Source organism: Platichthys flesus, chromosome 9 (assembly GCF_949316205.1).
Source record: "Platichthys flesus chromosome 9, fPlaFle2.1, whole genome shotgun sequence".
In the NCBI taxonomy this organism is placed as follows: domain Eukaryota; kingdom Metazoa; phylum Chordata; class Actinopteri; order Pleuronectiformes; family Pleuronectidae; genus Platichthys; species Platichthys flesus.
The window spans coordinates 10,292,575-10,364,663 of NC_084953.1; the positions used below are offsets into that span (position 1 = coordinate 10,292,575).

A 72,089-nucleotide genomic window follows, 5' to 3' on the forward strand; every position below is an offset into this window, starting at 1 on the left:
GACAAGAATTTGCTAATAACTTGATCCTAAGCCTACGAGCCAGGAGAAAGAAAAGAAAGATAATGCAGTGCGACAAACAAAGCAGGACTTCAACTGGAAATATGAACATCTTGGAGATCAGGTTAATTTAAGAAACAAGCATCATCAGGGGAGCTGATTTGGAGAGACAAGAAAAGACGAGCCCATCTTCCCTTGGATGAGGTAAGACTCTGGGAATGAGCGAGAGGAAGATGGAGAGGGAGCAGAAGAGTCAAGGAGGGAGAAAAGTTAATAACAAACTAGATAAAATCTCCTTCACCCATTAATCAACTCGCAGGCCAAGAGGAGGAGGAAGCGTCCTCTCGACTGTCCGAGTGCTGACTAAAACCCTGTTGCAGCGTGTATTTGGTTACATTATCTCATTGTGTTTGTTAATAGGTGGTCAAAGAGGCAGGACGAACACCAGAGGGAGCAGCAAAGAGCAAATGAGGCGCACACGGGGAAAAACCTGACTCACCCAGCAGAGCACAAACAACACAGCAAAATAAAGCAATCTGCCCGTGAACCCAGGGCATTTTTATCTTTGCAATGAAGTGACCCCTTTTAACCTCCTCATGAACATTGGAAAAGGTGGATAAAAGTAAACTAATGAGAAGATGCACACACCCAACGACAAAAAAACCTACACACTCGGTTAGAAAATAGTTTTATAGAGTGAAATAAGGCTGTGACTATACATTGTTTGTGACACAGTTCATTTCCAGCAGTAAATAATTGAGCGAGACACTAAGACCCCACTTCACTATGGATTATTAATTAAAATGTAGATGTTGCGATGATGAATGGCCTCAACAGCTCCGTGTTCTCTCCTTCGCGGCTTCATAAACATGTAAACACCTCAAACCCACAGAGTGAAACTAATCCCAGGCGCCCAACCTCTGACCCCTCCCAGTTTACACCAGGGACCACAGCTCCCTCGTGGCGTCGCAGCGCTCCTGCTTCTGCTCGCCCCTGAGTCGGCTTCATCGTTGTGTCACGGGGTCCAACGCAGTCGAGGGTAGCTGAGGAAATGCAGAGCCAATGAGCCCTGACTTTCCTTTTGGGAGCCGGCTCGGGGTCCCTGTTTGAACTCCGTGGCCCCGGCTTCTTGGAGCTCCTTAAACTGTTAGCATACGGGAATAAAGGGTTAATCCCAGAGGGGAATTTCGCAGTCCTGGGAGGTGAGGGTGAAAAGTTTGCATGGATGCACCGCTGAAAGTTTAGTTTATACTGAAGGTTATTTTTTATTCATTTTAATCCTGACTTTTACTGGAATATACACAGAAAGCACAAACATAAACTTGTTTTTTCTTTCATATGAAAATGACCTGCTAATAAATGCATTCAAGCGCTTGTCTGTTGCGTGTAGTCACATCTATATTTGTCGTCATAATCAACACTGTGATTGCTACACTGAACGCATGGCTTCATCTCTGCACATGGGCGTTGCGGTGATGCCAGCGGCAGATGAGCTCTGGCACTGCACTGGATTTCAGGATTAACTTCTCAGGCATTAAAATCTGTATGAACAGAAGAATCAATTTGAACCATCTGCCTGGCGCCTTCACCTATTTTCCAGCGGCCCATCGAAATGCAAATTGTGCAGGATTACGGCAAAAGCGAATTCTCGGCTATTATGCCGGCACAAGCCCCTTTCGTTATTTATTGCTGGTGTGGGTTGCTAAGAGAGAGTTGCTCCCTCATTTTAGGGGTCACAAATGTAATGCTCCTAATTTAAGTGGGAGAGCACATCCATGTGATTACAATAATCTTGTGCTTCCCCCCCACAAATTTAGATGTTCCGTTATGAGCTTGTCGTTCACCGAGACAGCGCAGAGTAGAAGTATGTTGATAGTGCAGAGACACAAGAGGGGGTCTGTACCTATTCAAGGATTTAGAATTTGAAAAAGAATCCAGTAGATAGGCATCGGCCAAAGTAATTGTGTAACACGTGTGTACTGCTGCTGTGTGTTTGCAATTAATTTCAACTGGGAACTGTAAACGTTATCGGCTGTACAACATGTGCATCATTTAAACTTCAGCACCAAGTATTCACAGAATGACGAACGCTGTAACGAACACAACTGCAGGCTCCATCCTGCTCGCTGTCACACGGACAAAACCATTCTGCAGGCCTGCAGAGAGCTGCTCCTCTTCCTCCAACAGTTCCTACCCTACTCTTCATCCCTGACCTATTATCACTGCGCTACCCTTCACCTTGGACCACAGTGAATATCATTTTCATATTAAGCATCAGCTGGTGCTCCTATCTGCTGGGGATATCAACTAGAGGGCAAGCAGATGTTTGCAGGATGTCTCAAGATGCAGTGATCAGGAATGTGTTCTATCAGCACAATCTTAAAATGCTGATATGAGGCTTATTGAGCTAGAAGTGGAAAATTTACAGTATTTAACCACTCAGAAGGGATCCTAACCCTGATAGTGGGGTTCAGGGAATACATTTGTTTGCTATAATCCAAACAACTCAAATTATAAATGTTAAGACTTGTCTCTAACTGTCCAACTTTACCAACCACCAGGCCGAGCTTGTAAAGGCTTGGAACAGATGGACTGAAGCTCCGGAGCCTGATGACACTGCACGTAACTTCCAACCATTTTCCAGTCATTTTGCTAAGCTAGGCTAATCACCTCGGAATGCTAGCATCACTACATCCACCCAGTAGGTTACGCTTCTGGTTCTCTTAATTAACGGGGATTACACATAACCTACTGGGCAGATTAGGCTGCCACGCAACTTGGTGGAAGGATGCAGTGTGGGGCAGGAAAGAACCCGCTACATTTTGGCACGGATCCCAATAAATGGTTAGATCCAAAAATGGTATTACCCGCAGAATTCAATCAATCTATTGTGGTGCAGTGTTTGCACTTACATGAACGTTGCTTTCACATGTAACAGATACACAAACTAAAGAGTGAATGACAAGTCCTTGCATGAGAGAGAGAGAGAACTGTGGGTACAAACACAACTGCAGCTGAGACTGCAAGTCTGGACTCTTGGGAACAACGACCCATTGAGTCCTTCTAGTTCCAAATGTGTCAATAAGAAAGTGACATCAACCCTCTTCTCGAACTCTTGTAGAGAAAGCAAGTAAGTGTATCCCAAATGTTTAATTTTTTCTGTTAGAGACTGCTGACGGAAACCAAAGTAACAAAACTGATATTTGGTCATGTAAACTTATGTCTGCATGTAGCTGTATTCAGTGGGTCAACCTACAACCCCCCCCTCCCCTTATAAACTGAGAAACAGGACAATGATGAATGGTTCAGTGTTGTTGAGGCACCATTGCTTTCCTTACATTAAATGAGCACCGATGTCAAAGCAGGTTGGAGCAGGACCCAAAGATCTGTCCAGAGCCTTGCCTGTCAGTAATTACCCTCCTCCATCTAGGGAAGCTCCGTAAAGACGAGCATCGCTCATTTACTGAAGAAGAAAAAAAAAAAAATCTGAATGGCTCACAATGGCACCCAGGAGCAGTGGGCAATTAATTGATAAACGCCAGGACGTGATGTCCCGTCAGATAGTGGGGAAGAGCTGCAAAAGAGTGCACTGGGGCGTGAATCAAAGACCGAAAAGTGCATTAAGAGAAAGTTAGTGAAATGCCATTAACCTACCAAAGCCCTCAACTGATAGTGGAGGGCAATAGAGGGAGTTTTTAAATTGCACCAAGCCCTTGAGATTATGGCAAACTCTGTAAGTCTTCCATGAAAGGCTGCAAACCCATTTTGATTGCCTCTGACACAAGCGCATGTGTTACCACCGGCAAGACTTTGAATCTGAAAACCATCGTTGGGGATGCGGTAAATGTGTTTCGACCGGGTGATTACTGTACGGACACATGTGCTGATTTATAATCAGATTTAAATTTTTGGGGGGAAATTCTACTTTGCGTTGGTTGGGTGTATTGTAAATACTGCGTTTGTGCCAGCATGACTACGTGTTTCCCATCAGAGCGTTAGTATTAGTCTCTTCCCAAAGGCAACCATCAATAAAGCTGAGGGTCGAATTCCTTCTCTAGGCAGCGGACAACAAATCAACAGACTTGGCGAAGACTCGCAGCTCTCCCTTTGTACAGGAATTTGGTAGTCACGCACACCCACAAAAACACATGTATAGAAACATACTCATCCTTCCACAAGTAAACACACGCACACACACACACACACACACACACACACACACACACACACACACACACACAAACCCATCCCGCCTCGTCTTGCTGTAGAGATTCCCCAGGTTTTGATTAATCTCAGCCGTCAGGGGGAAGTTCCTGTGTTTGGGTCCCGGCAGGCAGGTTGCCCATTCCACATCTGGAAGCTCTAGCCCTGCCATCTCCACACACACACACACACACACACACACATTTGCACTAAAAGGCTGCTGCCGCCAACACACAAATCAACGGAAAGCTCTCTCCCAGCATACACCTTCTCCACATTTGCTACCTTTGTTTTCTCCTCTGTAACCAATTATTGCCGGGATATAAACTCTCCTTGGATTTTGATTTAGGAATCTCTTCTTTTCCCATTAATCTACAGGAATTCTCTTAAGAGCCAGTCTATAAAATTGCACTTGTGTCTTGTATTTTAAGATGATATTGACAATCCCCTTTGTTTCAGATGAGGCCAGAATTGCATAAGAAAGAATCCGCTGCAGAGAAACTTTAAATCTTTGAAGAATAATTCCCAGAAAGACATAAGATATTATTTGTTTTTTGGCTTTTCTTTCCAGTGGATAAGTGGCCACAGTTGACAATGTAATGTTATAGCGATCTGCTACAATGGTATCATCATCTCTTTCAATCATTGGCCCAAACTGCCAGGAATTAGTGTCAGAGCCATGACACAGATTTTCTTTTGTGAAGATGCAGAACAACAACTATTTTGGCAGAGTAGAACACAGACCAATCAAGCTGCACCACACTTCACACACTCATAGATACAGTATCAGTTCCCTAAATGTGATCGAAATGTGATGACATTTTGGGGCTTTTCCCCCCCCTGGTTTTTTGACGTCCTGTCCCACAATGTTCAAGAAAGTGAAAGCAATCCTGGATATTGTCCACTCTAGGACAATAGGAACTCATGACGTCTCTCCAGGAGTGGGAAAAGTCAGGGATAGCAACAGGCATTTCCATTCTGAAAGTTGAAGGTGCAATTTTCCGTTATCTGGCTGTGCACCTCTTCACTTGCTGTAACAAACTTTGAAAGCTAACGTTCGATTCATGTTTGTACTTTCTGAGAAAACAACCGTATGAGTGCGAGGAAAGTTAAATGGTCAGGATGATTATTGAAGATGTTTGTTGGATTAAATGGTGGTAAAGACACTAAAACTAAATTATTTGCAATGTTATTGAAACAATTGAACCTATATATTTTATCTATGAATTGATCATATCCACAGACTGCATTGCATGGCCTGCAGTTAACTATCTAGTGTATATCTTTATCTACATCTAAATCTTTTATCTAAATAATGCAGCTCTGCCTTGTGGTTGTACTCTTCTGTATAAACCTTGTACAGACTCCAAACACATGTAAAAGTCATGTTTTCCTGCCAGACCCCGTGAGTCCTTGTATCCAGAGCTGAGACAATAACTTTCCCTGAAAACATTGTCTTCAATGCAATAAATCACGGAGCAAACACGGCCAGTAGTCGCATAGCAGTGTTTCAACACCGTGCTATATTTACAGATTGGACCTTTAAGGAGTTAACAGGAGTCTGTCTGAAGTGAATGTATACAGTATGTGGTGTGTCCGTGTGCCAGGAACAGGCTTACTCCTCCATTCTGTATAAATGAAAGCCAAGTGGACACAGACACACTGTCGGGGATGAGCATGTGCAGAATGAGAAAAATCAGAGCATGCAGGCAAATAAAGCAGCGAATAGACACGTGTACACGGCCATATTTATATTTAATACACTGCTGCCAGGGTTTTCACACTGAGACACTCTTTAAAATGTGTAGAATGCATTGCCATAGTTTGATATAGGGATTGTTAAATTTATTTTGGGGATCTGGAGGTTGCAGAAGACTGGCTAAAATCTCTAGCCTTTGTCTGTCGGTAGCACATGTTAAAACACTTGAATATAGTGTTTGAGTATAAAGGACCAAATAAGGTTGCAACATCCTCATTTATCTGGACAAACATATTAAAGTGCATAAATTCAATATCAACCTAGAAGGGCAATCAGAGAGTGCACACCTCCGCCCAACAGGCCCTTCATCAGACCACATTTAAATTCACTCATTCTGCAGTTTTATTTGGATCTTCACCAAATTGCACACACTCATAAATATCAGCACTTTTTATATCAGGAGACTTGAATTATTCTCAAAGAAATCATGAAAACCCTGGAAAACTCTTGAATTTCTGGATTTGCCTGTACCAAAACTTGTATTATATATCTCATCCTTCCACAAAGTTGTGTGGTAATCCGTCCGATAGTATTTGTGTAATCCTGCTGAAAACAAAAAAATATAACTTACTTTGAGAGGGTATTAAAAAAGTGGTTGAGGATTTGTTGTTCAAAGAAAGAATGAGGCAGGTGTGTGATATACAGGGTCCAATAAAAGATGGAGGAAAATGAGACATTTTACAATGTGCCCTGGACTTTAACGTCCACTGTGTTTTAAAAAAAAAGGTTTTATTATGTGCTGCCCATTATTTTGGTGCAAGTCCACGTCATTTGTTGAGTGGACACTCTTTAAAATGTGCTTGTGACATCCCCGAAGAGAGTGAAAGTGAGACCCGTTCTCTCGGAGGCCGGCCTGTTCTGGCTGCTCCACTTTGACCTTTTCTGTGAGCGAGTGAGACAGGCCACCTTTCATTCCCAGACACTTCGTTAAGTCAACTTCCTCTCTCCCCTCAGACCACAGTGTTATTGTAAAGTGTCACTTGGTGCTGTCAGAGACAGAAGAGATTGTTCTCTTACTGCATGTGAGTGTCTTTGCAGGCCTGGTTGTGTGTGTGCGTGTCCCTCATTCTGGCCTTATATCTTTCCAACTGGCCTGTGAAAAGACTGTGGAGGTGTGTGTGTGTGTGTGTGTGCGCTCTTGTACAGCTTCTTTGTGAGGACCGGTGTGAATCTACAACCTATATTTTGTATTTTGGGAAAGTGAGGACCTTTTGGGAAAGTGAGGACCTTTTGGCCGGTCCTCACTTTGTGACCCCCCTTTAATGGACTGTGTGGAGGCTAAGATTTGGTTTAAGGGCTAGGGTTAGAATTAGGTTTCGGTTAGGTTAAGGGATAGGCATTTGGTTTGGATGATTAGGGTTAGGGGATTGGGAATGCATTATGCAAATTAATGTTCTCACGAAGAAGCTGTACAAACGTGTGTGTGTGTGTGTGTGTGTGTGTGTGTGTGTGTGTGTGTGTGTGTGTGTAAGTGTATTTGTATGTGTGTTTGTATGTGTTTTGGTGGCAGGAGATGGTGCCTGTGTGAGCCTTAGCCGTGACATGACACTGCCACTCAGTGGACTGATGCCAGAATGCAGCACGAGTGGATGGAGGAAAGAGGCATCCTCCCCTGTGCCTCCATCACATATACTTAGAAACAGCTGCTGCCATATGTTGTGAATTAAAAAATGCATTAAGTAATGTATATAGCAAGAAACGTCAAGAACTCTGAAGAGTAACTGGCACAGCTTTCAGTGGCCTGTTACTGATTGATATATGTGAATGAAAGAGGAAACCCCACCAAGGAAAACTCTTTTTCACCTGAAAGTGGTATTTAAAACTTTAACACACTTTGGAAACTTTTCATTCGTTCAACTCATCTAATCTCAGCTCAGTTAGCTTAGCTTTAGAGAGTAGCTCTATATAGCCCCCTCGGGGTCCGTGCGGTAAATATGAAGCAGACTCCAGGTGCTCGTTGGCAGATGCTGTTACTTTTTGGAAAGTGCAGAGTCGAGATGTTTTCCCCCGTCGGCCCTTCTTCACGCTAAGCTACGCTAAACAGCTGCTGGAGGTAGTTCTGTGTTTAATGTGCGGACCTGAGGGTGCTGTTGATCCTCTCATCTAACTGCGAGAGAGCAAACAGCGCCATTTCCCAAACTGTTCATTTCATTTAACAATCTTTTAATTTTCAGAGAAATTAAAAAACATCAGGGTTGTTTGCTCTAATACCTTCAGAGTAAAACATCGCTCTCTGCCGTGTGCTCGAACAGGGACACGTTTAAGACACAGGTTATCTGGTGTCCTTACCACAGTGGATTTCCGATAACACCCCAATTATCATAAAGTGCTGCAGCAATTATCAGAGCGTGACACCGCTGCGGCGAGTTTTAGAAGATAACAGTTGTCTTAATTTAAACTGCCACCGCAGAGCAAACTTTGCTTTGAACTTCGAACATGCTTTTCACCATGAAGTCACCCCAGATTGGTCCCCGGGGGTTACTTTGGGCGGAGAGCGCTAGGAGAGCGGGCGTAATCGTGGGACAAATGTAGGTGATGACACAGACGGATGGAGAGAGCGCGAGAGACAGTGAGAGAGGGGGAACAATGCAGAGAGCGAGATGACAGTGTTGATAAAGTGAAATTGGAGATCAAGCCAGCAGATGGAGGAGCAGAGAATGTGACCTGCCAAGTTGCTTGTGGCACCCCAGGCCCGGATAGACGGATACGTACAGTCGGGAGATAAAAAGGGAGGGAGAGTGGGAATGACAGATGCACGGTGGGGAAGAGCCAGGGAGGGGGAAGGAAGAGACAGCGAGATGAGACGGAGGAACTAGAACAAAGGGGGAAAATGTGCAGGATATGAGTGGGCAAGCAAACGGGGGAGATCCGCCAAATCAAGATGGGAAAAAAAGAGTGCGTGGAGCTACAGCAGGGGGACGTAATGCAAACGAGCAAGAAATTAGGAGAGGGAGAAAAAGGCCGTGAAGGGAGGGAGGGAAGCGAGAGAGCAGGGGAGAGGCCACAGCTCGCCTTCCTCCGATTCAGACGAGGAACAATGGCTGCCTATCAGTCTGTCAGCACCTAAAGGCGCAGAGGGAGTGAGAAGGTAGGAGTGACACGGCGCTAGCAGCGACGAGCTATTGTCTGTGCATGAGTCGCCACCGACCCAAATCTCACCAGGTTTCCTATTAAAAAGTTCTAACGCTGTGAGTAATGGCTGGAACTCGTAAACAGAGTGATTGTGCAGATGCATGCGAGTGGGCCTCAACGTGACCGAGGTCCACACGTGCATAGCAGAATAATACGTGAGTTGTTAAAGATGCACACACGCACATATAATGATAGACAAGTACACACACATAAATATTGAAGAACGGCGTCCTCTAATGACTTCCATTACCTTCCTCCAAGCGGAGGCTCTGTTTCGATTTAAACTTTTATTGTTTCTTGACAACATGCATTACACCGACGGAGAGTAGAAAAGGACTGGAATAAACATTCAGGGATTCAAAATAAGTGCTGTGTGTGTGTGTGTGTGTGTGTGTGTGTGTGTGTGTGTGTGTGTGTGTGTGTGTGTGTGTGTGTGTGTGTGTGTGTGTGTTTGTGTGTGTGTGTGAGTGCCTGTGTGTGTGTTTTCCCCCGAGAGAATAACATTTATCCCATCTATCAATACACTGTAAACATACACAATTGAACTTTGGTGCACCAAAAGTCCAACTATACATTGTAGACTTTATATAAAGATGGATGACATGACGGACCCAGACAGAGTGATGATAAAGTGTCTGCTATTTGTGGTTTGCAAGAATATACTGTAGGTCATCAACCCCGCCTCCTCCATGTAATCAGATGGGACTAGGAACAAACTAAATAATAAATATATCAATAGGATATATTGACTTCATTTTTCTAAACTGGGAGGAATTTAAGAGGTGTCATCCATATTTATTTACATTGTAGGATTCAAACCAACACCCAAATGCTGGTGTGTACATCAATACTACAATGTGCATAAAAAGGGTCTGTTTCTTTGTTGTCACATCGCGTCATACATCTCATGCATTCATTACCTTGGAATGTTGGCTGATGTTTTGGCAACTTTTTTTTTTTTAATCTCTGTGAAAAAGGAAGCAGCACTGCAAAGCAGACCAGACTACACAATAAAATGTAAATCCCAAAGGGAGCAGCAAGTGGTCACAGCGTCTGACCCTCCAACAAACAGTCTGACCAGTCAGTCCGGTCATGGAGGATGTCAGTGCACCACTCAGCACGCCCCCCCCCGATCCTCTCTCATTCCCTTTATAATATGGTATAGATAAGACTTAAAGCCAAATCGTCTTACTTTAAATCTACTTAAATCTACCTGACTGAACACACGACAGCTGTGCATACATAAAGTACTTCTAAGTGAATTCATTTCTGTTGGTGCATGAGTGTAATTCTCTGTCTTCAGGAAGGAAAAAAAACTAATTAATTGAGTCTATTTGCGACTCCTAATTACAGGATTTATGGATCTCCCCACAGACGCTCAAATTTGACTCCGACAAACAGTAAACACGTCGGAACAGCGGAGGTGAGACAGTGAATCGTCGTGAGAGCCATACTGCTTGTCGTGCTGTTGGTTCTGTTGCTTTGTAATTAGCTTTGTTGTTCTAGAATTACATTTTTTTTGTGTGTCTAGCACGTGACATGATTTCAATGCCAGGCAGAAGACGATGTCAGTATGAGGAGGCCAGCAAACCAGAGTCTTAGAACTGAGCATCTCCATGTTTCTTGCACCTTAGACCTGCTTGTCACTGTTTGTGCTTAGCGACCCAACAGTGCCTTTAAATTCAATTAGGCTGCATAAAATGTCACTGCCTGGGCGGCTGTGGTTGAGGGTAGAGCCTTCGTCCTCCAACCTGAAGGTCGGCAGTTCGATCCCCAGTCTTCCCCATCTGCAATATCGAAAGTGTCCTTGGGCAAGATGCTGAACCCTGAATTGCCCCTCAAAGAACAACAAAGTGCTGCCAATATATGCACTGTATGAATGTGTTTGTGCGTGTGAATGGGTGAATGTAAAACTGTATTGTAAATACACACATGTGTGATCAGATATCAGGTCCCTAAACATTACAGATCTTTTTACTCTAATTCTATTCTCCCTGGGAAAAAAGGTTGAAACTTGAAGAACATCCTATATCTCTCAAGTCAAAAGAAAATGTAACCAAATTCCTGGATCCACCCCTGATCCGGATCTCCCCAAAAATGTAATGGGTTCCTCTTTCACACATAACACCACCTCCCACCAGGTTTCATCGAAATCCGAGGAGATTTGTTTTGTTTAATATAGCTCACAAACAAACAAACAAACCAAACGAATGGACAGGGGTGAAAACAAGACCTCCTCTGTCCTTGTCAGTAAATATTCAACAACGTACACTAGAGAAAAGTCGTTCTGCTTGTATTAGCAGTAATGACTCGAACTAAGCTTATGTGTAGATGAATAAGGATCAAGGAGAGAACTGTTTTCACACCCCTTAGATTTAATAAAACAGTCTGGCTCCTCTACCAGGTTATTGCTCCAAATCTTTCATATTCAGTGACAAAACAGAGATGACCTATGTTCCCTGCGCTCATAAACTACATGAGAATAATCACTGTATTATTTCAAACATTCCTCATGGATTTTTTGTCCCCGTTTGGCAAAGTGAGGAGAATGTAAAGTAAGTTTTGACAGCTACAAATTCTCATCATCTGACGAGTCATTTGGTTTAATCAGTGATTTTAATATTTAACCCAAACCTTCGGATAAATGATATTAATGAGGCTCTTTGTGGTCGTTAGAGTATTATTGATAACCCTTTTAAACTGCTCGTGTGGCACTGTTCACATTTACCTCTTGTGAAGACCCTGACCACGAACCTATAATGCACATTAGAAACATATCTCCTCCGTCACATTAACCACAAACCTTCATGTAATTGCAGCAAACTCACATGCAGAGCAGAAGGGGCGCAAACCTCACGTCAGACCAATTCTTACAGCTTCATCAGCGGCCGAATGAATTCATACTCCCCAAGTCATTTTGACAAGGTAATCATTCAGAACACCAGGCAAAGCTTATGGCAAACCGTCGGTTTATTTGACTTCAGCCCGCTACAAAAAACATGGCTTTTCTGTGACCTGCTAATATGGTACAGTTATTAGCCTGGCCCGGGCCCAGCAGCGCGTGTGCCCGCTCAGTTCGTTCCACACGTAGAGCGGCTCTACTGGGTGCTCTGCGCGTTCAAAGGCAGGGTCAATGTGGTTCTGGTTAGGAAAGGAAACGGAGAGACAAAGAAGCGAGAGGACCCGAGTGCAGCCTATGTAAATGTTCTCTTAAATCAACATGTCGGAGCACACTTTCCCAGATGATTTTGACATTCAGGACTATAAACAGTGTAAAATAAATATCTGCAAACGATAAAAGCAGCACTTCTGGGGGTTTATCAGTCCCTCTGTGTGTGAGCACGAGGAGTTGAGTGAGGCGATTGGTGGCTGGGAATGTTTATGTGTATTTTAATGCGCACGTGTGTGTTGTAATGGGAAATGGAGGCAGAGGAGAGAGTGGCATGCTGTGCGATCGTCCTCCGTGCGGCCATGTGTCTCGTCGGGGTGTGGTGCTGGGGGATGGGTGGGGGGGGGGGGGGGGGGTAAGTGACGGCGGTTTGCTTGGGCGTCTTTTCAGGACTCGTGTGTATAAATATCCATGAAAGGCACATTTAGAGAAAGCAGCCAACCAGCTAACCAGGCAGCCTACCAGTCACACAGACTGCCAGACATTCCACAGCCCCCCCCCCCCCCCCCAACGTTTCCTCCGTTTTCTCCTTCACCAGCAAACAGCAACTCGCTTTGATTCCGTATCAACTTGTTATCTGCCCCGGTTTTACAAGCAAGTGGGAAACGTTACAAGCCGTCTGTGCTGGCTCCACATTACTTATGCTCTTTGAAGTGCATGTTTCCCCAGGAAACCCCCCCCCCCCAAAAAACATCCTTCTCATTAAAATCATTTAATTCAGTACCAGAGTCACCAAATATTTCTTTTCATTGCCAGTCCAGTGAATCAAATAGAGCATGGTATATTTTTATTTTATGACAAATTGGTATAAAATTAAATCTACATGTAAAGGGATATAAAAACATATTTAGAATTCCTCGCTGGTAGTTTTCATCATTAGAGTCAGTCGTCCATGTCTTCTACGAAACTGCTGCTTTTTTCGTATGATCTCAATGTTGAATAATGACTTCAATTTAAACTTTATCGGAGTAGGACTCGGCAATTAACCGGAAATGTATGGACTTAATCTTGCTTATGTCAGTTAATTTCGGTCAATCCTTTTCCCCGATGGGTGCATTCACGATCTGTCAGGATTCCCCTGCGTTCGTTTTGTGCTGTGTAGTCGTATTTACCCTGACGCACGTCCTCCCTCCTCACTCCCCTGAACAGGAAACACCACCGCTAATCAGAATCAGGACCTGGACACCACCGTTTACTTTGGGTTTGTGTGATTCGCTCTAGACTTTATGAGACCTTTAAACACTTTTCAAAAAGTTTAACATTTTGTGTGCACGCCTTTCTAAAGTGAGTGGAGCGATCGGATATATGTTCCGACATCATCGATTTATAACTAAATACATGTGATCCTCAGTTTGTTTGAAGATATCAAATAATCATTCACAAATCTTGATCGAGGTCAGAGTTTTAAACAATCGTGATATTGATTTGAATTCATTTTACTCAGCCCGATATCAGAGCTGCATCCAGTTACTGCTAATGCTCCCTGAATATGCTGCACATTCAATACCAGTAATTAAAAATTATTTATTACAATAATTTGCTATTATCTGTTAAAAAGCAGAACATTTCAGTTTTTAAAAGCCTGTTCTAGTGAGACCTAATAACATTGACAAGCTACAGTGAACAACAGGTGAAACATTGCGATCAACACACTGCACCCTTCTGACTGTTTTTAAAAATGTAACTTAAATACAATCTTGTTTCTCTTCTTCTGTAGGTTCTGTAAATATTTGCCCTATAATTAAACTGCACAAGGTATTACCACAAGCAACCACAGGTGTCGCCAAATCCGCTTCAAAGTTTTCCTCCCTGTATGAATCTGACTCGAAAGACAAAATAACATCAACCAAGACGATAACATTTTTGACAAATCAAATCTTATTACATGAGAATATTTGGAAAGAATGAAACTGCTGTATATCCCATTCAAGTTTCTTACTGGGGATTTATGAATAAATGATAATCATGTTAATAAATTGGATGTATCATAATTTGTTAAGGGAGACTAAATGTGTATTGAAGAGAAAAGGATATAGAAATAGCACAGAGGAACACAACAGAAGCCTGATATTTGAATGCACGTTTCCGTAGGTCACTGGTGTAAAATCAGCTCACAGCCCACATTTCCATATTTTGAGATAAAGCAGACCACGCTCTCAAGCCAGTCGAGCTTTCTGCTCTACCCTGCGGACTTTCCATTCTCCTCTATCTGACTGACATGCTGCGGAGCAGGAAGGGGTGGGATGTGCGTTCAATGGTTTTCACGGTCACAGTCCACTGCACGGGACCCCATAAATGTCATTCCGCCTGATGGGAGGGGGGGGGGGTGAGCTGAGGGCGGGATCACCCCGGTGATAATGTGTTTCACAGCCACTGCACTGTAACCACCTGCAGGTTTGAATCAAAAGCCACCGGCCCCTTCCCGAACAGTGGAGATTGCTCTTTGAATGTGTCTGCAGCACAAACCCGACATACCCTCACCACACTCACATTCCTGTAGTTCGGAGATATATGGAAGTGGGGGAGAGGACGGACTGGTGGTGGGGTTTCTTCCCAGCCGACGCTCCTCAGGAGAAGCACGGTTCCAAACCACGTTGGTGTTGCCCAGCCATCTTGTGAACAGCTGGAGCCTGGTTAGTGTTGGTCGTAATCCCAGCGAGCAGCCATCACCGAACAGAGAACCTGGGTAAGATAAGCCAGCCTCGTTCTGCTATTGGAAGAATTGGGGCTTTCCTTTTTGGAAACTTTAAAGTGGAGATCGGGTTTCTGTTTGTGGGGATGTCTCCTCAGTGAGTAACACAATGAACACAGGGAAAATCAAATCTCATATTTCCGCGTGATTTACGGCCACTTTGAGCTTCTCTGGCGTTGACGGGCGATCGGGGAGTTCCGCGTGCATCATCGTAGCGGAACTGGCTGAGAATAACCAGAGTTTCATTAAACTGTGATTATCCAAGGAAACACACTTTGAGATTACGAGCGCCGTAAGACTTTATGATGAATTTTTTTCCGAGGGCTTCAGGGTGCTGTGTGACATTGTGCAGTGACACAGTGGTTGGAACTGGCTGCAGCTTGTCATGCAAACTCCACCAGCAAAAGTACAGGCCCGGCTCATTCATGCATATGCTGTGGTTATCAGTGTGCGTCTGTGTGTGTGTTTATGTACATCTCAGCCTGTCACTAAGCATTAAATACAGCGATAATAATCAGAGATGCTAATAGTTACTGATTGCACCGCCTGCTCCTACGCACGCAAAAGCAAACACACGGAGAAACATAAACACACACACGGAAAACCCACACACATACACACACACACACACACCCATGAGTCTGGCATGGCTAATCCAGACAGCAGGGCTCCTCACCAGGCTTCCTCAGGCAATTCTGGTGTCGGTGGCTCGCTGCCCTGAGGGCATCAGCCAATCACTCTGCCTGTGGGGCCTGACCGGACCTCCAAGCCTCGGGGGCCGATGCTCCCCTCCACCGCACCCAGCCACCGGCTCCTCTCTGCTGCATTATTAATGAGCTCCTCTGCCCTGTGGAACTCTCTCTCACTGCCTCTGCACTACACAGGGCTTCTGCTGCAACAGAGTCTGAAGTAAGACCAAGTTGGTTTGGACTTTAGGAAGTGGAAGAATGTATGAGAATGTGTGTGTATGGTTGTGAGGGTGGATAGATGGACAAACAGGAGACTCTGACTGCATGAGTGCTTTGTTGGCCTCTGCACCGGGCCCCGCAGGCCTGTTTAGTGAAACAGTGTGTGGTGTGAAATCACGCATGTGGGTCACGGACGGAAAATGCTGATAAGCAACCTGCCTCCTTCTCGAACACCACTCATCGGGACTTTGAGGACTTGAAGAAAAACTCGCCTCTATATCACCACAATATCCAGAGGGAGGAGAGAAAACGGCTTCCGAGGGGATTTCTGAGGAAACTCAGCTTTGTGCGTAAGTCTGCATCCAGCTGGAGCAAACCCCGCTGATGGAAAAATAAAGAAAGCCATTCTGCAGTGTGCAGGTATTGTACGACGGTCTGAGAAAGTGAACTCGTGAATGCACTGTACTGTGTGGACAGATGACGAGTAATGGTCTTGTCTGAGAAAGAAAGTTCACATCCAGCCAAAAAAACCTGGGAGCAACCCTGGGAGCCTTAAACTGGCAGGGATACCATAAAGCCTCTCTTTTAAAAGCCATAAATCAATGAGAGTAGACTGTACTTTTCAAATAAATACCGCTCTCGGGAGAGGGGCGGGGGGGCAGAACCGGGGGATATGGGGTCGGGTTCTGGGCAGTGAAGCACTGGAAGAGGATCGAGGCCGTAAGTGAGGTGAAAGTTAAAAGTCATCCACAAGGTGGGTGACGTTATATAAAAAATGGCAAATTCTTGACTATAAGCTAATGTGTTGTGTATAGAAAAGTATGCACTTCTATAAATGGTACTCGTAATTATACATGTTTTTCGAGGACAATTTTCTAAAGGAAATAGTAATTTTCAGCTTTTGCATCTGCCAAATTAAAAAGACATTTTGAAAATACAAATAAGGTCAGATGTAAAATGTACATAACACCGACAAAAACTGTTGTTAGTACTTTTCAAGTGCAAATTATAAGTATTCTCTCATTTCTTGCTTGTTATATTTTTTATATCAAATTCTTCCATTTCTGCAAGCTTTTACATATTGATAGAAAGATGGATTTCTCTCCGGCCTTTCCCTTTCACATTCTTGGCCCATGGAAACATGATCTCTGCTTCTTTGCTGTTGTTTTTCCACGGAATTCACACAATGATGTGATTAACTGACCGACAGAGAGTAATATTTGGCAGTGACAATGTTTGTAAAGGAGACATGAAACTCTTAAAACAACATTGAGTATTTGTCAATTTCAATAATCAAATGTATCAGTATCTGTCATCATCGGTTTTCGAGAGGAATTCAGTAAGGCCAACTCCTATCTCTTACCCACAATGCTGTGAGTCATATTGACAGCAGGGGATAATTAATTGACATGTACATGACAATTTTATAACTTAATAAAATAGTAAAAGAGTGATGTGCAAAGACGGGAACTCCTAATAAGTTTACATAACCCAATTTTGTGAGCAATTTACAACTTGTCAGTGAAGAGTATTTGGTCTCGGTGCTCCTCTTGATTTAAAAGCTTAGCATACAACACAAACTCCCATATTTCCTGCGTGCCCACAGTTGCTTTATGTAATCAACATGTGCCAGAAACAACAACAACAACAACAATGGCGGCTGTCTACCTGTTTCTCTAAACACAAGGTCTTTAGAAGTTTCCAGATAAATTAAACGCCGCTGCTCGACGCTACCCGCAGCGTTTTTCTCTGGCATTTGATGGATCATTGATGTCGACCTTAAGTCCATTGGCTGGACCGTTTTGCTTCTTTGAGCGACTGTAGTTGTTATTGTGTTCTCGTTTGGACAGAGATTGATCCATGAACCCAAGGGAAAATTACCACTTCAAAAAGATACAATCTGGACAAGGCCTAAAGGTCACCTCTGTGCTCCATGTGACCTCCTCGCTGTGCCTGAGGGAATGTGTAACCTGTCTCCTCTCTGGAGCCCAACATGCTCCCAGACTCTCATAACAAGCCACATCAAGAAGGGATTTCCCTATTGACATGACTGATAGCTTGTCAGTGGGGCATCAGTTCAGATCAGCGGCGGAGGGGCGGCGAGCAGGAGATACGACTCCAGGCAAACAGAAGACACATGGAAAAACACCAGCTCGAGGTCTAATCCGATATAGAGGGAGGAAAGAGGAGAAGCGAGGAGCAGGAGAAAAGAGTGTGAAGAAGTGGAGGGTAAGAGGAGGAGGCAAATGAATGGAGGGACAAAAAAGGGAGTGGGAGACAACAGGGGAGACGGTGAAGAAGCAGAAAAAGGATTGAACATATGAGGAGGAGGGATGAAAGCTCCCTGGAATACTCTCTCCTTTGTTTACTTAGTGCACTCGGTGAAATTATGGTCAGATGACGACAGCAGCCGAGCTCGCGCGCTGCAGCACACGAGCAGATAGGACCTGATGTGTCGGGAGGGGAGAGGATTGTTTCTGGGCAGCGAGCATCGGCTTGCAGTTCGCCGCCGCCAAGCTCGGCTAATGCTGCCTGTCTTTCAGATTCCCGGTGCTGTTGCGGGCAGGGTGCCTGGAGACTGGAGCTGTCAGGGCCCCGGCTGAGACGCCAGCCGCTCCCCCCCACCCCGTCTCTAGCCCACCCGCAAATTTCCCTGGCTACCCCCCCCCCCCCCCCCCCCCTCCACCACCCCACCACCCCACCCCTGCCGTTACCTCAACCCCATCAGCCGGTAGGCCAGCACGGCTCCCCCGACCGCTGTTTTGACAAGTGCTTTACACATAATGTCACTGGGAACCCCCCCGCCTGCCAAAAATGCTAACTAACCATAACACTAATTAGTCAGCGGGAGATTGGGGTTGGAAATGGTAGCTTGAGCAGTGAGCGGCGCTGGTGGTGGTGGTGGTGGGGGGGGGACTTGGACCCCATCCTGATTGACTGAGGGGAAAAAGAGAAGGGGGAGATGGGGGAGATGGGGGGGGGGGGAGGCTGATGAGTGGAATTTCATGGCTCCATTTCCCTGATTTGCGGACGGCAAGGTGAGCGGCGAGGCTATCGGGGGGGGCGGGTTGAGTTTCATGTGGTGCGCTCCCCCCCCCCCACTTATCTGTGATACCATCAGTGTCAGCAGGATTACATCTCCCGTAACCATTTAATGGTTTCATCACCCGTGTCCCTGAGACATTTTACAAGACAAATAAAGTCCTTTCTCCTGTTACTAAGAGGTTTCCTGTTTCCTGTTTCCTGCGGCTGTTGACTCGGCAGGACCTTTCGGCCGCAGTGTCAGAGCTGCTGAGGAAGATGGATACAGTATTATAATTAATGAATCGCAAGACAATTGTTGATGAATGACCATTAATCTATGCCGAATGGAGGGTTCTGAGATTTGCAGATGGTCTTTATTTTATTGTGAAATTTGAGAACAGAACAAGTGCTTCCTGTTTTCTTGGGATGACAAAAGTTAAGTGATACTATTTTTCCAATGTGCATCAATCGGTAGATCTGTGTGGTTTTGAAATAACTCAAAGAAAGACAGTGGCGCTCGTGTTTTACTGGTTTATCCAAAACATACGAGGAGAGGAGGAGAACCCCCCACAGCTGCTCTCAGTAAGGTAATGTCTGTCTCACTGGCCCCTCAATGCCACGAGGATGATATCCGAGGGACAGACCCCCGTCTCCAAGCAGTTAAACAACGTCTCTGCTTTAAAGAGTCACGTGGCTGACAGAGAGAACTTCTCCCCCCCGCCACTGCCTCCAAAATCATCTTCATGGGCACGCTGACTTATTTGCTTGGATTGGCCCCGAGTGCAGTCAGTGGGGGGGCAGAGGCAGGAGACAATGCAGTCAGCGCACTCAAGGATATTTTGTTTTATGACGTGCCAAAGAAATACAACCGGAGTTTTGACAGTACATTTTTCACATGTCACAAACGTCCTGTGAAAATACACACGGGTCGACGGATTCCAGCACCGTGTCCAAAAACATCAGAGCGGCTGCATCCAAGCGGTTTCGTAGACTTTCTCAAAGAGTCATGCAAGCAAGAACACAATCTGTGGAGGCGGCAGAGATTGTGTGTGGTTTCCTGAACCACTTCATTCTGCAGCGTTTGACTTTATAGGGAAGACGTGATTAAGCAAAGGGCTGTGATGTGTTTAATGTTCAAAGCCGTGGGAGGTTTATACTCGTGGTTTGGTTAAATAATATGCAACCGCTACCGGGGTTGATTGTTAATGGCACCAGCTTGGTTTCCAAAGTGAGTCACAGTATCATCCTGTTAAATAACGAATGTCTTCTTCTAACTGTGAATTTGAATATCATGACCTTAACGTAAACTGTCCCAATCAACGATGGGAGCGAGGAGCCTGAATCGTTTGTGTTTGGAAGAGGGAAAGTGTTTCTAGTGAGGATTTTGTTTAGAAATTAAACCAAACAACAGAAAAACGAGATGGATCATTAGTCAAATATAAATACCCACATATAAACACATTTACAGGTGTGTACTAACGCACACTATCACACAACTCTGCGCTCGACCAATCAGGAGTCAGTCTCTTCTTTCAATCGAGACTCTTCAGCGAATTTTTATTGAAACAAATAACAAATAAAAAGTGGGAAAATCAACACCTCAGCATTGTTATGAGAATCATCTCACAAACAAATAGGGTTAGGGTTAGTATGTGATGTGTACTTGGCTTTTTAGTTTGGTCCATGTCCAATCAAATGACATGAAGGAGGAGGTGGGATTTATTATCCCCACTGCAGCCAGCCACCAGGAGGCTTTATTTTTGTGGATCTGCCATTTAGTCAATCTTTATATACATAGTGTGTATATACACACACACACACACACACACACATACATAGGCCACTCATTTTATTTATTAAAGCTTTAAATTATGCAGCCTGCACATGAGATGCTTAAATGATGAAAGTGTTCATGCACTAAGAAATGCATGAATAGTTTGAGGAGAAACAGTTGCGCGTTGATATACAACATTAATTCACTTGTCTCTTGTCTCAGTGTACCATTACCACAAAATAGCCAAGCTGGATCTGTAGGATTTTAATTCCTGACTGTTGAAATGAACCACAACTCAAAGATGGGCGGATCTGACAGAAATTCAATTTTGTAAAACGTTATTCATTAGAGGCTTTGGAAGGCAAAGAGACGCGAGAGTAAAAACCATAACGCACATCAAAGTGCACTGACAAAATCGATGGACAGACATATGACTAGTTCTGAAGAGAGTTTATCAAATACATAAATGATGTCCTTGTACTCAGTAAAACATTACACAGCAGACTGAATGTATTTCTCCTCAATGTTATTTGTGGACCGTGTTTATCAGGGGCCTTCAATTTAGTGGTGAAATACAGTTATTACTCTGAATCAGAGCCACTTGCTGAGTATATGTTGTGTTATTATACTGATGCTCAGTGACTCCTCTGATCAGTGAGATGAAATATAATAAGAATTTAAATTGGATGTTGTATTATCAAAATCACTGACATTGTGATAATGTATTTGCAGTTGTACATAAAGTGATGGACACAAACACAGAAACATGCATCACTGCTTCCAGTGACTACAGCCTCCTAACTCATACATTCCGTCTCCTACTCACTACTTCTCTACCACACAATGCAAATTACTGCAATCTTAATTCAGGGCTAGCTAGCATCCCTGCACCAAGGTTGTATGCTTCCATCAACCAGTGCAGCTTGAGTCATCTTTTTTCCAGACTCAGATGAGGACACTGTGACCTTTGTCCTTTCACAACTGAAATATAATCAGTTAATCTTTGAGTCCAATTTACAAATTCCCTGGGTCCTCCTGGTATGTCACATTCACAAAAACTCTCTCTGTGACCTTGACCTTTGACCACACAAATCTAATACAAGGTACAAGTTAACATTTGTACCAAATTTAAAGATAATCCCCTGAAAGTGGACCTGAGATTTTGCAACCAAAAAAGGGATTTGAAAAGTCACAGCAGCCTCAACGTTTGACCAACCAAATCTGATCAGTTCATCCTGGAGTTCATTCCAAATTTGATGAAACTTACTTTAGGCATTCTTGAGAAGTCGTGTTCACAAGACTGGGCGTGAACACCGACGTTTATAGGATGGACGGACAAGCCCCAAACACAAGGCCTCTGACCACTGACTGTTGGCGGTTCGGGGGCATGAGAACTCACTCTAAAGTGGCAGAAGGCTTTTCCAGTGTGGATGTGTGGGTGTCTGTAGCCGCACCAGCTCAGGTGTGCTGTGCTGATACCGTGAGGGAAGGTGATTCCAGGAAGTTGGCTCACATGCTGATGAAATCCCACAGTGCCTTTCATGAGAGCTGCGGCTTCACACAGAAAGTTAATTGAGCTGGAGATGCTGGAGATTCAACTCGGTTTGGCAAGTTGTCGGGGTTTGACAAGGTGAACGTGTTGTTGCCAATGAAGTTTTTTCTTTGACATTTAGAGAGAAGTGAAGAAATAATCAGATGATACAAATCGGGTCTCAGGAAGCAGATCTCAAATGCTCTGGGTCAAACTGCCAATTCACCACCCGGGCTTTTTTTTCACGAGCCAAATACTGAGTTCCATCTCTCTGGGGCTTCGCTGCTTCATACACGTCATTAGAGTGTTGCAAGCTGTCAGATTGAACGACTACTGCAGAGCCTCTGACACATCATTCAATTTGAAGCTACCGGAGGTCAGCCCGGCACTTGTTGCGGGGTCACTTCCTGAGCACTGTGCTCTTCCAGGACATGGCCGCAGGCACAGCGGCATCACTTCCTCTGGGCCGAGAAATAACCCAACGTGTTGTTTTTCTGTTAAATCCGAACCATATGAGAATGTAAGTGAAAGACCTGGATTATAGTAAAGGGTCGTCCCCACAGTGACTTATTAGTGGAGCAGGTCATTAGCGCAACAAAGAAAATATTTAGTCAGCGAAGAAACTGAAAAAGGAGCCACTGAGAGCGGAGCAGTGTTACCTCAGTGTTTAATAGCTTAGCTTGGATTCTTCCTCTGAATCCATTGTTTCCATGAGTGCAACCCGCCAAGTTATTTCACATCAGTTTAAAAGAGGACCTTTGTGTCTGTCAAACTTTAAAATACAATTTTAAAGTAGGTCTGTTGTTTGCGGCAAGTGTTATGGTAGTTTCCTGGCAGCTGGTGAAAGGAGAACTGATGTCTTATGCAGAAGATTGTAATGTAGACTTGAAGCATCAAGGAGACCAGAAGGTGGAACAATATATAAACTCTAACACAGTAACATGAGCAATCATCACCGCCAAGTCTGAAGATGTCTCCCACAGCATCCCAGTATATATTCCTATATATAACAGCACATCCATGAATGGTTAGAACTGCTGTCACTCTCTATGTTACATGTAGGTGTTCACATCCTATTGGATAGTTAAGTCTAAAGTTTGATTTCCTAAATTGTGTCCTCACCTCTTGCCACATGTGTAATATATGCAAAAGAGTTGAAGTTAGTGAGTTGAAGTTGGTGCCTCTGTCTGGCACATCGGAGTTATGAGATATGAAAATCCCTAAGTTTAGACACTACGATCTAATGGTGGTTGGCCCCACCTGACCTTGGGTACTGTTTAAAGTATGGAGTTTCTGGAATTAGTGGAATTAGCCAGGCATTATTCTCCTGTAAAGACATAATATGTAATATTCAATATACATCATTTATAGTGGGTTATACAGTAATGTGTGAGGATGGTCAGAAATTCCTCAACACCATGGAGGTTAGGTTTTTCGACCGTGTTCATCAATTTGTTTGTCCATTGGATGATGGTTGATTTGATTGTAATTTAGCTGGATCTGCTCAAATCTACTGAATGGAATTCCCAGAATTCCCCTTGGTAGAAGTACGCGTGTTGGTTCATGGAAGAACTCAGTAAATTTTGACGAGGATCCAAAACAGGGGAATGTAAGGGAATTCTTTTGACGCTTTTAATACTTAAAGTGAATGGAATTAATGTGATATTGATTTCATGAACTTTGAACAGATAAGGCCGGACTTTGTAGCCCCCAGTTTATTTGTTGACAGTGCGAGTGTCAGGATAGTGCAGGTTGCCTCCCTGCCCTGTCGTCTCCTGTCTGTGAACCAGGGGCGTGGCTTCATGTCTCTCTCCTCCTCCTGCAGCTCTGGAGCCCATCCCACCTCCTGATCAGTTCACCTGCTTTCAATCATCCTGTCATCTTCTCCTGGTCTCAACAGTATAAAGACCCTGGCTCTCGGTCAGCTCGTCCGATAGTTGTGCTTTCATTAACCTTACAGGCAGTGATTCACGACATGTTTCGCTTTAGACTTATCCCTGTCTCCCTGCTCATCAGGTCCACCTACACTCGGCTGGGCTCTTTCGCCCTGGTCCAATCTCCCTTCTTGTGACTCTCCCTGAAGACAGTCTCATCACCTGCTGAGCTCTGATCTCTCAAGGCTCAGCTCATTCCAAATGATCTGCCTGCCACTCTTGTAACCCCTTGAAGTTTCAACGTGTTAATAAACATGATTGGCTTTTTGGAAAGGCTACTTCTACCTCTGCATTCTGCTCCTGCACAGTGGGTCTGGCCTTGTGTTCCACATGAGAAAATCCGGCATGTTAAGGGAACTGATATCTATGAGCGTGTGGAATTTGGTGTAGATTGATTGAATTTAAGGGGACTGTGGAGCCATGGTGGAGGTATGCACTCTATACCGTGTGTCGCTCTAGTTTCAAAAACAAGAAGCAGGATTTCATGGTTCGTAATATCATGACAAAGTTCGTTTTCCAACAATCATCAAACGCTGTTTCTTTATCAGGGAACATAAATGTCAAAGATGTTGGGAAAATGTTCAGATTCACATTCTGCACGTACTAATCTGGAATTTGACAGTTATATCATCCCGCTTGGTTCCAGATGTCAAATAGTCACACTGACTGAACTCGCGTTTTCACTCTTGGCTCAGGAAACGCACATCGTGGCCCATCTACTGATCAGATCCAGAATTTAGCTGATCATTCCCTGGGAGAACAAAACAAGCCAGTCAGGATCATAAAACCGTGCTAGTGTGTCAAATAACTCGGCTTGTTGCCGTTAGTCAGTGAGAACTCCAGTCTCCAGGCTTCACAATACACCGTACACATCCAAATGCAGTTTGAGTCATAGCTCATACACAAACAAATTTCCTGTAATTGATCAATTCACATCAATAGAGCCATGACTCACAGTATGAATATAAATCCTCCTCCACAGACATGAGCGTCATTTTCTAGATTTAGCGTTTCATTTGGATTTTATTATCTTCAATGTCCACTCAGATAAATGGCCATAAATCTCCTATGAATACAAGAAACAGTCTTATAACTTAACCAGTTATAGTAGCAAGTATATCTACTGGTACGAATAGACAATCCGATTATTTATATATTAATATTACTATATGTATATTACTACTCACAAACACGTGCAAATTGGCACAAAACAAGCTAAGCTGAGACGTAATGATCCCTGTGGGGAAATGAAGAATAAATATGTACACAAACAAGTGTGTTTAAACCTAAGAGCAAAAACATAAACACACACACACACATATATAAACACGGCACTTATTTCTGTTTGCCTGCTTCTGATCCAGCCGGGCCAGCAGACAACTCTGCGTCTGTGTCCTTCCAGTTTATACACAATCAGATTTATGAGGCTACAGCGTTCAGCCAGAACAACAACGCCTATGACCTCCTTTTCCCACAGCTCTCTGTCTCTCTGTCTATCACAAGGCGCTGAGCAGAGAGACTTTTATGGGTGGTGCTTCAAGCAGACCCGTGTCAAACTGTTTTTTTTTTTTGCAACAACACTTATGAGGGTGTTTTAGTGCATTCACAAGGTGCACGTGGGGCAGGGATTTATGCACGGCACCACACAAACGCACCCAGAGACAGACCATTTATAACGTGTGTGTTTTTTAACACTGCTAAGCTGTCACACAATCTTAATTGTCCTTATGCAGTACATTACATCTGTCCTGTAAGATAAACCACTATGTTTGCACTGCATTGCAACTCACCAGATAACACCAGACTGGGAAAGTGAGGCTGAGGCCGAGGAGCATGAAATAATCTGTTGAACAGACAAACTCAGAAACAGGAAACAGAATCAGGCTCTGAATGAGAAGCAAAAACAGCCTCATATTGAGCAGCAGGGGGATTAAGAGCCGGGATGGAAGAGGTGCCGGTCACTGGCAACAGGAACGCTGCAGGAGACATGAGACCGTCCTCCCATTAATAACGACCCTAAAGACCCAGAGTTATGGTTTTTCACTGAGCAACATCCAGCAGTTGTGTAAGACAGTTTTAGTCTTTTCATGGATTTAAATGCTGTGGTCGCGAAGCCCCCTTGTGGATGCAGCGATCATTACAGGGGCAATGGAGGAAGTCGGGTAACGACAGATTGGTGGACAGAACTTTGACATGGGAGATTTCAAACTGGTTGCCAACATTGTGGTTCCTTACTAAAACAATCATGTCACCACCTTCAGAATCAGATTTAAACATAATATAATAGTAATCATATAAAAATACATAGATGTAAAATAAAAATTGGGTTTTGTTTCAGTCGCTCCAGCCAAGAATAGAAGAAGAAACAGACCAAGACAACAAACAGGTGACAGTATAAAATAAAAAGTTCTAAAAATATGTGCATTATCATACAATATAGAAATAAGAATATGCAAAATAATATATGTACAATACGTATAGAGTGTATATAGCAGAAGATAGCTTAAAATATAGTGTGCTAACAGAGAGAAATAAGTCACGGGCCGGTCTCACAGGACTCAGGGGGTCTGACACTCAGGGAGGAATTGTCTTTGTGTCTTATCATTGACACAAACCTTTTAACGAAGCTTTGTCACAGTGTCGGCACGGTGGTCCAGTGGTTAGTGTCCACAAGAAGAGGGGTGTTTGTTCTCATCAGGTCTGTGTTGGTTCTCCATCCTCCCCCATTGCAAAGACATGTAGGGTGAGGTTAAACTCTGACTTGCCCTAAGGTGAGAAAGTTGTTTATCAGTCCTGTGATGCGCTGGTGACCTGATCCAATCTCAGCTGGGATTGGCTCCAGCGAACATCAAGGAAGAAAGTGGTACACATAATGGATGGATGTCACAATCCAAAACTTATCGCCGGATCAACCCAATTGTTTTTTTATTACAAAGAAATGATTGTTGGTGATGTATGTAAAAGAGAATTTCTCCTCGCTGGCTTTGATTTGGGAGAGATCAGATTACCCCAGAACAAACACACTCTTACAATCTTAAACAATGATAAATCTGTGAGGTATCTTTGTTTTGTGATGTTTTCATCCACTTACATGTACTTTTAATGAAATCTTGACCCTGGCCGTGACATTTGGCGATCGGACTCCATGTGTTTTCACTTATCCTAAGTGAAAACTCTCAAAACACCGGCACAATATTTAATCTCCTTCCCTCGCTGTGATGGACATTATTTGTAGTTCAGAAGGTGCTGCGGAGCCAAAGCCGAATGATCCAGGCTACATGTTTGCAGGAGAGCCTCATGGGTAACGCAGCGTTATTTGATGTTGGCTGAACAGACGAGTGAGGGGGGGGGGGGCCCACAAAAAGGCCTCTGAGGGGTTTTGCATCATGCGGATGGGTGTGAGGAGTCATCAGGGGTCGCGCTGACCCCCTCGATCCGATCGCGTGATTCACAGTTTCGATGTCCACACATCCCACTCGCTCACTTTTCCTTCTCCTGATCTCTTGCCATCCGTCCGACTCTGTCTCCAATGTCATTTAGACTCAGACTCTCTATCTGTAAACACACACGACTCTCGACAGAAACCCAAGTCCTCGGAGCAACTTCCTTAGATCCCGCAAATTAATGCGGAGAGGAATCAAAATATTATGTTCCCTATTGTAGCTGCAGAAACATTAATGGAAGAACAAAGGGAGGGGAAAAAAAGGGAAAAGCGTCTTCACTGTGTTTCCTCAATCTCGCCAACTGCCGGGAAATCAACCCCGCGTCACCTCAATTTCTCCCCTCAAAGGCCAGGGAGGCTTTGCAGAATTACAGGAAATTACATGTTGAATTAAAAGTCAATTTCATCCATAAACATTGGGCCTTTACGACTGAGACAAAATATTATGGACTGCTGGCAATAAAAAAAGCTGTGTTGGCTTAACTACTCCTGCCACCCTACATCATTTTACATTACTTTATTGTCTCAGTAAAATAGTTTTTTTCCACCACCAGCTTTTTTCCTAATTTCTCCACTTTGCTTCTAATGGATGTCATTTGTCAAAAGGGAGAGAGATAAACACACTTTCAGTTTGGGGGATTTAAAGAAGGGAAGACATTCAGCTCTTTCCCTTCTTTCTCTCTCCCAGCAGAACTTTTGGGATTAGTGCTGTTGCTCTTCTGTTTTCATATAATGATTCTCGATTCCAGTTGCTGTGCAGCGAGACTCCCAGTGACGCCCGCGGGCTGTCGTCCAGGATGACAATCTGTTCGTATAGTTAACTGTCCACGCAGTAGTCTCTCACTCGCTCCATCATCCTGTGTATGCTGACCCACCAACGCTGACAATAAGCCACACACACACACACACACACACACACACACACACACACACACACACAGAGAAACGCATTCCTGCTGACCCACCCACACAGCCACCCAACTTACCTACAGACACGGCTGCATTATTTCCAACATGATGAACTGTGTTTGACTTGTGCAATCTGTTCCAATGAGCGGACCGGCACCTCGTGTCACAGTCAATTATGAATCCACTGAATCACAAAATGTGAATGATGCAGCTTTAACCTCAGGAAGATGTTAAAAATCCTTTAACAAGTTAGATTGGATCAACGAGGACTGGATACGGAGCCGCGACCCTTCGAAGGACTTCTCCTGTATAATCTTTAATCTTGTTACTTTGTGGCGTTTCTGTTCGGCGTATTCACCACTTACCTCATGACATGAAACAGATGCAGGGAAATGGGTTTAAAGAAAAAAAAAATGGAATGGCTGGAGGTGGTTGAAGGATAAAAGTTGTTTTCTGCAGCGACAGAGAAACAGCTGTCGGAGCACATCACACAATGGAGCTTGAGTTAATCACTCTAAATGAATCAGAACAGCATTTAATGTATTATGAGCCCACAGGCCCACACACAAACTCCATCGTCCCATTGAACATTAAGCACCTCACAACTCAGGTTATGGAGTAAGCAGGTGGAAAGATACTAAATACCTCTTCTTAAGCACTGCCATCAATTACAGCTATGAGGTTCTTAATTTGAATTATTTAATTTTATTCCATTTTATCCTTCTCCTCTTTCAATATCACATTCATTGGGCAGTTTTTATTCAGCTTTGTTTATCCGAGACTTACAGATACCTGTTAGTTAAGATGTGTTTGCCTTCTAAAATGTCAAATGTGTATGTTTTTTAAAAAAAAGGTAAATAAATCAATAATATAAACTAGAACACTCTGAATGGAACTATAATCATGTTTGCTTGCTGTTCCACTGCACACATAGAAGTGTGCTTAAAGAGCACATACCTCTGCAAAGGCTAACGCCCTCTCTCGCCAAGTTACAGAAAATGAAATATTCCTGGATCTGTTCGTTTATCTAGATCTGCTCCAAACTGTAATGGATTCTTTCTTGGGTCATGCCCCACCCTTCCATAAAAATGTCATGGAAATCCGTGAAGTACTTTCTGCGTAAACCCTGCTAAATAACAAACAGACAAAGAACCTGCAAATGAAAAAATCTAAAGATCATTTCTCTTTCGTAGCGTAACCTTCCTGGCAGAGGTAATAGAAACGATGTCGGTTGGCAGATGATGCTGCTACAGGCGACCTTCCCAACAAAATTCATAATGTCTGTAAAAACAACTTTTTTCCTCTTTTGCCTATCTGTTTGGATTTGAAAGTTCTGTTCAGTCCCTCCTTAAGTTTGACAGAATGGGAGAGAGTCCAAGGTCTATTTCAAACACTGACCGGGCCAAATACAAAAAGCAGAGCACTGGTGAAGTTAAGCTTAGAATTAGAACAGAATCCAGGACTTCTGTTATAAACATGGTACATTCACACTGATTCTAAAAACTAAGCGGGACTGGAGTCCATCATCCGCCCCTGTGAGGAAGTCAGGTAATTCTCCATTTAGATGCCTCTATTCATTTTAGATTTATAAAGGTGTAAAGTAAACGTCTTTCCAAACTAGCAAGAGAAATGAATAACTAAAGGAAAGAGTGAATAGAATCTGGATAATTTTCTCAAAATATGAATTTGGCATTAATCCCTTTAGACAAACTGAGACTCTAAATTGTTTGTAAGTGTGAACGTGAGGATGACTTGTTTTTTGTTCCAATGGCAGCTGGGATTTGCTACAACGACCCTCAAAGGATAAGTGGTGTAGAAAATGAATGGATGGACCCACAACTTCCTGCTAATTTTGTGTTTTTTTAAAAGCCTCACCATGTAAATCAACTCCCTCTGACGTGCAGAACAACTCTGTGGAACAACTCGGAGGATTTGAGTCTAAACAGAGAGATCAGGAGTCCTCTCTCCTCCTACATAGGCAGGCTGAACCCACCTGAGACCAGCTGGTTAATGCGTTCGAGAGGATACACCATCACCCAGTCATATCTCACTCTCCAGCTCCTCCCCCGCCCTGTGTTTGCCCTTGTTTGAAGCAAACGTGTGTCTCCTCCAATCTCACATTTTGGGACGTGTTGGGTTCTTTGGTCGTTTGCCTGAATGTGTCTCTCACCTTGAGCTGTGCATGACGTGAGTGTCAGACAGAAAAAAAGCTCCAGCAGAGCTGGGGTGGGAATGTGAGCAGCCTCTTACGTGGTGGATTTGTCTTCAGCACAGCTCACTTCCACTCAGAGCTTAATGCCCACTTATCCAGACAAATTACGAGGAAAAGAAGACAGTAAATTAAGCAATGAGCGACTGCACAGTTATCCCTCTATAAACAAAAGGGTTAAATATTATTCTGGCATTGACCCTAATCGAAAAATGAAGGTTAACTAATAGCTACATCTAAGATTTTACTTACAAGTGTGGTCATTAGACTATTTATAAAAATCTGAAATGCCGGGTCTGGAAGGTGAAGCAAGGGTGCAAGTGCCTGTATTCTATAGATTGACCAGTAGAGGGCGACTCCAGTGGTTGAAAAAATAAGTGAATGAGAAAATGTCTAATTCTCACTTGATGTATAAAGTCAGTGAACCTTTTCATAAGGAGTTTTTGGTCTAAACGACTAGTTTTTATGTCGTCTTCGATACAGCATGATTTTAATGATGTGAATGATGGTCCCATTAAGAGACAATAATGCAGAGTATGCAGTGGGACGTGGATTTACAGAGTGACAAATATGTCAAACTTGAGATCAAACATCGGCAGCTCACAAACTTTGTCACAAGTGAGCAGTAAGGCTGTTTTCTTGTGGTCAAGCAAAGGTGATGCATATTTTCCTCAGAGTAATGGATTACATTTACACTTACAATCATTTTGAGTGCATTTCCTTCCTAGTATGAAAATCAAAAAGCCAGTTTTCAAAATATTTCCACTCACGCTTTATGTGCATTTACAAGCTTACATTTCCTGAATAGAACGAAATGGCAGGATGGAGGCAGGATTGAATTTCTCCTCCCAGATGCATGTGCGTTCATCCTTCTGACAGTTAGCGGCTTTGCAGTGTTCAGCGTGGATACACTTTAAACCTCAAACTTTTATTCTACACACTATGTCTGGTTCTGTCAAGCAATAAACCTTAAAAACAGGGTGCATAGTATGTGTGGGCTCTTTTGTAATGGGATTCAGATAGCGTTAAGTTAAGTTAAGTTTTAGTAACATATGAGCTGGACAAGAGTTGTGTGTCCATTGGCTGTGGGGCATGTGGGGGTGTTTGAAACTATCTTTAGGAGTCAGACATAGTGTGAATTTCTATACTTTGAGTTCAGCTGCATATTTGCTGTGTGGGCAGATCAACAACACAACAACATCCAGTCACACAGAGAATGTGAATCACAGAAACAGAAAATTGCAAAGTGTAAAATAATATCACTTATACAATTGGATGAGTAATGGGTGTGTAGATAGTAAATATGTCCACCTTGCTGTTGCTATAAGGATGATGTTACTGTGTCATTTAAATGGGCTGAAAACTTTATGAAAACTGTTTCTTTTATTATCATTTCCACCTTCTGCAAGAAGAATGAAACAAACCAGATATCACGATGTAAGAACAGCTGAAATACAGACCCCTGCCTTGCTCAAAGAGAAGTGATTGAGATGAAAGCTGGTGCAAAGGTTAATATGGAAATAAAAAGGTACAGATCCGGCTGGTATGAGTGAAAAGCTTCAGTTCTGAGCTCCGTGTGCCAACAGCGCGCTGATATAATGAGACAAGAGGCTCCACTGTCACCCCCCCCGCTGTGAGCACAGTTCAAGTGTGTTAAAAGCTTTTACTGTGTTTTGCAATGATTATCTCTTGTGCATGGAAATTGGCCAATAAAAATAGAGAATGTACTCCAACAGAGCCGTAGTCACATCTCTCAGTAGGTCCTGATCATCATTTTCAAAATATTATTTAGGCCCCAGGTCTCTGCTCTTTCTCTCCCTTGATGGATTTGGTATCACTGGGACTCGCTGAGTTGTAATGACAATCAATCTCAGCACATCGTCGTAGTCTGACATCATGTAGTTTCTGTTATTACTTTATTATAATAAACAGCTGATCAAATCACATATACAGTTGCCATTAACTTTATCTAGATCATTGAGACGTATTGGAATAGAATATTAGAATAACATTTTATTTATTGTGAACAGGAGGAAGAGACTTTGTTTCTTGGACCCAAGCAAGACGTATTTATCTATAAGTACCAGTGGGGTGTTGTAGAAACCACAGTATGGAAACCACACCTGTAAGATATTGAGGAAATAAAACACAAAACATTCAATATCACAGATATAATGTAATAATTCATTTATTACAGGGACTTTCTAAAAGCAAGTCTGAACCTTTAAACATCTATTTGGCTCCTGCCAAGATGCCCTCACTTTCCCACAATGTCCTTACTTTCCTAAAATGTCCTCTCTCCATAAGGTCTGTGTACAAAATGGTCCTCACAAAGATATTACTAAAAAAAAACATTAATTGTGGACATCCTTACCAAAACCTTATCACTAACGTTAACCATGACCACCTTCACATCCCAACTTAACCAGGACCTCAGAAATAAAGTTTAGCCTCATTAGCTCTGGTCCCTGTGAGGTCTACCCGTCCAGACAGGGTCAGTGTTTATACTGGAAGAGGACCTCAAGAGGTAACAAACATGAGTACACTCCCACACACACACACACACACACACACACACACACACGCACACACACAGATTTCTTCCCTGGCCTGCACAGTCTCCCTGTGCCTCAGTAAATCCAGTCTGTCTAATCGATTAGCCGCCCTCTCCGTGCCCCTCCCTGATGTTGGAGCTCTCAGAGGCCACTGTGCTTCTCACCTGTTCGCTGCAGATAGGCCACCATGACGCCTGCTGCCGCAGATGTGGAGGCGTCCACTGAAAAGCGGCACGTGATGCTGTGCGAAGGCCTTTAATGAATTCCCGCTGACGCCTTCCCTCTGCTCTCCCGTCTGTGAGCTTTGTAGGTCCGATGGGGAACGGTTTGCGATAGACGACCGATTCCAGCATCCGTCTGCAGAGCCCAGACCTTTCTGAAACAAACTGATAAGACTGAAGAACCCGCCGAGCGACGGCAGCCGCTTACTAATTGAAGCCTCTGTCTGGTCTCCAGATTTCCTCCTGACTGTGCGGAGCGTCCCTTTTGTTTTTGCATGATTCTGCCGGCTGGATGCCGTTGTGATTATGCATCTTTGAGAAAGTTGCCACACTTTCGAGGTGAATCCAACCTTCAGTTGTTCTCTCTTTGGAATGCAAATGCTGCCACTGAATTAGAAGAATAAAGGCCACGTTCTCAGCACGATAAATGTGTATGATTCAATCAGTCTCAGAAAGCAACGGCCGACGATAAATGTCAGGCCCCTGCACGCTGCATCGGCTACACAATTAAGTAATGGACGCACATTTGTTTGTGTAAACCTGTTTAGGACCTCAGCAAACTGTCGACTAACATAATGGATGAGAGACATCTCTGTTAACAGAGAGAGAGAGAGACCCATTAGCCTGGTATCAAACAGTGACATCTTGGCCACTCGGCGTGGTCCGGGCCTAATATGCAGAACACAAGCGTCTGTCAGGGATCCATGAGGTGAATTAGTCCGGACGGTTCAGCTTGGCAGCGGTGAAGGCTTGGCACCGCCGCCACAGCTCTGGGATGAATCCATATTAAAGACAGAGACCAACAGTTGTTTTCAATGAAATAAAGAGGCACGGCAGAGGAGGAGGAGGAAGAGGAAGAGGAAGAGGAAGAGGAAGAGGAAGAGGAAGAGGAAGAGGAAGAAGAAGAGGTGGGTTGATGTTTTTTTTCATTCTCAGTTGATGAAGGGGGGGGGACAATACTAAAATGCATGTTTAAGATAGTATTGGGCATTTTGAATTTGTGGTGCCACTGATCAAGGGCTCTAATTGGATGTGTGTCCCTCCTCCCTCTTTACTGGACTCTGTATTGTTTTCTGTTTTGCATTTTCTCATGAGCTTGTAAAACTCTTAAGAACCTTTTATTGCCCTTTGTGACTCTGTGAAATGTGCTATATAAATAAACCTCACTTAATTTACTATGTCATTATAATTGCCGATGGCGTTAATTACGTGTGTTGGTTTCTATACTCAACCGAGTTCCATGAACCTTTGTGGGGGGCCGGGGCAGATCTGGATTTTTCCTATTCACTTTCTTTTTTTACATGAGTTTGCTGATCTTTCAAAAAGTAATTCATGGTAAAAAAAAAAATCGAGCCTGTTTATAGGACTGATTTATTTCTGCAATTTGGTGCAGATTAAAAAATGATGTATCTGGTGAGTTGAACTGTGGTTTCCCAGCCTTGGAGGAGGCGAGTGCTCTACTCAGTCACATTCTAGTTTGTAATGAAATTAGTTTTTTTTTCAAGCTTTTCCAAGCCAGTATTTGCATAGTTAAAGTGTATCCTGGCTTTTCAGTAACCCCGTCAATGATTGGTGAAGACTGCGGTAATGCTTGGAACCCTTCACGGTTGTAAAGTCCAACAACATCAGACGAACGACCCTGAGGAGCTGAACCACAGTAACAGAAAATATACTTAAATGGAAATCAGGAACGCTGAGCTCGTCGTTTCAGATACTTGTGATTGGCGAGTGGACGCAGTGTGCACACCCGACAGCGTCTGGAGATGTTGTGTCTTTTGTAAAATACAAAAAAGGTGTGAATTATCAATAACCCATCAAAACACAAGTAACTGAGATCTTTGTTTTTCACTGTACCACAATGTTTCCTTTGTTTGAACAGAGCTGGAAGAATATTCAGACCTAAAGTCATTCCAGAGACTAAACAATGTGTGCAGCATTTATTTTTAAAGCACTTAACTCTGCCGTTGAAGGCATGCAGATCGGTGGTCTTTGGAGTGTGATTTAAATTTCAGTGCTGCATATTCAAAAAGGTGCAGTGTAGACCCCGGTGCTCCGTTTGGAAATGCCAAGAGGATTAATGGCGCTGATAAGTGGGGTTGGTGGATCAAGCTAAGTCCTTTGAGTGTTGCCATTTCTGTTTCATCTGTGGTAAGGGAAACTGTGGGATGGTTCAGATCGGTGCCTCTCTGGGCTCGCTGTGCTCCGACGCCGGCTTCAGGGGAAACAGACGGAGAACAAACGTGAATGCAGGCAGACGCACACTGTGATTTCTTTTTCTGCATGACTGGAGGTTACATATCAAGAGCTGCAGCAGGGCTGGAGGGCAGATGGTGCCTTTGAGGTGGGAGGTTGAAATATACAAAGGTAGACGGTGTGTGTGTGTGTGTGTGTGTGGTGTTGACACCAAGCTCTGGCTGAGGTGTCTGGAGCACAGCAGCACTTGTGAGGTGAGATCCAGTTTAGGAAAAATAATCCTCTCGTTTTTGACTGTTTCATCTGAGCGTCTTGTGAATTTTTTATTCTTTCTTCTTTACTCAAAATGATGGGATCAATATTAGAATTAACTTCCTTGAACCATGGATTCGTCATAGATTCTACCCCTCTTTCGATCTGTTCATGCTCTTTAAACACCTTCCAATTCACACCACAATGTTTATCTTACATTTAGAAATGATTTAGTTTTGGGTAAAGATGGAAACATTTTCACATTCGGAGCACTTACTGTAAAGTCACAAATTGCAAATGTTTCACTGCATTCTCACGAGATATGAGGCCCCTCCACAGCTCAGTCTTCTCTAACCACTCATAGGACTTGACAGGTTTTTTAAGGAGCCTTTTATGCAACATGTGCAGCTGGATAAGTGGTTGGATGTCTCCATCTAGTGTTCAACCTTTTTCTTTCACCAGCTTTCTTTATGGAATGTTCAGGAAAAGGCCAATTATATAAATATAAATAAATATAAATGATTATGAATACAATTGTGCAATTTATAACCTTGTAATATGTTTTCAAAACTCAAAGGAAAAGTTTTATCTGGGGCACAACAACATGATCAGCAGCAGAAATAACAGAGATGATGAGGGGAGCACGAAGTTCCCTCGCTCACCTCCGTCTCACAGATGTTGCACTTTTATAATTTTAGCTGCGACTTCATGTAAATCTATATTTTATGGATTTAGCTTAAAAACAAATTACAAGTATGGCTGTCTATATTGACTCTTAGGAATCTTTTCTAAACAATTACTTGTAAAGCCTAATGTAACAGACCACTCTGTGTTAATGCCTGGTTCTGCCAAACCCCAACCGCTGCCACAATTAACACTATAACACGTGAAATTGTATTATCACAAAATGATTTGTCACACCCGAAATCAGTCAATAACCCAATCAAAACCCCAGGGTATTCTGAAGCACTATATGGAAGTAGATGGTTTTCCAAATGTTTGGGATTTAATAAACCAAGAAATGTTTTCTTACGCACCAAATATGTTGAATAAAACATCCACAATCCACTGAAAGTAGAGATTATTTATTTTATGTGTGTTGTCAAGAACCCTTAACCATGCTATTGTCAACATATTGTATTAAAGAAAACCAAGGACAACAAGCAGGGTATCAAGACGACAGGAACATTTAGCATTTCCCACAGTTCATCGTCCCTTTCCCTTTTACTGTAAGGATTTAAACCTCCATGCTAATTCACGGAGACACATTGATTTCTTGTTTGAATGTGCTGGCGTCTGTGAACCACTTTTTCTCCACTTCTTTCTTGCCCAGCTCCCAGAGTTTGTTTAATATCTGAGTCCCACTCTTGGCTGTGGTCAATAGGTATTCCTTGTTGCCGGGGTATTTGTTGATATTGTGCCTGCCATAAACCAAAGACTGGCACAGCCGACCGAGCACCATCAGGTAGAGGCAGTCCCTCTCATCACTGTTGAGCAGCATGACGCTCTCCCAGCCGGCTAACAGGGCGCCACCTACATCCAAGGGACTGGGGTTCTCCAGCATCATGTACATGATCATTATTGCCAGATCGTACACGTGGCATCCGATCTTGAGTAATGAAAAATCCAGGATGCCTGACACCTCATGGTGCCCATTGGGTAGTGGTGTGACAATGATGTTCTGGTCACTCAGGTCCCCGTGTATTATCCCTGTTTAAAGACAAAGACTTGGAACTTTAAATGAAGTGTGGCCATTATTTTCTCAAGGTTGCTCGAAAGAGATTAGTAGCAGCCTCCTCACACAAAGGGCCTGTCTCTATTGTAAAACTATAAAGATTGATTACATGACATCCTCCCATAAGGGAAGCCAAATCATCTTGATCACCCCCTGGTGGCTGGCTGCAGAAATGTAAAAATGCCCCTCCTCTATATTACAGGATGGGACATGGACCAAACTAGAAATTTAAAGTCCACATGAAAAAAAAAAACTGAGACGGTTCCTTATAAAAAATATATATAAAAGATTTTGTTTTAATTCAATATGTTATGACCGACAGATGAGACTAACAATATAAGTGCCAAATATTGGCGGGACCTTATAGCTCAACTCTGCAATCACCACTGCTTAATCTACACCACTTAGAGGAAGTGAAGACACTTCCTCCATCTTTATATAGGCTCCAGTTTATGGGACCTTTTGCAATTGTAAAGACATTTCACTTTTTTTTCTCTTTGCTAATCAGTCAAACTAAAATAAAGAAATGAATAATTAAATTTACACTGTAATATAACTGTATCAACAATAGACCATTTTCTGTGAAACCCGTCTTTCTGTAATATCTGCACGATGCAGCTGCAGTATTGTTGAGGTCAGGGTAATATTGTTAAACTATTGTTTAAAACCTCAGATTAATAAATACTTAATTAAGGTAGCTTTAATAAAATTTTGTAATTAAAGCTACATTTGTACTGTGGTTATGGTTAAAGCAAAACAAATGTTAACTATGTAGGGCTGTCCAATAGGATGATAAACTGTATTTTATTGAAAATAACAATTGAATATCAATAAACAACAACAGAATATATTTCATTATTTGGGTAACGCTTTGCAATCTTCAGCATAGAATGGAAACATGTAGGAAATTTGCATCGAGTCAATATATTCCGGTAACAAATTGACTTATATCGAGGAATGAGATATTTTCAGTAATGCTAATCCTCATTTCAATAAAAACTTAATTTCTAGGTAATTTGGCCTGGATTAGCATTCACACTGTTTACATGTACACAAAGGTAATTTAATAAAATAAGAAAAAATCGCTAACAGGGTTTCACAGCAAAGAAAAACATCACAGCACATAATCAATGTTGACTTGTTACCTTTATGGAAATTGCTCATTTTGGGCTGCACATGTGATTGAAACTGTTGGATGACTGATCCGATCACATCCTGCAGGGGATCTCCATCCATCACTGACAGGTAGCCCGTCACAAGAGGAACGTTTTCCATATGCCACGGTTCATCGTCCCTTTGTAACAGATCCAGGTTTGGAGATGAAAGCTGAAAAGTTTGAACTGTTTAACTGTTTTGGCAACATTGGGGCAGAACTCTACAAGTTGAAATTTGCACATACATTAGACATTATGAGCCCTGAAAACAGGTTTGACTTCATGTTAGCAGATCCAGACCCTCAGTTAATCACCACTGAGCCGTTAGCCGTATGTCAAAGAAATGTTATTATGTGCAGCTGTAATTCTAAGGGGTATTTTTATTGAGTTTTGTGAAAGAAAAGTCTTGCAGAGAAGAACCCGATGAGAAGCATCTCCAGACTCTGAAGTTCCTTTTTTATTTTTGAGGTTTAACAGTCCACAACTCTGTTTTGGTTCAGTCTCACCGCTATAATAGCTTTGGTTTCAGGCACAGCATGCAGTTGTTGTTTTTTCCTCTTTAGTGAAACCCCTTAATTCCCACTGTTTAACCCGGCAACCAATGACAGACAGACTTCAAAAGTTGAGGAGAAAGTCCTCCTGCATCAGCCAACAAAGGGATCTGAGGTTAACAGGTACCTGGAGCAACGTCTTATTCAGGGTTGCAGCCAACTTGCCCAGATTATAAAAATCGTGTTTCGTGACTGGAGACCTTGAGACCATCTCCCCAGGGAGGTAGGTCAACAACCTCACACAGTAGGTTTGAGCACCTTGTCCGCAGTCTGAGGGCGAAAGGGTGGATAGAAAAACACAGTCAGTTCAGAACCAGAGCATTGCTGTCAAAGTTCAGTGTTTTGCTCCAAGAAAAGTGCAATTAAGGATTAAGATAAGGTCACATAAGATAAGATAAGGACAATACAACATAAATACATAAAAAACACTATACAGGCAACTATTTAAAAAACAATATGCACTATTTAAACAATATATAATATATATATCATATAAAATACATTTATACCTATTTATTTATATATATATATAAACATACGTCTTTATATAGTTATACACAAACATAGATTATTTTGTACACCATACATATATACCTATAACAGTCTATATATACATATATTGATGCATCTATTTCAATATCTCATTATACTAATATAAAAATAAACCTCAGTTATCCTGTGCCACTGCACTTGACTTAATTACATTATTCAACAAAACATATTTCCCAATTGAAAGGTGTATATTATATATACTCCCATATATTCCCTGGATTTTTATTATGTCTTTTATTTTTACTAGTTGTCTCTTAGTATTTTCGTTTCTACTTCATTCTGTCTATCTACTGCTGAGTGAACAGTATTGCACATATTTCATAGCAGTGCATAGCATTGCAAATCACAAAAAGATAGACGTACCAGCTTTCCGATTTCTCAATCACTAAGGAGCTCCTGCTCCAGCCTACCTGTGGTTTACAGTGCCCCTAAGCTATCATCAGAGATTTATCTGGCACTGTGCTTCCCGTATCACAAGCCAACACACAACAAATATTATCTTCGTTCAATCTCGGTCAAGAAACAACAGTGATTACTTTGATCCTCCACTTTGAAATGGGACCTATACCTCAGGAACAGAGTCAGGTAGACTACTATCAAAAAATTTGGTTTGGCTTCAATTCATTCAAATACAAATTTGAGGGTCCAGTTTTGAGAACTTCCTTGCTTTCTGGTGGAGTGGCAGACCAGTCTCCACAAGTTTCATTTTTCTCATAAATACCAGATGACCAAATCAGATTGAAACCACATTTTAACTTTGTCATGATAAGAATATTTAGCAGGTTGAGCCCCTAATAAAAGAACTTATTTTTCTAGGGGAGACTCAATTGCGACTTTGGGATGTTTTACCCATAACATTAAGATGATATAGTTTTCTTTGTTAGCCAAGTCCAAAAACTGCAATTGCCTCAAAGTGAAACGTTATGTAACAGATTAAGATCAGTTTAAGACCCATTTATTCATCCCAAACACATTCACAGACATGCAAAGGCACACTCATGCAGGTAGGGAAATTTAATCTCTGCTTTTTACTCATCTGGTGCAGGACACACAGAGCAGTGAGCGACCATGTACGGCGCTCGGGGAGCAGATGTTGGGGGAGTAAGGTGCCTTGCTCAGGGGCACTAGACAGGGTAGGGAGACTCTTGGATTTTTGGACAGATCAATCCAGGTTCGTCTTTTGTTGTCTCTCCGTGGAGTCGAACCAGAGACAAACCAGAGACCTTCTCTGCCCATAGTCCAAGTTTCTGCCACTAAACCACCGCCTCTCCCAACACAAACCACCGCCTCTCCCAACACAAATCCCTGTTTCTTTTTAAATATTTGGGTGGTATTTTGTCACTTGGCACAGTAAGATAAGATTGACTCACACGTGAAACTATTCATGGTCAGTGATAGTTAAATAAGTTATGTTTTCATTTTAGTGAAATGTTACCTATTTCCTCCATACTCATCAGCTGCCCTGTGGTGGTGGACACCGTCGTCTGCGTAGGAAATCCATGCTGTTGTAGAAAGGACATGGCGAGCGTCTGCAACTCCAGCAGGGTCGTCTCCTCACTCTCTTTTGAGTTCATGATCTTTAGGACGTACTTGGAGCCGTCCTTATCCTCCACGAGGTAGTTCTGGTCCATGTAACTTGGCAGGGGGCTGATCTCCGTCACAGTCACTCCATAAAGCTGCTGCGTCACTTGCCTTGCTTGCTGGGGGGTGAGCGACGGCCTTGGATCGGCAGCTGTGGGATTTATGCACAAAACAGTAACAACACACAACACAATTTAACACAAATGGTGAGAGAGTCAGAGGAGTCTTGCCAGACTGTGAAGCTGAAGCTCACATCAAAGCACATTGTTCAGTTTGTCAGTCACACAGGATTCATAGACCTGAAGAACGGGTTGAATGAGACGTTGCAGAGTCAGAGGTTAGAAGAAAAAGATTTGACCATCCTCACACATTACTGTATATGCCACTATATAGTATTTGTATTGTATATTACACATCATATCTGTACAGGATAATAGTGCCTGTCTAATTCCACAGATAATATGGTATTTCAACCAGTGGCAACACGTAAGGATACATTGTGTTTTAGGAATGCATACTTTAGTCTGAACTATCCAATAGGATGCGAACACCTACATGTAACATGGAGAGTGACAGCAATTTTAGCCATTCATGGATGTGCTGTTGGAATGGGTGACGCAAGCAGAGGAAGATATACTGGGCTGCTGTGGGAGACATCTTCAGACTCGGGGGTGACAGTTGCTCATGTTACTGGGTCAGTGTTTGAATATTGTTCCACCTTCTGGTCTCCTTGATGCATCAAGTTTACATTAAAACCTTCTGCATAAGACATCAGCTGCTGCCCGAGTTCTCCTCTCACCTGCTTTTTCAGGAAACTTCCACAACAGATGAAACACCCAACCAGGTAAGTTAAAAACAACCACATCTTCTAGAATCTGCTTCCATACTGGTTTTGAAGGCAGTGAGTGACATTCTGTCACTTAGTTTCAAGTCCTTCTGCAATAAATTCCATGCTGCAGTCGCAGACTAAGCAAAAGCATTTCCCCAAATTTCTGTGTAAACAATTGGAACAGGGAACAAATTCCCAAAGCATTTTTTGCACAACACAGACACACAGATAACGAGGGAGCAGGCCCAAGCAGAATCACCCTGTATAAAGGCCGTCCTACCCGAGAGTGTATCTCACAGTGATGAGTCACAGCTTTACAGTTTGTAATAAATAGTACTAAGCGAATGATCCACACTCTTTCTAATTGGTAATATTCATACATATAAACACATGCAACACACATTTGAGGTCTAAATGTCGTGTGGGGCGGTTGTTCCAACGTCTCTGCAGCCGTGTGCAGCACTTTAGGAGCACAGCAAACATCGACAATCTCGGGAAGACTCAGCAGCAACACTGCTTAATTTTACTGAAGAGAAAAAATAAGCACTTACCCATCATCTTCTGCATTAAGATGTGCAAGACTGTGGCAGTACTCTGAGAGATCAAGTTTTCAAGCCAGTTAAAAACAGACGGCTACACCCAGAACCAAATGTTTTCTGATCGGTTGTTTTGGGGGTTGAAACATGTAATTATCTTTAAGGCTTTTAGGGATGGGGGTGCTTTATCAACAATCCCATCAGTCTACTGAACACACTCCTCTCTCATATGCAATGGCTGCTGCTCTCTGGTGAGGCCTTTTATGTCAGATGGTCGTTGTGATGATGATGATGATGATGATGAGGATGATGCAACTATCAGCTGGTTCTCCAGGTTTAGGTAGTCAGCCTTGAACAATCTTTGCTGTAGTTTCTCAGAAGTTTTTTTTCCCAAGAAGAGATGCAAACTTACGCACGCCTCTCGCATGATTGTCAGATTCCTCAGGTCGTGCACTTAGAGCTCTAGCAGCGGAATGTTGTAAGTGTCTAACTTTGAGTAGCTGCTGTGCAATCCAGGGATTTAATGCTGTACGTTACCTGGCACATCAGAAGGTTCCCTATAATCATCTTTACCATAAGTTCAGTGTTGACTTTTCATGCCATGGAACATTTTGCACAAGCACCATCATATCCAGGGATCATAAAAAGTTTTTACATGATAGACAGCGTGTCTCCTGCATGTCTTTTGGCTGTTTCCTGCCAGAACATTTGTCACTTGAAGAGAGAAATGTTGTTGGATGAGAGCAGATAAGTGTCACATATCGGCCTCCAGGTGAATGATGTGGGGGCGAGACAGAAATTGTGCAACAAAGATGCCTGCTTGAACTCCTCACACACAGGGACAATGTGACCTGATAATATACATTTGAATAAAAATCGTTCTGCATCTGCCTCTGAAGTGAAGGCAAAGCCACCTCAAGGGGATGTATGAGGGTCTGAGAACCACCAAGAGGGCAGTGTTACATCTAATTGTATCCAGAATTGAATAGATAAACTTCACTACAAAGTAAAAAAACACTTTAATGAATACAGTTTTGAAGCACAGTCTTAAAGAAAAGAATGCACAAGTAAACGTTTGATAGGAATCCTATTAAATATACATACGGAATATCAGAAATTCCTCGATGAAGCCATCCTACAGATATACTCTAAAATATCAAGATCTTAAAAGTGAGAAAGTTATGTTACTTGTTTTATTTGGACACATTCCATTTGAAAAGAAATCTGACATGTATGTGTACACAAACAATCTCTTCTGAACGTCTGAGAGCACGTTCAGTTTCCCTGTTTTATACTTTCCAAAAATGCATTGCCATCCTGCAGCTTTGAGGGATTTCTCTATTTGTTGAGAGATTTGCTGGATTGCTCCAAGTATTGTTGTCTGAGCACACACAGCCATCTTACTGGTTTGGATTGGCTTAATGTGATGTTGTCCTTGGGATTTTGTTCGATTAGAGCAGTTTGTACAACCATGGATGACATCTTTGTCGTATTAGTGCGTTGGAACAGGATCAAAAAGGTTCCCAAACCTAAAACTGAAATCTGTGATCCTAAAGTAAGCAGTTGCGTCATGTTGCTATTGAGAAACACTCCACGCTACCTAGTTACTGTCAAATGTCACTGACACACCCTCAGCTGCAGAATGGGTTTTAATGTCACATATTTGCCTTCATATGCTGGGTTGTTGTGACAGAGTTGCCATCATCGTTCCTTGTTTTTGTCATCAGATTGTAGGTTTCAGAGAATTGCACCCTCGAATGGCCATAGTGGAGACACATGTCATCAACCGTCATATTTTTTTTTAATGTCAGCTACAGCCCCCAACGTGGTTAATAACCCCCACCATGGAGGTTACCATGATTTTTCAACCTGTTTTTTTGTTTGTTTGTTTGTTTATTTGTCAACTGGATTAAGTTAAAAACTACAAATCCAATTGCACCACACTTGGGTGAAGGATGGGGTCGGAGGCTTTGATCCAATTAAATGGGGTATTCAGAGGCACATTCAGGAATTATTTTCATGACCTTAAACAGTGTTTTATGCCAAAGAGATAATTAAGGTTATCAGATCACTTCCATTCTTACTTATATATTCATTCTATAAGAACTAGATAATAATGTGTAGGATTGGAAACAGGAAATAGGCTGTTGCTACATTTTCTGACCTGAAACCATCCTACAAAGGAGCACGACTGCGACTTCCTCTGCCACGTGATGTTAACTAAGTCCAGTTTATTGATGCTATATTGTGCCATGTTTAACTGAGAAATGTTATTTAAACAAAATACAGGATTTTTAAATTGATAAACTGGACATGGTTAACATTACCTGGCAGTAGCGGTCGCAATCGCTGTTCGTGCTTGTCTGTAGAAAGGTTTCAGGTAAAAATTGCAGCAACAACATATTTACTGTTTAGCAGAAAAGCCACACCCGTATTAAACCGAAGGCACGGATTAGTTAAACTGAAGGAATGGTTTGTTAAACTGAGGGAACGGATTTTTTCTTCTTCACCTGATACCAGGGGGGCTTTGAAGTTCAAAGGTCAACTCATTTGTTTTACAAGTGTAGTAACAGGTTTATCATGTAGGGTTAAACGTTGTACAGAGGAATCTACTGTTCAACAGACAAAGATAAGAACAGGAGTGTTAGAACTGTTCTCAGTGCAGGACTTCAGTTATTTATGAATGAGACGGTTGTAGATGAGTAAGTATAACACTGGTGACTCAGCACTGTCACACATATAGTGACACACACACATACATTAACAGAATAAGCCACAACTTAAATACTACATCATTCTTTGTTTATTTGCTGCATTATTCACATGTGGAAATGATTAATAGCTTTAACATACTTTTGCAGCAGTGTTAATTTAATAATAGAACCAACAAGAGTGGTTTGACATCACGGAGAAGAGGCTAATGGCAAATTCAAAAAGAACTTTTTGCACGGTGAGATTTCAAACAGTAAGTCTAGGAGCTCTTTACTTTGAATGCAGGTGGTATACTTTATTTAATATTTGCAGCAGCTATGAGCTATAAAAAGTTCAATGATTCAAGTGCGAAAAAAGCAAAAAGAAATCTGTCCATATAATGCTATTAGTTTTAATCACAACGTTCTTGGATTGAATTTTTTTTTGGACGATTGAAAAATCCAAAAGTCCAAAAATCTCAACAACAGTGATTCTACACAGGATATTTCATCATAATTCACATCCATCTCACTTCAAACATGTTTACACTTTTCAGATTATTCATCATGATTCTTTTTTAGAATTTAAATAATCACTGATACAATCACTTGAGAATATCCGTACGGCAATATCCGCACTACTTTATATATACACAGATTGGAAACAAAGATTGAAATTGACAATCTCAAGTTTTTCAGTTTGCAGTTCAGTTCATGGTGAGAAACAGGTAAAGTTATTGCATTTAATTGTAACTAAAAATATCAAAAACTGTAAGAAATGCTCTTGTTTATGGAGATCTTTGGATTTGTTCTGAAGGCTAAAGTTTTGTTGTAGAGGAGTTGTTTCTGTTGACTGTTTGATTCCTGTGCATATCTTTATATGACATATTAATACTGTACATAGAAATGTATAAACCCAAGTACATAGAAATGTATAATCCCAAGTACATAGAAATGTATAAACCCAAGTACATAGAAATATATAATCCCAAGTGCATAGAAATGTATAAACCCAAGTGAATAGAAATGTATAATCCCAAGTACATAGAAATGTATAAACCCAAGTGAATAGAAATGTATAAACCCAAGTACATAGAAATGTATAAACCCAAGTCCATTGAAATGTATAAACCCTAAAGACCTTGGGCACTTCCTGAACATGTTTCTTTAAGGTTACAGTGAGTAAGATTTAGGCGAAAAGGATCTATCGGCATATGTTTAGTATACTTCAATCTTAGTGAGGTTTTCACTAGGGATGGGCATAATTAATCGACGATCAATTAATTGATCATTAAGAATTTCGTCGAGGAAATTATTCTTTCATCGAGAAATTCACTAATTACACATTTGACCACGGGGGGCAGTGTTTGAAAAAAACGCCACAGGTTACCTGCGACTGGCTGGGAGTTAACATGTATTTCCATTTCCAAAGTAAACATTAAGAGGTAACGGCGAAGTGTAGAGTGGGACCATTTTGAGTTAAAAAATGACTTGGTTCACTGCCAATACTGCGAAGCTATCCCAGAGACTAGGGGAGACGAGGAGCCTGGTTATCTGACACGGACGAGGGGAGCGCAAAAAACAGAGCCGCGGCCAGGCTAGCCAAGTTAGCACGGAGCTACCTGTGTATCACAGGGACGTCAGTCCCCTGAGAGCGAGTTTTTTCGGCAGCTGGACTGACAGTCACCAGGCTGCGTTTGAGTCTGACCTCGGGGATTTGTTAACATGCTCATCTTTCTAAACACAAACCCGTAGGCTGGTGCTAAGGTTGTATGTGAGTTACTGGTTATTTGTATGAAGGTTTCTCGACTCGGTGCCTTGTTTGATAGTTTTGAGTTACATCTGGCAAAACCTGTCAGACCTAAGTTTTATATAGATGTGGTTAAGTTGTTGTTTAACATGATGTTTTTTATATATTATTATTATATTATTTTGGAGAAAAAAAAAACGAGGCTCAGTTGTGTTTAGCAGCACCGGCTTCTTTTGTCTACATCTGGAGCGGGTCCTCTAGACAGAGGCCTCCTTGTTTTTCAGGTCCACTACAGGTCCTCCACAGGTTCTCTTTCATGTTTGTAAGGTCAGGGTCAGGTATTTAGCTGCAACATGCAACTTCGCCACTAGATGTCACTACATTCTACATATTGTACCTTTAAGATACCGGGACTGTCTCTATGGTTAGGTTTGAGTTGCTTCTGCAGTTATATCCTATACATCCCTATTCACTACTTTCCCCTAAATGCTTTAGTAATCGCAATCTATGGGTTCGGTTGCTGGCTACTTTTACAGTATATAATCTATTGTTAACATACAGTATCGATACTTCCTATTGCAGTTTTTGTTAATCTACTCATCTCTAACTCAGACTCACTTCAGTATTTATGTTTAGGTCATGTATGTCTATGTCCAACAAGGAGGTTGTGTTTTACTCTTCATTTGAAGGATTGATTTGTCAGAAAATAATTCATGGATCTTGATGAAAAAAAAGCAGGCACGTTTAGGGTACTGATATATATATGTGTGTGCAATGTGCAATATTATTCTAGTTTGGTTTCTGTTGAAAACAAATCAGTTCTATATTCAAGTTGTCTCACTTATTCTAATCTATTGTTTTAACTTCTGCTTTTAGAATGCATTCACTTGCGCAAACGCTTCAGTGGAATCAACTTATGGTGCTTAGACATTTTTGAATGGCTTCCTTCGCACATTGCTTACTTTTTGTCAGCAAACTGAGCAGCACTTTGGAACCAGGCCTTCTCGACCTGCTTCTTTCCGAGCTCCAGGAGTTCACAGAGAATTCTGACACCCTTTCTGGATGTTATCATCAAATACTCTTCATTTTCTGGCTGCAAGGTCACGGAGTAACGAGCAAGCAGCAAAGACTGGCAGAAGCGGCACATCACCAGCACATAGAGACACTCTTTCTCTGCTTCATTGAGCGGGAGGACACTTTCCCAGCCTGCAAGAACAGGACCACCCACCTCAATGGGGTTAGGGTGCTCTATCATCATGTACATGATAGCGATGGCTAACTCATGGATGTAGTAGCCGCTGTGCAAGTCCCCAAAGTCAAGGATACCAGAGATCCTGTAGCAGTCAGTCTCATCACGCTGCATGAGCACATTGAGGTCATTGAAGTCGCCGTGGTTAATGCCTTAGAAAAGAGAAATAAAAAAGGATTTGTTAGGTGAATTGAGATACATTATTGACTATTGTATTCAGTGCCATAGAGGGATCAAAGTGGGGAGTATCATGAGTAAATACCAAACTCACACTTGCGGAAATCAGGGTATTTTCCAACCACAGAGGTCTTGTACTGTTGAATGAGAGACTTTACAACTTCCTGAAGAGGGTCTCCATCCAACACATAGAGGTACCCTTCCAGGAGAGGGACATTTGACAGACTCCACTTGAACCCCTCCCTCTGCAGCACGTTGAGGTGAGGGTGTGTCATCTGGGGTTGTGGGGGAAACATCAAAAGTAACGCTGAGAATGAGATGGAAGGGGAAGAAAAAAAAACTACACGACAAGAAAATATCATTTAAGATTTGTCAGTTGAGAGCTTTATTGTTTTGTGGTGGATGAGCAGTTAAGACACTAAGACGATGGCATTGGGGAAAGTGAAGTGGCATAATGATGTGGTTTGTAGGTTCATCACGTGTGAACTACTGACAAAACAATGATTGGGTTTTGTCTTGCAGCATTTTACATCTACATAACATTGGATATTTCAAAATCAAAGTGAATAACATACCTCTTTCAGGATTTTGTCCATTCTGGCTGCTGTGCTGCCGATTTCATACAATAGCTGTGGAGTTAAATGAAGCTTGGAAACTGTGGTGCCAGGTAGATAAGTCAACAGCCGCACCATGAACCTCTGACAGCCGTTGCCAAAGTCTGCCGAAGTTCAAAACAAACACATTAGATTAGCATTACAATCATTTACCTCCCTCTTAAAAGTCTCTGACGTAAATGTGTGTGCTGCAGCCTTGATCAGAGGAACATCTATCATTCCTGTAGTGTAAATAATAGAGTGAAAGGTATTTGCTCGCCTTAAGGCAGGAAATGTCAGGGTACCTTCTCCGGTGGTTGAGTAGCCCATCACCTTATGTGCTCTGGGATCCAGCAACTACCGTCTAACATAGTCAGCATGTCCGCACGTGCCCATAGATGATGGATAATATAAAATATATATATATTTATTTATTTATTAAGTATCCCATAGATCTGTTCCCATTACTGAGGAACCTTGAAGACCCTTCTAGACCTTGAGAGGAATCACAAATAGCTATACTTTGAATTATACATGTGATCTCTTCATGCAATAATTATTCTCACATAATTCTAATTTCATAATTGCCATCCTGTAATCCTCATTTTAGCCTCTTTTTTAAGTTTTTTCAAGGGATAAGCCAGAAGTCTTTGGATTTACTTTTAATTGTTCTTGTGGCTACATATGCCATATGCCATATGCCAGGGGAGGGCGTGGCCTAGGGGATAGAGCGGGTGTTCCGCAACAAGAAGGTTGCCGGTCTTTCCCATCTGCATGCCTAAATGGAATTTAGGCATTTGCATGCCTAAATGGCATGCAAATGGCCCCTCATAAATGTTGAGTGTTGTGAGAAACTGTGCTGGAGAAGATGATTTAACTAACCTACAGAACAAGGATGTCATTTTGAAAGTAAACATGAAAACTATCTCTAACATATCGCTAGCGTGCTAGATGACATTTTCCCTCAGGGCAGAGCAGCGTGACTGAACCCATACCTATTTCTTCCAGACTCATGAGCTTTCCAGGAGCGGTGGGCAGGGCTGTTTGGGCAGGAAGCCCGTGCTGTTGCAGGAAGGACATGGCGTACGTCTGCACCTCAATCATGTTGGGGTTCTTGCTGTCCTCCGAGTTCATTACCTTCAAGACGTACTCGTCGCCCTCCGCTGTGGCCACGTAGAAGTTTTGGTCATCGTAGCTGGGCAGAGGGCGGACCTCTGATGGCGTCAGGCTGAAGAGCCTCTGCACCAGCTCAGACGCCTGAGGCTCACTGAGGCAGGGCTTGGAATGTTGCCCTGTCATTGTGCTAAATGAAAAAGCGCCATTAGAAAAACAATGATTTTAATTTTTTGGCAATCATTCGCAACACAGTAATAGATAACATGTAATGAATTATAAAAATGTTCACAAACATTACTGTCTGGCATGTCACCAATTATTAACATGCCCTACAGTAATGTTTATTATTGCTGTTGTTGAGTGATTGTGATAAAGACTGTATGCTAATTGATCCATCTGTGAATTCCCTCTACTAATAAAATATTTAGATAAACTGTGTACTAACCCCCAACAATTTGAATACTCCATTACGTTTGAGTTATTTATTACAGATAAATGACTAGTTTATGTACAAAATAATACAAATCTGCAAATCTGAGACTTTGAGACTGATTTATTTATTGTTGGCTTTGTGTTTGTTGCTGTTCTCGTGTCCTAACAGCAAATAAAAGATGACATCTTGAACTCTAGAAACGTTTAATAGCTACTTTTCCTCAGTTTATTCTAGCTAATAAATCTGAAAATTAAACTTGGTTGCAGCATCATCATCATCATCCTGAAAAGGTTCTGAGCTCCTTTCACAAGTTCCGACCCCAACACGTTCGCCACTCTTGCACGTTTGATTGTGATCGGTGTTTTCCTGCTGGGTTTGCACGAGGTGACTCGTTTCAAATTGCAACGTGTCCCCTCTTCGAGCACAAGTGTGACTCGCAGTAATAACAGAGGAGGGGGAAGTGGGTACATGTATGAAACATGCTACAGCAGAGCAGCGTATCTTTCTGAATCCACAGACGTAACGCATGTTTGGTGATGAGCTGAGTTGTGTGTTTTGATCTGTACTCACCTGCAGCTCCACACACACTCAGAAGAGCAGCTCAGAAGAAACGTTACGTCGCTGGACTACCGGAAACGTGCAGTGCAAAAAAATCTGCAGCCGCACTATTTATGTCCGGAGAGGCATTTCACAATAAAACCAAATCCTTTCCACTTCCTGTCCCCAGTCCCGTGGTCGCTCGACAATTGTGAATGACTCAAATGTAACTAAGTGAATGAAAAGGAAACTAGAAGGTCCCAACTGTCCGCTAATGAAACCACATCCAAATTCACTTCTTCATCCAGATGTTGATTTGGATCTGCACAAAATCATAAACGCGGTCCCGTACACACGCTTGATCTTTTTTTCACCAAGATCCCGGAATTATTCGACTAGAGATCGATGAATTTTTTTTAAAAGAAGACATAAAGACTTTAAAATACATGCTTTCGCTGACACAGGCCAAAACCTTCAACCAATTTACGTGGCACTCAGTTCAGTGGTTTTTGCCTAAATTAGCAAACTACCAGACAATTGAGGCAAACACATGACCTCCTTGGTGGATGTAAAAATATCAATCTAACTTCTGTTATCTTACAAGCGATTGCGGCAGAGTCGTCAAAGGCCCTAAAGGATCTAAGGAAAGTGACATTAAGTGGAGTGATCATTTGAAGGAGGATCAGCAGGGTCAATCCTGGCTAATGAAGAAGCTTCTAACTACTCGTGGTGATATTGGTTGATTTACAATGATATTCCGTGTTCGGGTGAAACCACAATTTCGACGGCCCAAATACCCAAAGAGAGGTATTTCACTACAACTGAAAGAAGCATTTCGAATTTAGTTTGACTATGTCTGTTGTTTTTTCCCATTATATCGAAAATCTATACAAAATAAAATTGGTTCTATTTTGGGGCTACAGGATCTTAGTCCTGCATTCATTTGGGATTACCTCACAGCAGTGGTGTAGGGCAGGGTAAACGCAGGTATACCAACTTATTTTTCAATCAGCAGAATACCCACCTCTAAATCGCCTGTGGTGCACATCATCATTCGTGTTCTGCAAGCCAATTTTTCCCGATTGGTTAGTTAGGACAACAATATCAGAGTAAGCTAATAGAGGCCTGGAAGGGATGTCTGTGTTTGTCTTCGTGCTCAAAATCTCACCTGACTCCTGATTAAAGGAACTCATTATAAAACGCATCTAAATTCAGCCTCGAAGGAAATTCAGACATGAAGCAATCAACTACCCAAACAAAAATGTCATCAGACATGTCATTACGCTCTGCCTCCTCGGTAGTGAATGTAGTGCGCGCCCTCCCCATGTCCCCCACCCCCGTCAGAGAGGACGCTGACGGTGACAGAGATTATACCTCTTTTATAACAATTTAAAGTGAAGACATCAACCACGTTGAGCCCTTTTTAATAGCAGAACCTTGTCAATTATGCTAATAACATGCAGTGGATTTTTTGTATATAGTAATATTGGCAAACTATAATATTTATAGAGTCTTATTTGCACCGGACTCAGGTCAAACCTTGTTAATTCTATAATGGTGGTTGTACACTGTTCCAAGAAACCTCTGTCCCATAGACGATAGATGTCATCAAGTCGCTGCATCACCCGGAACGTTGATGATTATTGAGGCAAAATCTGCATAAGTAATTAAAGGTAAACCAACTTCTCCAAACAACACTACACCACTGCAATGCCAGTGCCCTCTCACATCCTGGAACCTGGGAGAATTGAAGTTCTCCCTATTTTGAAAATGATCTACTGCACTATTATTGTAAATAGACCGGGGGAAAGACCGGAATTCGTGGGTGTCATGGAAATTATTGAATCTAAATGTCCTGTTTGAAATGTAACAGATCCTCCTGTCCTGACAGCTCAAAGTTCAGTTGGATTGACCTGAGGAGACATCATTATATAAATTCTACTTATTGTTTGCATCTGCCTGATATCAGGAAATGTTAGTTACTGGAGCCTAAATGCCATTGTGACTATTTGATGTTTTGCCCAATGTCTGTGTTTGGACTAATGGAAAAAGCTAATTCAATTGTTCCAGAAGAAGTGAGCTAACTTTGTGAACAGACTCGTGGTATCCACCCTGCTGCTAGCTGCTGTAGACCCCACTCTGCTTCTTCCCCTGACAGTTTGTGCCACTCGTTCGGCCGTGACCACCAGTTCCTGTCTCTCCCCGCCAATCACTACCTGCACTTGTCCCTTATCTTGCAATCATCAACACAACTGCTGCAGTAGCTCAGGGCAGATCGCCACCTCCCCTCCGGAGATTCATACTTCACTTTATGGCAAGCTTCGTCCACACCCTGTCCAGTTTGTTGGATCAGGTTCTTGTGGCTGACCCCTTGTGCTGTAGCCCTGCTTTGTCTCAGGATCCCCTGATTACCTGCTCATGTTGTCCCTCTGTCTCCTGGATTCACCTCACTGCTAGGGCCTAATTGACATTAGAAATGAAGGGGCTAAAAAGTAGGTCCAAACTGAACAGAGTGGATCTGAAAGCGCTCATGAATGTATCAATTGGCTGCAGTTACAGTTTGTGCAGGCAATTGAGCCCAACTAACATTTCTGCATCCTCCATTTTTTCTACAACAGAGTCAGGAGATGGTTTGCATTTTCATGTCTTATTTTAAGTTGCAGACAGTTGAAGTAATTATTTCTGACATTTGCTTTTAGTCCTGTTACTCAGCCACTTTTACATTTCATTAGGCCTGGCTTCTACAAGCCTGTGCATTTCCCCTACAGGTCAGACAGACCTCAGTGGGTTTGTACAAGCTGAATTCATTTGACTCACGTATTACTTGGTTCAACTTTGATTATCAACACCAACAACTTTGTTGAATGTTCTTCAAGGATGTTTTGATTTTTGTCAATTTTTGCGCCTCTGTGGACAAAAGTGGTAGTGCCTCCTCTCCCTCCTCAAATCGTTGCACTGACTTCACGCGTAACCCGTGACCAGTCACGGAGAATAGTTTATACAAAAATGTGTCTGATTGTCTCATTTGCTGTTGTTGGTCATTAAGAGGCAGCGATATTTAAATAAGATCAATTAAAAACGTTAAGATAGAGTAAGCTAATGATAATTTTCTCATCTGTTAAAAGGAAAATCGACTTTCGACTTCGGCAATATATTTTTTTGACAGTAATTCTCAGCTTGAGCCAATAACAGTCACTTAAAGCTTATCACCCACTTGGTACACCCATGGGAACATTTGTCGCTTATGTTTTGCATATTATACATTATAGATTATTTATTTCATGCTGTTTTGGCATTATAAAGATATTGTCTGAGTGTGCATCTTGTGAGATTACAGTTATCGGACATGGGCAGATTTGAGTGTGTGTGTGCATTTGGGGTCAGTGGCCTCGAACATGGAGTCATCTCAGACCACCTGTCACAAATCATCACCGGAACTGACAGCAACGGTGCAGGGAAAATGTAATCTGGTTGATTTACTGTATATACCAGCCACTGGCTTGATTCTTCGCTTCATCAAAAACACATGACTGAATCCTGACTTTGTTCATGACCTGGCTGTATGTTTGAGTTGAGGGGACAAAATATGATGCTTCCTGCACATTGGCATGTTTTCAATGCCTGGATATTGTATTGCCACCGTCAAACCATGCGCTTTCTTCTATTTTTCCCAAAACATAAAATGTACATTCCTTGTTTATACATTATACAGTAAAGCCATTTCAGTCAAATAACTCACCTTGAAGTGTTTATTGCAGCAGGGTTAGTGTTTGGCATTGGGGCTCCAGCTTCATCACTCCCCCTTGATATTATTACAAACAAACAATGGGATGGATGGGACGTTTTTTGCAGCTTTAAAATAAATCGCCACATTGGGAGGGTGTGTGATAAAAAGGACTTTGCAGAGTGAGCCATGTCACGTGATTGGAGCAGTGCAGCTCCAGTTGGCCGCCTGAGCTAGCTCGCAAACATCGCCACATATATGATTACTGTTAGACATCAAGCTTTGAATATCACGCTATGTGGAAGCATGTCTTTTTGAAAGTCATGATTGTGATGTTGGAGGGCCCTTGATCCCAGACATGATTTATTAGGCATAATGACAGATTAGCGACCTTGTGGGAAGCTGGATTTCTCCCAAGTGAGAATCCATCCAGCCAAAACTATTTGCTTGTGGCCAAACCGTAGTTGTTCAGACCAATCAGCTTCGAACGAGGGAAGAACCATTGGCAGCTACAGGCATATCTGTGGTGTAAAGAGATTAGCGAAGTTGCTACTATAGCATCAGTTGTATCAGATACGTAGATGTGATGAAAGAGCAAAGAACAGCAGAGCAGAAGGCTTTTCTCGATCTAAACTGTGATCCTTTGTGAAATAAATACAACTTCACTGAACCCAAGGTGGCCCCTGAGAAGGGAACGGGAGATAAAGTACAAATGCATTTTGTATGCAGCCTCCATCTGACATCCTGTTCTTATTTATGATTTGGCTTTCCGCTTGGCCAGTCCCAACCACTCCTCTCTCATGACTTGATCAAATGTCCCCTGAGCAACATGTGTCTGAAATGGCAGCTGTCACAGAAACTGTTGACTCTCAGCTTTAGTGTGCTGCATATTTATCATCCAGTAATTCGAGATCAGTGGTCTCTGGCACATGTTACAGTGACTGCTGGATGGGTTCAGTCATGCATACCGGGCCTATTTAATATCAACAATCAATTCAACAATCATTGATCTATTCCACAAAGTTGTTTCTTTTTTCGCACACAAAGTCTTAGATTCGATGGATCTGAATGGAAATGGACAGGGATGCGTCTGATCCTGTGAGCATCAGAAGGCATTTGGCTCATCCTGGGTTTATTTACGAAAGCACAGGTGATGTGCTGCTCCTGAAGGGTGGAACTTTTCTCCTCTCTTTCTTTTCGTAAACTCCATGCAGCATCCTGACTGGATTTCCTGTTGCTGCCGGCTATAATGTTCATGCCTTTTTATTCCGAGACATGCTCACAGCAAAGCTTTAGTCCAGAATAAAATATTTCTACAAATATGAGATCACCTTTTGTCGCCTTCTGATCTGTTGATAATTTGACTTTTCTTCTGCCGGGTGAACATTCATTTTTTTTTTTATTATTTAAAATAAATCTCAACTTGAATGTTTGCCATGAAATCTGGTGGTCTAAACATCTACCCTCAGAATGTGCCATCGTGTTCACATCATCGCGTCTTCTTCAGCCACCCAGAACTTTATCCCACTGCAATGCTTCTATTTGTCCTTTTTATCAGACTTTTCTCTCTCCAATTGACTAAGTGGGGCCTGTTCACTAATGCTCTCCATCTGAGCTGATAAATTAAACGTCAAGTCAAATTATGGATTGATTGTCTTGCCGAAGGACACTCCGGCATGTGCCAGCGACAAAGCGAGGACCTTCTGAATGTTTGCTATTATAAGTGTGAATATATATGTGAAACTACCTCGTCAACTTCTCGACAGACACATCAGCTGTTGTGGTCTTGTAATCCCTAACCCTCAGGAGACTCGGCAAGCTTATATGTGGTATACAGTGTCAGAAATAATGGATTGCACTGAAAGGACAAGCCATTAGGCTGTCATGGTCATAACAGCCATGGCCTACACTGCTGCAATGGGTGCACAAAACAAGAAACCTGACGGCCCAGCTCAGTGTGGCATCCTCTCTACTGCACTGGGTGACTTGAAGGTGGATGTTTCACTGTCAGTAATGTTTATTTGTAGAGGATAGTGTTTTTAAGAATGACATGGGATCCCTGCCTTGATGCTGGAAGACAGAGCAAAGGTTACAGCTGGTCCCTCATATCTTATAAATAGATGAATAAATAATAAAAAAGAAACATAGATATATATATATATATAGAGAGAGAGAGAGAACGATTGAAATGTTTAAATATTCATCAGTGAAGGTTGGTCAGAGATGTGCAGCTAGCAGCAGCAGCATTGGCAAACATGGACATTTCATTTCGGTCAAGGCTCATATTGCCTTTTATTCTTTTACAATATCTTGCTCAAATGTCATCATTATCAGCTATGCATTGTTTTAACAGTTTATTCTTTGAAGGTGTGGGGCTGAAGCCAATCCCAGCAGATATGAGGTGGGGTACAGGTACACCTTGGTCAGGTTATCAGCATATTCCATAGAGAGAGACAAACAGCACTCTCACATTTATAGTATGGGCAATTATAAAGTGAAAAAAATAGCAAACATAAAACAAATATTGCAGGATGGAAAAGGAGGTGTCGAAGAAGGTGTTGAAGACGACAAAGAACACTTTGACTTGGAAAGATAATGCGTTTCAGGATCTGCCCAGAAGCTTACCCTTACCAGATATTTCTGTGGTTGTGACCAAGTCACTCTCCTGCTGCTTTCTTCATATAAGACAAAGCCTGAATAATGAGCAGACGTATTGCTAAGAGATTAAACGATTGGGTCTAAATGGCGATCAAGATTTGAACCAAGAACCTTCTCGCTCCCATCATTGTCATTATAATTAGTAATAATAAAAAATGACTAATCACAAATCATTATTCGACATGCAGGACATCCTTCTGTAGATGTCATGTGGCGAGTGAGTGATGTACTTAGATTAAGTGCTCAATATTACTCCCATGTGTGAATTCTCATGAAAAGCTGTGAAAGTGATTATGTGTGTGTGTGGGTGTATGTGTGTCTCTGAGAGATAGAGCAAAAGGACACTTATTAACATGCATCAGTCCTGTCAGGTTAACATCTGTTAAGCACCAATTGATTATTCATGAAAAACAGAAATGCTGTGTGATACCTGTGTGCTATTTCAATTATTCACTTTTATCAGCCGCCTCTGCTCTGTTTTTTTTTTAACCTGGATTACTGTCTGAAAGTTTCTTTTGCAAATGCACCCCCACCATGAAATTCCTTACCAATGTGAGATTGATCACTCAACAGGTAATCAGCACGTACCGGTGAGAGAGATTTAAAGAAGTCTCCGCGATGCGTTCTTCGGTAAACTGCATGAAATCATCTCGCCTTGAAAAAAATTCCCTGCCCTGTTTACTTTATAAATGACTGCAGTAACTTAGAGATATAATGAAACGAGTTCAGATTTAAGTGATTGATTTTATGTTAATGCAGAGGACCTGAGGGATGGTTTGAAAAAGGTAGTTTGGCAATTCAAAATTTAATCTAACTTCGGGGAAAAAAATACGTGATATGAGCTCCTCTGCCGCCTGCAGCCCGACGGATGGAAGAAACGGTTCACTGCTCCTGCTGCAAAGAGTCATTCCATCATCTCCACTGTCGTCCAGGGAAAGTAGAAATAATGTTTTCTTGTCAAATCTACAACTCAAAGGCTCCGTTTCATTCATTCCTGATTAAATAAAAAAAAAAAAAATCCTTTACAGATCAGTGAGCATCAACACGAAAGCACCCTGACAGCTCCTCAGCATCCTGTTAGGGAAGAGACACAGGACTGGAGGAGGAGATTAAGAGAAAATGACAGACAGGAGGTGGCGGAGATGAGAGACCAGCGTGTTCACTGTAGAAGAAAATCGATAAGTGAGATAAATGTCTTCAATCACAGCAACAAATGATTTTGTTGTTGTGATTGAAGATATTGTTTTTTTTTGTCATGCCGAGCAGTTTTTATATTGGAGCATTACATTACATTACATCCCAATTTGTTTTGTTCTGATGGCAGACCACCTCCTATTTTCAAATGTTTCAGAAAGATGAAGTCAAAAGTTTGCCTCTCACATTTGAAGGACGCAACAAAAGATTTTCCAGGTCAGACGCGTTCACATCGACAAGGAAACATTCAGGCGTGGGCTGGGGCCTGGGTAGAGCACTCAGGAGGCAGGACACGACGTAGAAACTCCGCTGCAGAGTCTTGTAGCTTTCAGTCTCGATTGAACTTTTCAGGCGAGACTGAACATAAATAACAGATGAGAACGGCGCCTCGGACCACAGGCTGGACCGACGAACCAAAAATGAACCAAACTAAAAGAGATGATGTCCGTCCAGGACAAACTGAAACAGGAAAAGAAACACATAAGCTCTGATGAAAGTCTTTGCCTCCGAAGATTTAATGTATGGTTTATCTTGATGGTTAATCAAATACAGTGGAAACCGCTTATAGTGGCCACGTTTGTCAAGGGCCAAAGTTATCAGTGGTTGATTAAGATAAACAAATTGGGTAGCTTCTGTATGATAATCCTGGAACTGGAGGCAAAGGTAACCTTGCTCACACACACACACACACACACACACACTGACTGCACTGCTCTCTCTCTCTTTCTCTCTCTCAGCTGACATCTCTGACGTTTTACAGTTGAAATAGGTAAAAAATAACACTGATCACATATTGATCGATATTTTTCTCCCTTGAACCGACACATACACTCACACACTCAAACAGTGTCATCAGACACATGTGTGAACTCAAAGTTGGTTAAAACATCATCATTTGTAAACTTAGTCAATGTATGGAGAGCCGGAGGAGAAGGTGAGGTTAGATGAAGCTAGAGTATACACAGAGAACCAACGTAAACACAGAGAGAACACGTAAGCTCCACACAGGAGCCGCACTCCACAGGCTGGGATTCAAACCAGGAACCTTCCTGCTGTGAGTAGACACCATATCACCTGCAGAAGTTCCACCTGTTAATGTCATACTTTTATCTAAATTTGCACACAAAAAATAGGTTTTTCATTTGGTTTTAAAATGTTTTTTTAAAACGTGGACGAGTTCACACCGTAGAGAATTAATAATGAGCGAAGAACTGATTTAGAATCTTTTCCAGGTATACTGAGGATGAGGAGACCTTTGCATTATAATCGAGAGGATCTGTACGCAGCCGGAATAGTGACCACTTCATGCACAACAGCACAGGAAATATGAGGGGGGGGACAGATGGCCCTAGCCTGAGGGAGGTCTAGGATGCTTTTTTCTTCAACTTTCAGATTCTGGCTGTTTTAAAAGCAATGCTCCCAAATAGTGAGTGCAGGAGAAGGATGAGGACATTGGACACTTCCTCTGTGGCCATGCACAAGTTGTCTCTGAGGAACACTTTTAGGTGATGAGCCTTATTTTGGGTAAAGGCCAGCTTGGATGCAGAAACTGATAATCAAGGTCAGAGTCTCAACAGGACAGTTTATCAATACTCCTTCTACTTATAGGGGCCACATGAATTTGTATCAGGGCTTGTGCTCCCTGCAGTACATCGCAATGCTTCACAGCTCTCGATCACTAAGTCTCACCATGGTCTCACCAGATAATGTTGACAGCCGTCCGTCCGTCTCCTGCAAGTCAGGCTCACTTTCTTCTCTTTTCAGGGTTTTACAGTAATAACACAGGATCTCCACAGCCCATGTCGAGATAAAAAATAATTGTTCATTAAATTGTGGGAGTCACTTCGACAGATCGGAAAAATGAACTTGCCGAACTATCGAGGTACAAAGACAACTTTACATATATAGTACAAGAGTAAAGTGGGAAACACATTATACATGAATATATATTCAAACTTGAAGACTGAAAGCTCAATATTCATGCAGCATGTCATTATCCTGTTAACATTACAGTCATTGTAATTTAAGTGTGGGCAGAATTGTAAGGGTTATAAGTGAAGGTTTGGATGTCTTCAGGTACATGTGTGGTATAGAGAGGGCGGCAGGCGAGGGAGCATGATGAAGAGGGACAGATGACGAACGAAAGAGAGAGAGAGAGAGAGAGAGAGAGAGAGAGAGAGAGAGAGAGAGAGAGAGAGAGAGAGAGAGAGAGAGAGAGAGAGTGTTTGTACTAAATGTGCGAGTGTGTGATCATGAGTGTTGCTAGAGGAGAGGAAGCGTCAGAAAGGGAGCAGAGTGGACTGAGAGAGCAGCTCATTGTTTGCCGACCTCTCAAGACATTAATCTGTGTTTACACCAGGGAGTAACAGCAAGGGAAGCACATTAGAGGTAAGACGATTTATACTCTTTGGTAAATTAGATATCAGGGGTTCTGGATTAATTCACTGTAAATCCATCATATCACATAGAAATGACAATAGAAGGATCCTGGTGGATGTCTTCATGTTATTAACCAGTTCATTAACTTATATTTCCACGTTTTGAGATTATTGTCAATGCTCCAGTTTTTAAATTGTGTCATTTTTTGAAATAGATAACAAATGAGGTTAGAATAAACACTCACCTTAGCTTAAATAAATGTGAATGAATTTAGTTGATCAGTACACAGCCATTATTTACTTGATTTAGTGATTATTGTCATGTTTGACTTTCTACATAAGAACTTAAATATTTAATATCAAGGACAATGTTGATTCGTATTTGTGCAAGTAACCAGCAAAAAAAGGGATTTGCTTAGACTACTACACGGAGGCTATAATTTAATTTCTCGTGTGACCTTCATTTATCTAAGTGGTGACTTTCTGTTAAAGCAGTGCCAGGTTTAGTATAACTGGATTGTAGGGGGAGCAGCCTGTTTTACACCAAGTAAGTGTAATCAGACTACCTGTGAAATAAAAGCATCTAAACATTATTAAAAAAGAAACTTGCTGTCCTGGTGACCAAAAAAATATCTCTAGGCTCTTTCTGCTTCCAAAAATAAACTGTACAAAAGAAAATTATATTGATATCGGGGATGTTCTGTGGAGTTCATTATGTGATGGATCATAAAATGTGATGCGGTGTTATCAAAGTTCTTCTGTCTTAATATCAATCATACAATTACTGCTGATTACACATAAAAAGTGAACAACAGCGCCAGTTGCAGAACCCGGCGCTCAAACCCAATTTCATCCCACAAGGACACAACACTGTTGACTCTCATCGGGAGCAGTATCAGCTTTTGTGCTGCTGTTCCAGTTATTTTGCTGTGTTGACTTCTCTCAAGGCAAACGCACACGATTTGAACTTGTGATTTGGATTATTCATGACATCGCCTCTGGAGGAAAGTACAGAGATGTCGGTGCTCTCAGGACAAGGACAGAGACTGCGGGGCAGCAGATTCAGGGCAAGGCAACAGATGTTTGCTCAGGATCAGACACAAGGCGTGTGAAGTATTGAAGGCTGGATATGTTGTTGCATCGGAGCGAGATTGGCTTACTGCAGAAAACTGTTTGTAATGAGCGGTGCAATGCACGGCTGCTGTGCACCTAATAAAAGCTGTATGGAGTATGATTTATGTTCTATGTTTTAACCAGTGCAGTGCATGTAGTTATGTAATCATGCGAGCCCCCTAGCTGAAGCACATTTCATTCAAAATCAGAAGATGCATTTCCCCAGCGGGATGACTAAAGAATAATCAACTACCCTACCTCGGATATTTCTGACAGGTGAGGAGAGTGAATACAATAGTTTCCAGGGCTGACACTTCAATACATTGATTTTAGGACAATTCGTGTTAGGACTTCGTTTCACTCATTTTAGGTGAAAACAAGCCATGACTCTGAGGAAGGAACAACATTTATATAAGCTGGAAAGAAAATACCTTTAAACAAGATTGCTTGCAAATCGAAAAAATTCATAAGATTAGATAAGAGAGGATGTTCGTGTATTCATTTAGAACAAATTGAAACAAAAGAATCCAGAGTTACAGAGATTTTCTACGTGGAATGTTTGTGACATGTGACTTGCAGAATGCTCATGAGGATGTGTTATCCTTTAATGCGTCAAATACACCAGCGATCCTGTTCCTGAAACATTCATTACAGTAGTGTCATTGTATTAATAAAGCCTGCGACTTTATTCATTGAAATCCGTCCAGTCAGAATGCTAATAAGCTGTGACAATTGGGCTGATTGACAGCGGGCGCTGTGATGTGAAAATCCTATTGACAAATGAACTCCTTTATGGCACAGCAGTGGCTGCACTCAAAGCCACAGGGGAACAGTCACTGGTATGCTGTTTGTTTTAATGCACTGGATGTGGCTTTACAATACACAACCACCCTGCCTCACTTTCTGTCAAGATGGAGAGGGTTGACAGACATGAGCTGCATCCTGATGAAACACAGACACTCTGAGCCACAGACAGACAAGGCCTCCGACTGAAATATGTAAATGTAGGGTAACGTCATTGTGGTAATTTTCGCCTCTCATCATCAGAAGACATTAATATGTAACTGGCAGGAAAGCCCTTTCTTTTCTCATTATCCAGCTCTCATGTTCTAAATTGAAAATATCTTTCCACTTCACCTCCATGTCACAAGTTTGCAAGTTAAATGAAACGTGTTCCCTGACGTCAAGTGAAGAATGACCAAATGCAAAGACTTGGCCGGAAATAATCCCACCCAGAATTTCTTATGTAAAACAAAATGAAATTTCCTTGATGTAATAAAATTACAAACCACTAAATGAACTCCTCCTCACTGATCCATGCTCAGCTGCACTGCCACACATGCTCTGCTGCCGGCAACTTGCCTCCATCACCCGAGCCTCCACATTTTAGCACTGAGTCCAAACATGCTTGTGGTAAATGGTATTTATCTTGAACAAATGTATCTTCCCTGCTACGCCCACTGCATGTTTTTTTTCGCATGTGTTCCCTGTTTTATGTTAGCATGCTGCATGGCTTATCCAGGGAACATCCAAAGAATGGAGCATTCTGCACCAAGCATAACTGTATTCTCATTTGTGCAATAAATAGTTAAATCAGGACCAAGTGTTCTAGACTGAATTATTATCATCTTCGTAAAAGTTACTTTCCATCAACCCGAGCTTTCAAAAGCCTTCAAAGATTTTATATATAATGACTCACTGCTTGGTGATCTGCTTTTCTTTGAACCGAAGGTAAAGTACCTTTCAAGGACAAACAGTATACTGCTGGCATTAATATGAATCTGCTGATTTGCACCTTCACCTGTAATGCCCAAGCAGCAGCCTAAAGGTCACAGAAAGCTTGTCTGTTTGATCCCCAGACTGGCAGGATAGATCTGGTCCAGGTGGTCAAAGTGCGGCGCCAGCACATCTTTCCAGTAATGTTGACGCGCCCTTAAAAACTAATAGAAGCATTAGCCCATTAAACATTTTTGTATTTGCATTTATGCTGGGGGTAGATTTAGTTTGATGGTTAGGATTAAACAATTAAGATAGTGGAAAATGTTAATTAGTCTGTTTAAGGTTGTTTTCAGACTTGTCCTGCGAACCATCTCCAGAGAATTGGGTCTGTACTTTCTCCGCAGTTTGCCCTTCACACAAGCATGGGGCTGCTCAAACACGCTCACAGCAGCAACTGATCCTCCGCAGGATTCAGATGTCGGTGTCTTCTACATGTGTGGCTCCACTTTTTCATCCCAAAATATGTTTTCTTTGTTTTATTCATTTTTGTCTCTGTCGCGTGTCGCGTAGAATCCATCCCCCACTCGGCCTCAGTGAATCCAGCGGTGGGATCCCCTGCTGTGCTCTCACCTCGACTTCTTCAGACTTTCACCTGACTTTATAATAAGGCCAGGCAGAGGAAGAAAACTGAAACTGAGCCCTCGAGCCACTGGTTTGGCTCCCTGCAGGGTGTGACACCATGCACACAAAACTATTACACTTACCATCCGTGGTCCATTATATGTACTGAGTCAGTGGCACAAGGGCTCACAGTACCGCAAATAAAGTTGCTCTCCCGACTGAGAAACAAGCAGCAGAGATGTTCATTATGGTCAGTCACATAAGTGTGGGAGCCCCCCACCCCCCTCCCACTGGCCAGCTGCTCCTGCTGTGCTTCAAAGAGTCAAGGTAATCAGAATAATAGAAAATCCTACCACAGCAGACCTTTCATCTCGGTTTTTGGTTGTATTGGCCTCATATCACCATGCTCCAGCCAGTGAAACAAATATACTGATGGACAGATCTGAGACAATCCGAAATAGGGTGAATAATTCATCCGTCATAAAGTCCTTGAAACGACCAAATACAGCAATGAAATAACTCTCCTGAGTATAGAGGCTTGCCCTCATACATGAGGCGTTGTCTGGGTAATAGACCTCTAATTTCCCAAGCTAATAAAACACGTCAATGAGACATACTGCTGAACCAGGTGCCCTAGGTTCTTTATTACCACGGAGAAAGACACTGTGACCACAAATATTGCTGAAGGTGCATTGGTTCATGATGAATTTGTTTTCCATCCATCCATCCGTCAATTATCTTAACCAATTATCCTTTCAGCACTGCAGGACATTGGGTGAGAAAAGTGGTGGAGCCTGGACGTGTCACCAGCATTTCACAGGGCTGACATTTAGAGACAAACCCCCATTGAGAGACAAATAACCGTTCACACACAAAATTACACTTACGGGCAATTTGGAGTGTCATATTAATCCAAGCTGCATAGCTTTGGACTGTGGGAGGAAGCCGGGGTGCCCATTCAGAAATCCTATTTAGAAACAGGTAGAATATGTAAACTTCAAACAGAATGGTCCATGTCGGCTATTTAGTTTGAACACCGAACTTTCCTGCACTTAGCTGACCGCTGCACCCACATTTGTTATCCATATATTTGGGATCCATTTTTTCAATCTGCATTTGTAATGCAGCAACTTATAATGCAACATTTGCTATTTGGATTCTTTTATCACGTGAATGTTATTCTCAGTTTTGACCTCCACCAGCTCCACCTTCCTATTAATATACTGTATCTGGCTCTTCAGAAGCTTTATTCTTCACCGTGTTCGGGAATTACTTATTTTCTGTAGGAGAATGACAACACGCTCCCCTGTCAAATTGCTTGTAGTCATCCCATTTGTTGCACCTCAAAATATATTCATTAGAGCAGCTATTACAAAATGTACTCCTCCAGTAAGTGCAAACTTCAGTGCTTCGTTATAGGTGTCAATACGGATAATATGGTGTTAAGAGAGTGTGTACATCCGCTAAGGCTAGTGCCCTTTCTTGCCATGTATAAGGTGAAAAAAAGGATAATCCTGCATCCAGAAGTTTATCTAGATCTACTGCAAAATGGACTGGATTCTTTGTTTCATGCCCCACCCCTTCACGAAATTTCATGAAAATTGGTTCTATAGCTTTTGAGTAATGTGCTAACAGACAGACAGACAGACAGATAGCAATAATAGCCTCCCAGTATACAGTAGCTTTTGTCAAGGCAGATTAGTCTGGTTGGTTGATTTGTAAAGCATAATGGCTTTCATGAGGTCACCATTCAGTTTCAACACGTATCTGCATGATTGAGTAGATTGAATCACAGAGGCAGACTTTGTGATGGGATTGAGCTCAAAACAAAGGGCGGGAAACAGATGGCAATTCAAGATCTTTCAATCACTCATGTCTTATGTTCAGAACTCATTGGTAGAAACAGCTGTCACAGCTACTCCAATTCAGAGTTGAAATATGTGATGGAGAATGATGACTGTCAAGATGTGAGACAACTCTGTCCTAATTTGATGATGGCACCAAGCTCCTTAACAAAAATTTGATTCCTATATAACTATGATTGAAAACCACTCATCTGTAGAAATTGATGGTTTAATTTGAAGTTTTGTGTGAATGTGATTACCGTCCACCATCGTTAATCTTGAGTGAGTCTGTACCAATTTAACACAGATGAATCTTTGTTTCCTTCCCTCAGATTGCGACTCCACGGTGACTAATCAAGCAGGATGGCCACTTCCAACTGTTCTCTTGATCTAATGGCTGAAAAAGGAGGGTGGCTTTGTCCTCTTGGGGAAAAGTGTACCAATCTGACCCCGGGCATGAACGGCAGCAGCATCGATCTGGACGATGCATGCTTGGCAGGCTACCTGGAAAAATATCTGGGTCCTCGTCGATCAACGGTGTTCCTCCCGGTCTGTCTCATCTACCTGCTGATCTTTCTGGTGGGCGTCTTGGGGAATGTGCTGACCTGCATTGTCATTGCACGCAACAAGGTGATGTGGACGCCAACAAACTACTATCTGTTCAGCCTGGCGGTGTCAGACCTGTTGGTGCTGCTGCTTGGCATGCCGCTGGAGCTGTATGAGCTTTGGCACAACTACCCCTTTCTCCTGGGGAAGGGAGGTTGCTACTTCAAAACCTTCCTATTCGAGACTGTATGCCTGGCATCTATCCTGAACGTGACGGCACTAAGTGTGGAGCGCTACATTGCTGTGGTGCACCCGCTGCGCGCAAAGTACGTTGTGACACGCACTCACGCCAAACGGGTCATCCTCACGGTGTGGGGTGTGTCAGTGATGTGTGCGGTTCCAAACACCAGTCTGCATGGGATCGCCAGCCTTTACAGTCGCTCCATCGGTCAAGCTGGGAACGGAAATGTGGAAATCCCTGACTCCGCAATCTGTACCCTGGTGAAACCACTGTGGATGTACAATCTGACCATCCAGGTGACCACTGTGCTGTTCTTCGTTCTGCCCATGCTCATCATCAGCGTTCTCTACCTGCTGATCGGGCTGCAGCTGAAGCGAGAGAAGATGCATCAGGCACTGGAGGCCAAGACGGGCTTTGGACAGGACAGCTTCTGTAACATCCGCACACAGCAGCAGAAGGCACGTCGCCGACAGGTCACAAAAATGTTGTGTGAGTAACAAACTGTCATTGTCTATCAAAACCATGGTTTTCTTCTTTATCTGCGTTCTTTGTTCAATAACAATATTTAGGAATTTTAATGATCTGATGCTTGATTGTTGGAACCCTATTTATGGATGTGTTAAGAAAGCTAGCTAAGGTAATATAACTGTTTGAAATTTCCTCTGGCTAAGCCTGTTGACTTTTGTTGGCAGAATGGCATAGAACTTGTTCCCCACATCTTTAAAACTTTAAAAATTCATTTTTGGATACCTTTCTTTAATTCAAGAACTCAGACATAAATGTGTCCCTAAAGTAAAATAAAACAATTACTTTTCAAGCCAAAATGACAGAAGTTGAAAATGTAGACTCCTCTTTTGATCTTCATGCATACCTTTTATTTAGCCTTGGGTTTTGTGTCGTATGTGAAGATGTTTTCTGAGAGCAAAATAAAAACCAAGTTAAGGATAAGTAAGGAACCAGAAGACATATTTTTTCATTGTAATAAATATTGTTTAAAAATGTGATTAATTGATTGATTGACATGTGAGTCTAAACATGTATTTAATACTGATGTGTTAGAACTAAATCAAAGGCTGTGGTTTCAGTGCAGAGGTATTTTCCGCATCACTGACAGCCCACAGATGGACAATTTGACAGAGAACAGAGGGAGCATGTAGGGAACATCCATTAATGGCCTTTAATCACGTCTAACTGTGTCTTCCATTGACTTTTCTTGCTTTTTCTGTTTGTTCCAGTTGTGCTCGTGGTGGTTTTTGCAATCTGCTGGGCCCCCTTTCACACTGACCGCCTCATGTGGAGTTTCATCCATGACTGGACCGAAAACCACCTGGAGATCTTCCAGTATGTGCACATCATCTCCGGTGTGTTTTTCTACCTCAGCTCAGCCGTCAACCCGATCCTCTACAACCTCATGTCCACGCGCTTTAGAGAAATGTTCAAGGAGGTCATGTGCCATCGGCCGCTTCTCGTCGCTCCCAGGAAATACTCTCTCAGTGTCACCCGGGTGACACTCCGCAGCACCCTGAGTGATGCGCCACTCGGCAATGGTGTTGTGGTTGTTGAAGCCGAGGCAGAAGATGGGGAAGCGAGGGTGAAGAATGAGACCAATTTTACAACTTAACTTAAGGGGTCAGTCTTGGAGGACATGGGAGGGTGGCATGGTGGACGGAACAAGTCTCTCGTTCTGAGTCACTGCATCCGTCAGCTGTCATCAACATCCACTACGAACAGGTGCATCAGCTAAATATAGAATCGTCTGAGTGGAGGAAGTGCAGGTGGGCAAAGCACTCATCAGCTGAAACTGTCACTGCAGCATAAGTGTTACGATGCTGCTCATGAAAACTTAACCTGTAACTCAGCAAATCACACATTGAAGTTTAACATCTCATTTCTTGCAGTGCCACAGTTCAAACCTAAAGGCTCTCAAGTCACAGGAAACAGTGCAGTTTACCATAGTGAAGGACAAAACTGATGTGAACGAGCAAGCACACGCAAGACTGCTTCTGTTTCCCAATGAAAACGTTCTAAAGTGGTTCATGGTTCAGCGAACATAAAAAAAAAACTCCCTATCGCTCAATTTCTGTGAGTTTTAACCTGCATATATGCCAGATTCTAAAATAACTCCATTGATCTAACAGTTTCAGTCTTATTAAAGTCTATATGGTGACCCTGCATGACATATAACAATACACCAATGACAACAAATCATGCTAGCTGAGGGAAATATTAAAAGAATTTTGAGAACTCAAAAGGGTTAGGGCTAGTTCACTCGCTCCGTTGCTGTTTGTTAGAAAGACATGTCATGTAATTTCAAATGAAAACATATTGTTTGTTCGTTCTGTTTGGAAAAATACTGTACATTCAATTGATGATTCCACATTCCTTTAAAAATGTTGCTGATGGTCCAGCCCAGAAAGAATTTTAAAATGTATATATTTATAGATTTGGTCATGAACAGGAAGCTGAAGTGTATCTCAATGTTAGAGTCTTGACAAAAACCTGGATCTTGTGCATTTGTTTGTGTAGAAACATGTAAAAAATGGCTTACATGTATAAAAATGAGACGAATAGCTGCTAGATGAGGGAAAATCAATATCTTGTTAACATGGTCAACTACACTGTAAGTAGGGTAATTATTTCTACCAAATTATTAATTCTGTATATAATCTGTATATAACATGAAATAGCTATGTTTGGTTTTTCAGCCCCATGTAATGTTTACATCAGTGTTCATGTAATTTCTGCTGAGTGTCTCCTGCTTTTTACAGTGTAGAAGTCTGTTGTACTTTATGAAGACATATGCCGTTGTTTTGTTTTTTTACAGCAGCAATTTGTAAAGTGCATTCAAAAATCATTTGTACCATTTCTCTATGTTGCCTTGTGTTTTGTAGGAAGCCAGTATGCTTTCAAATGCTTTAGTGGCTATAAGCGCTCTTAAAACTTGCTGAACAAAAGGTGGTGATTTGTCTAAGCGTCTTCATCTCTCAGCTCATATTTTTAGCTTGTGGCTCTCTCAGTGTTACATCATCCCCAAAAAATTGAATTGTTACCCGTAACGTTGAAAGCTGCAGAAATAAAGTTTTGAAAGACTTCTCTGTACGTGAACTGCCAGCACAAAGTTGAAGAAAATATAATTGTGTGCCGTGACTGTAATTAGAAGCATCCATCATACCTGTCTTTGCTATTCAAAGCCATTCAGTGTGGAGGGGTCAGAATTCACACAGTTTCTCACTTGTGACGTGATTACAGATGTTAATGGAGGGAGGCGGATTCCCTTAAACCTGTACTTTAGTATTTCATGCAGAATGTAGTGCCTACACCACAAGCATTATCACCATCATTACATGTGTGCACTATTCATCGCACGTTTCTCTGGAACAACAGAGATTCTCATTGGTGACTCATCATATTTAGGAATGTAGTTGAATGTCATGTAGTTTTCCATCTCAACATCTGTGTAATAATATTCATCTGAGGGTACAAAAAATCGTTTTTATGTTACAGCCCTGCAGGTGTTTATAGACAAAAGAAACGAGGGAAGCAACAACCGCCGGTGATGGAAAAGGCAAAATAAGCGGTTGTGTGTTCAATGAACATTAACGGGCAAACAAACAAATCAGGAGTGAAGTGAGGCGACGAGGGCCGCGGGTGGTTACAAATCATAAAAGCCAATAAAACAAAACCACTGGCACAACTGATGTAAACACAACTCCTCGCAATCACAACTAACAAAGAAACACTACTTTCTGTGATACTTCAAACGGCACCCACAACCTGATGTTTAACTACACAATCGAACTAATATGTGAAGTACAAACCAAAATAATGCATGAAAATAAGTTCTTAACAAACACAAACCCAGTGCCTCATAAGGTTAACATTCTAGACATTAAAAAAACAACATGGCCAAAATTAGAAGAAAACTATTTAGAACTGGAAAGAACAGTTTAACATTTTTTCCAACTAAATAAAAACTAAACAGAGAATAAAAGAGTAAAAAAAAATAAATAATATGTATAGAAATTAAAATAGGTTTAAAGGGATAAAATAATACAAATGAAATAGAAAAAAATAAACCGTAACCCCATCCTATAACTGACATGAAATGCTTGACTGAATTCCAAGACTAGATACTACAGGCACTATTGAACATCGTAGTTCTTGCAGGTCTGTTACCTCATAAAAACCTCCTAAGTGTAACCTCTCGGCCTGAGATCACCCACCATGTTTCTGTGCATTGTCATTCGCCAAACCAGTGTCTAACAAAAAAATCAAAGCAAAGAGTTTCGGAGCTTGTGATGAACTTCGGTGATGACGGAGACGAAAGCACATTGAACCACAAAAGAAATGCCTGCAGTGATGCTGCAGGCTGCGGCAGGACTTTGGCAGTGGCTGGAGAGCTAACTACTCTCTAGAAATGCAGACTACTCCAATCCCATTTCATGTCACATCGAATCCCACAGCTATGTTTCAGTGTGCAGAGGATCGCCAAGGGCATCAACCTGCGTGTCTGTATAATATTCAGTAAAGCGATGGTGTCTTCAGGAGCCTTGTCTAGATAAATAACATGTCTTGTTCCTATTAACTGACAATTTATTTTAACAAGAGGCTGCACTGATGGTGCAGCACAACCACATTTGCATTGTCTTGTTTCTCTGCAGCTA

The 72,089-nt window shown here is 42.1% G+C and overlaps 3 protein-coding genes across 3 annotated transcripts; 1 reads left to right on the forward strand and 2 right to left on the reverse strand.

Annotated features, from left to right (window-relative positions):
• Positions 1-37,118: 37,118 nt before the first annotated feature.
• On the reverse strand, positions 37,119-42,861 carry LOC133960801 (hydroxylysine kinase-like). The gene is made up of 5 exons (XM_062395641.1): positions 42,858-42,861; positions 41,332-41,628; positions 39,472-39,614; positions 38,785-38,965; positions 37,119-37,614 (listed from the first exon to the last, which is right to left on the reverse strand). Exons 1-5 carry the CDS (start codon positions 42,859-42,861, stop codon positions 37,160-37,162), a joined length of 1,080 nt encoding a protein of 359 aa, XP_062251625.1. The 3' UTR covers positions 37,119-37,159.
• A 4,713-nt stretch (positions 42,862-47,574) lies between these two features.
• On the reverse strand, positions 47,575-51,483 carry hykk.2 (hydroxylysine kinase, tandem duplicate 2). The gene is made up of 5 exons (XM_062396002.1): positions 51,421-51,483; positions 50,297-50,604; positions 49,284-49,426; positions 48,803-48,983; positions 47,575-48,683 (listed from the first exon to the last, which is right to left on the reverse strand). The coding sequence occupies exons 2-5, from the start codon at positions 50,598-50,600 to the stop codon at positions 48,241-48,243; spliced, it is 1,071 nt and encodes a 356-aa protein (XP_062251986.1). The 5' UTR covers positions 50,601-50,604; positions 51,421-51,483; the 3' UTR covers positions 47,575-48,240.
• Positions 51,484-67,001: 15,518 nt separating this feature from the next.
• nmur1a (neuromedin U receptor 1a) lies at positions 67,002-70,504 on the forward strand. The gene is made up of 2 exons (XM_062395840.1): positions 67,002-67,914; positions 68,661-70,504. Exons 1-2 carry the CDS (start codon positions 67,002-67,004, stop codon positions 69,044-69,046), a joined length of 1,299 nt encoding a protein of 432 aa, XP_062251824.1. The 3' UTR covers positions 69,047-70,504.
• The last annotated feature ends 1,585 nt before the right edge of the window (positions 70,505-72,089 follow it).

Bases quoted from the DNA above. Each gene is read 5' to 3' on its own strand.
- nmur1a (XM_062395840.1), top strand. From the start codon at position 67,002: ATGGCCACTTCCAACTGTTCTCTTGATCTAATGGCTGAAAAAGGAGGG. The intron at 67,915-68,660 runs GTGAGTAACAAA...TGTTTGTTCCAG, and splicing joins ACAGGTCACAAAAATGTTGT to TTGTGCTCGTGGTGGTTTTT.
- hykk.2 (XM_062396002.1), bottom strand. From the start codon at position 50,600: ATGACAGGGCAACATTCCAAGCCCTGCCTCAGTGAGCCTCAGGCGTCT. The intron at 49,427-50,296 runs GTATGGGTTCAG...GAACTTCGGCAG, and splicing joins CATGAGTCTGGAAGAAATAG to ACTTTGGCAACGGCTGTCAG. The intron at 48,984-49,283 runs GTATGTTATTCA...CCACAACCCCAG, and splicing joins TGGACAAAATCCTGAAAGAG to ATGACACACCCTCACCTCAA.
- LOC133960801 (XM_062395641.1), bottom strand. The intron at 39,615-41,331 runs GTAACATTTCAC...TTTCGCCCTCAG, and splicing joins GATGAGTATGGAGGAAATAG to ACTGCGGACAAGGTGCTCAA. The intron at 37,615-38,784 runs GTAACAAGTCAA...GTCTTTAAACAG, and splicing joins AATGAGCAATTTCCATAAAG to GGATAATACACGGGGACCTG.